Source organism: Dipodomys spectabilis, unplaced genomic scaffold (genome assembly GCF_019054845.1).
Source record: "Dipodomys spectabilis isolate Male_0828 unplaced genomic scaffold, ASM1905484v1 ptg000273l, whole genome shotgun sequence".
In the NCBI taxonomy this organism is placed as follows: Eukaryota; Metazoa; Chordata; class Mammalia; order Rodentia; family Heteromyidae; genus Dipodomys; species Dipodomys spectabilis.
Window position 1 is genome coordinate 1,388,417 of NW_024870950.1, and position 71,555 is coordinate 1,459,971.

The 71,555-nt window shown below is 45.7% G+C and overlaps 2 protein-coding genes across 2 annotated transcripts; one reads left to right on the plus strand and one right to left on the minus strand.

Moving 5' to 3' along the window:
- Positions 1 to 7,208: 7,208 nt before the first annotated feature.
- Positions 7,209 to 13,791, minus strand: LOC122126054 (dapper homolog 3-like). Its single transcript, XM_042700601.1, has 5 exons — positions 13,516 to 13,791; positions 11,555 to 11,826; positions 8,282 to 8,354; positions 7,719 to 7,862; positions 7,209 to 7,537 (listed from the first exon to the last, which is right to left on the minus strand). The coding sequence occupies exons 1-5, from the start codon at positions 13,789 to 13,791 to the stop codon at positions 7,319 to 7,321; spliced, it is 984 nt and encodes a 327-aa protein (XP_042556535.1). The 3' UTR covers positions 7,209 to 7,318.
- A 33-nt stretch (positions 13,792 to 13,824) lies between these two features.
- On the plus strand, positions 13,825 to 19,838 carry Maf (MAF bZIP transcription factor). Its single transcript, XM_042700828.1, is given in 3 exon segments — positions 13,825 to 15,176; positions 19,701 to 19,723; positions 19,726 to 19,838. Coding segments are annotated over 3 exon segments (1,227 nt in total). The 5' UTR covers positions 13,825 to 14,040; the 3' UTR covers positions 19,794 to 19,838.
- The last annotated feature ends 51,717 nt before the right edge of the window (positions 19,839 to 71,555 follow it).

Sequence of the window (71,555 nt, forward strand, 5' to 3'; positions counted from 1 at the left end):
CCTTTGTGATCACAATAGCAGGTCAGCTGGTCACCGCCCTTTCACACTTGGAACTTGAGGAAAGAGGACATCATCTGGAAAGAGGACATCATCTTGCTTCTTGTTTATTCTTCAGAACCTAGGGGTTCCCAAGTCCATGGATGTTCCCTGAGACTTGGGACTCCCATATACCTGAAGAGCATTGCTCCTCCCTCTTTCCATGCCCTCGCCTCCCTTCCTCCCTCTCTGGTCAGTAATGGGTATTACACGCAGGACCTCATGCTTGCCAGGCAGGTACTGTACGCCTTGAGCCATGCAGCCAATTCTGTGGGTATGTTTGTTTTGGTTATTTTTGAGATCAGCTTTCACTTTTATGCCCAGCTGACCTGGAGCATGATCTTCCTTTGTGTGCTTCCCACCAAAGTTGGGTGACAGCTATATGCCAGTAATTACTAATTAGTGGCATAAATAGGCATAATTACTAATTGAGTTATGTAAGTACTCCAAGTCTAAGGTAGTTGATTTGATGGCCAAGCTTCATGCACAAAGTGGATCCACTGTACAAAGGAATGGGTCAGTTCTAGGTCAGGTGGGACGAAGTAGAATGGCTGGAGATTTCATCATACTATTTGAAATGGTCCTGGGAATTGAACATGTGTGGACTTTTGTTTCTGGAATGTTCCATTTTATATTTGTGGACCTCAGCTGATGGCAAGTGACTGAAACTTGGGAAAGGAAAACCACAGATACAGAGGGATTGATGTACTCCCCACGCCTCTCCTGTGAGCTAGCTGTTGAAATATTGCCACAGCTTCCTTTGGCATGGTTCCCCACAAAAGTTAACTTTTCTGTGTGCTGGTTGCTTGGATAGTGTGCATATCATTTTTCCATCTCCTGGATGTCCAGAAAAGTAGTATTTTATTATTATACTTACCATCATCATTATCATCACTAAATTTACTAATACTAGTAGAAAAGTAAGAACAGAGAGATACTTTTTAGAAGTTTGATCACTCAAAGAACTTTGTACTAAACCCTTCTTCCTTAAGATGTGGAAAACAAACAACAACCCTGTGATGGTGCACAGGTTTGGGAAGCAATTTCAAGGCACGAAAATGTACAGGCTTGTGCAATAGCCAAGTCTGCATTTTAGTCGTATTCAGCGTATAGATCTTTCTGACGATAAATGCCAATGAAGTTGGCGAGTGTTGTATTAGTGACTAGACTCTTAATCACCTACAGGGAACTGAAATCACACCAGGATTACACCAAGAGGGTGGAGGGAGGGAGATGATAGCAATTCTGATTACAGATGTGAACATAATTTCAGGAGCATCTTTATAATTGCTTTTATGCTTTGATTAAATGTCTCACAATGACGCTGAGCTGCAGGAGGGGAGGATGGAGGGAAGTAAGGGAACCCAAGGTAATTTCTACCCTGAGAAGGCAGAAGAAAGCTTAGGCTAAGTTTAACACAGAACCTTTGCTCCTCACCTCACCTTGTCCACCTTAACACAACCCCAAAAGCTGACCAAAGCATGTTTCTTATGGAATAAGCGCCTGTTTAAGGTGGCAATTCTCCAAAGATGGAGAAAAATTATATCCAAAGATGGATATAAATTTCAAGGCTCGACATCATTTTTGTTTGCCACTGCATCCCTCTCCATCTGCCTATAAAACAGATTTCCTCAGAACTTTCCCACCCAGGCCGTCCAAGAATACAGCCTCAGTAGCCAAGGTCTCGCCTGCTATCAGAACAGCTAGAGGTCTAGAAGTTCCATCTCACCTGCCCTTTCCTCAAACTTCCTCCTGGATCATTCACTCTTCTTGTAAGACTGAAACAAACATGGGGATGTTACAACAACGATGCCGGTATGAAGAGTTCACCTAGTGCACGTTGAACAAGGCATCTGGTCAGCCCAGCTCTCAGCTAACTCTCTCCCCTGGACTGCACCCACAGCAGGCATTCTTGGGATGGGTACTTACCAAAGTTTGTTCTGATAGGATATGCTATGACTCTCCCATATTATAAAACATTCTACATCCCATGATTGGACACTATTAGGTTATGGTACATTATATCACATTGCTTTATGTTCTATTAGGTGTTTGTCTATTGGTCTCTTATGTACCTTCTTCTTGCGATGGACAATACAGGGAAAGAGTCAGGGGTGTGACCTTTGCCCATTTGCCTGGATTCATACTTGGGGCCACTCACCAGCTGGGTGATCTTGGAAAGACCCCCAAGGAGGACCTCAGGGGGTGACCCCAGGTCCCTCCTTCCCGAGGGCAAGGGGACCACCAGCCGCACACTTCGCATCAAGTGCGTGTGGCTGACTCTCCAGCGTGGCCACGCGGAGGGTGGCGCCTGCACCTCAGGTCCCTGTTGGCTGAATGGTGGTATCATTTGGTGGCGCACTCCACGGGGTCCCTCGGGGGACCGTCCTCTGCCACCCTCAGGGAGCCTCCGCTCCTGCCTCTCCCCCTTCCTGAGACCAGGTCTGAGCTAACCGGGTACTGCAGCCAGCGTCCTGTCACAGGGGCTGGTGCAGGGGTGAGGTTGGAACCCATCAAATGATCCAGCCAGACAGGACCTTGTAGCCTGTGAGAGACTCGCACTGACCCCCTGGGCCTCGCCCGGGAGGACCCCACAGGGGTCCCGGTCCTGAGCTCACACACGAGGAGGAAGCCAGCGTCAGCAACACCACAGGGCCCCTGCTCCCAGCCCCCAGCGGCTGCTCGGGCCAGCCAGGTCTCTTTATATTTAAGCCAATTGAGGTCAAAGTCTTTCCATCTGCAGTGGGCAGAGGACTGCGTGACATTGCTCTACACAGACAGACAGACAGACAGACAGACAGACAGACATAGAGGCCTCGTGCAAGGTCAGACACCCAGTCCTCTGCCCTACTGACCCCAGCGCTGAGTGCTTCCCAGAGCCGTGCCAGGGGCTCCCGGGAGAGGCTGAGCCAGCCCCTGGAAGGCTGGAGCGGAGAGGACGCTCAGAGCTGGTGGCTCAGCCTCCACATCTGACCTTGATTCCAGGCCTGTCAGGCACCACACGCTGCTCAGTGCCTCCGTGCAGCTTTGCATCTGAGGAGCAGGCTTCGCCCTGGGACGGCAGGGTTCCCACACAGCGTCCGTCCGTCCAGGTGCCTCCAAGCCCTGGCGACGCGGCTGCGATGAAAGCCTGCGGCAGGCCCTGTAGACAGCAGCAGGCAGGGCTGGAACGCGGCTCTTAATCCCATCTCCCTCACACCCACAAGCTCATCCCAGAAAGACTCATTGCCTTCCACCCCGGCTCCAGGGCTGCACATCTCAGCGTTGCTTTCCATCCAGTTCCGTCTCAAGAAGATGCAGGCCAAGGAAGGAGCCACATTAGCACCCTGGTCATGGAGGGCTGGGCCAGTTGGTCCAGGGGGACGTGAATGCAAGAACTGTCATGTTGTAACTCAGCCACCAGTCATTCTGCCCACCAAAGCTGGGCTTCCTGGGACATTTGGGAGGACATTTTGTGTGGCTTAGAACTCCAAGAAAGAAAAGAAAGATGGAGGGAGGGAAGAGCGGAAGAGAGAAAGAAAGGAGGAGAGAGGAAGGAGGAAAGGAAGGAAGGAAAGAAGGAAGGAAGGAAGGAAGGAAGGAAGGAGAGGAGAAGTGAGAAACCAGAGTCCTCGTTTCATTGTTTTCGTCGGTATACATGTTGAGCATGTACTGTGCCAAGCACTTTGGAAAATGAAGGGAGGAGAGGACGCAAACACAGTGAAGCTATCCCCTGAGCATCAGGCCTGCGCTGGGAGCCACTAGGCAGGAGTTTGGTAAGCTGGGTGTGGTGGCACCTGTCTGTAGTCCCAGCCACTCAAAAAGTAGAGGCAGGAGGATCTCAAAGTTGAGACCAGCCCAGACAACATTAGCGAAACCTGTTCTGAAACACAGAAAACAAACAAGCAACAGGGAGAGGGGAGATGAGGGCATAGCTCAAGTGACAGAGCCATTGCTGAGCAAGCTTAAGACCATAAATTCGATCCCCAGAAACACAAAAATAAACAAGACAAGGAACTCAGGTAAGTCTTCTAAGGGGAGACCCAAGACTCAGCCAGGAGGGAGGATGGAAAGGTAGAGACAGGAAAAGCGTTCCAGGTGAGCAACACCGTGGCACTCTTCAGAGTGAAGCAAGAAGGCAGCTTCCGGCACACACAGAGCTTACAGCCCGGCACACACAGAGCTTACAGCCCGGCACACACAGAGCTTACAGCCGGGCACAGGGACAGAGGAGAGAGCCACTCCCCCAATCCTAGTGTACTCCAGGCCCCCAGGGAGACAGCATGTGACGACTGTGCACGGGGTCCCACAGACTCAGTGCTCCCGGGGACAAGCACCTTGCCTCCTGGCCTGTAAGCACCACATGATCCCAATCCTCCCCACCCCCACTTCTAACCCAGGAAGACTCTGAGGCCCACAGAGGTCAGTGCCAAGACCTCACACCTGGGCAGGAACACGCTTCACACCTCTTCTGGCCTGGACATGCAGGCGGGTTTGGCTCTGTCCTTCTGAACCCGCCTCCCGGGCTCTCTTGCTTTGACCTCAGAGGGTCTTGGCCACAAGGATCCGCCCCATTCCACAGCCTTCCAGCATGCCAGGCTGTCCATGGTCCTCTGCCTCCCACCCCCCCCTCCCCCCGACTGTCTGCTTCCCACTATCACCCAAGTGCTGGGAACAGCTCCTGGTCACCCAGATGATGTTCCGATCTTTTCCTGCAACCCAGTCCATTTGCAGCCTGGAAATGAATTTGGGGGAAGGCGGTGAAGAGCTCTGCTGAGGGCACAGGACGAATACGCAGATGTAAGCATTGACCTCAGCATCTGTATCCCCAGAATGCGTCTCACTGCCACAGCCCCTGGGCTCCGTCTCTAGTCAGCAGCAATTCATGGACCATGAGTGAACAATGGCTCTTCCCCAACCAGTCCCCACCATATCGGCCTCTCTGGTCCCTGAGGGGCCCTACCTGGGTCCGCTGACTACGCCAGGCTGGAGCCCAGCTCTCCACAGCCGGTCATAAATAACTCACAGGGCTGCTTTCTGCTCTAGTCCCCAAGTTTCTCTAGGAGGTTTTTGCAAAAACTACATAATCCCTTTAAGAGAGACTGCCAGGGGAGGGGGGGAAGAGGACAAGTTGCACTCAAAGGTGAGCCCTTGAGACTGAATTTCTCTACTCAAGAAAATGCATCTAAGTCTCCTGCTTTAAAATTGGCACCAGGAAATGGCAAGAAAGTTGGTGATCTATACAGGAGGGGAAAAAAAATCCACAGAGGAAAAGAACTGATCTCCAATATGCTTTTACACACACACACACACACACACACACACACACACACACACACACACACACACACACGGCTCTCCTGCTTAGTTTTTCCAGATTTTTATCTATTTTTTATGAGCCTCTGAGGTCTCAGCATTGGACAATTGCTGTGTGTTTTGACAGGGCAAAGGTTCACAAGGTGAAGGCAAATGTGAAATGCAGAATGCTTCTTCAGTAATCTCTTCAACAGAGAGCTTTACCTATAGCACCAGAAAGTGTTGGCACTTCAGAATTCATTAGAAAAAAAGTGTGTGTGTGTGTGTGTGTGTGTGTGTGTGTGTGTGTGTGTGTGTGTGTCCCCATGGGGGATGCTGTCTACCAGATCAGTCATGTGGATTTTCAATGTCCATTTGGGGTCTTTTTTACATTTATTGTTATCATAAATGTACAGAGGGGTTACTCTGTGTGTAAGTCAGGAAATGAGTACATTTCTTTGTGGACAAAGCCACCCCTTCCTTGCTCTCTCCCAGTTTTTCTCCTCTCCTTCGGGGTCTCAAATGATCCCAGAGGGGTCACTTTGTGTGGATACTGGGTGCCTGAGAGGGGCTTCCTCTCCTGGGATGGTCCAAGTTTTCCTGGCCTCTTAACAACTCAAAGGGAAGCGTAATTACCTATGAGCCGTTCTGAGCCCTCAATGCATGAGCCCCTTTACAGACGCAGTCAGTCTCCACTCGCGGCACTATCCCACTGGACGGATGAGGGACCTGCCTGAGACAGGTTAGGTCATCTAAAAGAAATGCATCTATTTCATTTGCAACCAGTGTCAAAGTAGGAAGCAAATTAAAACTAGTCAGCAACAAATCCCATGGCCAGAGAGAGTTAGACAAGCAAGAAACAGGCTGAGATGAACGAGATGGCATCCGCTGGGGGATTGTTGTGTATTTCTATACTTGGGGTCAAAACCATAAACACACACATGTACAAGGGGGCGGGAAATGTGAGAAGGAAAACCAGGGCCTGCAATCCACCTCCATCCTATGCGCACTCTGAGTCACTGGTGTTATGTGTCTGCTGGAGAGACTCATGAAATTATAGTCTGCGTCCAGAGCAGACATCCTGTAGAACAAAGAGCATGGTGTGGTGAGGATTACGTGTGGGCCTTTGAGTTCTGAGATTTGTACTCTCTGTGCAGCAATGAGAAGAGACAGAGGTGTGTGTGGAAAGGTTAAAGACTGAGCGGCAAAAGGCAGGGAAAGGTGGTCTACTTTTTACTTCTTTGGCAAGAAGACCCTTTGGCACCTGAGACCACAGATCAGCATGTTAGCTTAAGACGAGCAAAACAAACAATGGAAAAAATATTCTTGACAACATCAAAAACTGTAGGAAGGTGGTAGACGAGGTAGAAGGTAAAAACTGTGAAGTAGTGAGCCCCTTCCACTGGAGAACAAGCACGTGATTTTTGAGAGGTGTGTGTAGGTTTTTGTGGATCCTCAGGCATTTTGGCTTTTGTGGACTCTTGTATAAAAAAAATACATATTGAAAATTATATCTTCAGGCTGCGTTGGTGTGATGACACATATAATCCGTGCTAAATTGTAGTTGTTTCTTTTCGTCTGGTCGTCCAAGGAATTAAAATGTTTCTATGGGACGTGAGCAGCCCAGCGGGGCTGTGGTGCCCAGCAGAGAAGTTTGTCCAAAAGACCTTCCCACTCCCCTGCCCAGGGGCGGGGCATGGAGGCAGATTTAGACTTGCCATTGGTTGGAAGAATAATGGGAAGCATGGGTCTCCTAGCCCCTCCAGGAGATGAATTCAGCTTCCAAATCGAGTAGGGCTCACTCTTGGCTGTTGAGATTGTCCTGGATGTGTGCTGAAGGGGAAGATACGTTAAAGAACCCTATGCCTGGGATAACTCCATTGAATACAAAGTATACACCAAATCAGGGCCCTGTCGGGGAGCCTGGGACCAGTGGATCTCTGGTTTGTGATCCAGTTATTTCTGTGTTGTCCAATCATTTGATTTCAGTAAGGAATGGACACCTCTGTTATAACATGACTAAGTGAAAAATAATGCTATGAGAAGGCCTGTCACGTTGACTTTGATTTTTATTTGGGGAGGGTAGGTAGAGGTATGAACCCAGTTTTCTGTTCTTCATGGGATCAGGGACACCTTGTGAGGATGGAGGTGATCCTGAGGGTGTTGCTGGGGTATATTTGTTGTTTTTGAGGCAGAAACAATGCATGAGGAAAAAGTCCAGCCACACCTAGGAAGCAGCAAAAATATAAAATGGTATCAGAGACCCTTCTGCTCAGGCCCCAGAGAAACCCCTAAGCTACCTGCATAGGTAGACTTTCCCCAGAATCACAGGAGTATTTAAGGTTGGTCCGTATCTTCCCCCCAGGTCCAAGGGCTGCTAAATGTTACATGAAATCCAAAGTACAAACTGCAGCATGGCTGGGGGGCAGGAAGGAGGGTGTGCACACAGAGACAGCGCCATCTCTGAGCTGTTTCCTTGTCACCGTGGATGAAAGGCTCAGCCTGCAGAAAGTCTTCGTGTACCAGCCTTCATTTTTGTTTATAAATTCTAGCTTTAAAAACAAAAACAAAAGAGTTCACCACAATAAAAGTCTTTGAAGAGTTGATTGCTTTGCAGACAAATTCCCTCACCGGTAAAAGCCATGAATAGGATCAAAAAAGGATCACAATGAAAGAACAAATCATAAGCGGCCCCTAATTGAAGGAAAAGAACAATCTGAGCTGTGCCCTCAAGAAAGGGCAAGAGAGAGAGACAGAGACAGAGATAGAGACAGAAACAGACAGAGACAGAATAGCAATTAGTTGATTTGGAATAGCAAGAATAGGAAGTCGACCTCATGCTTTTATATTTATGCCTATTGCCTAAAACCAAAGAAGTCCTTTGGTTCCAATGCCCACACCTCTAAAAGTCCCCTTTGTGCCAACCAGGGGCCAGAGGATGGACAAAATCTGGCCCACTTTCCCAGCATACATCTCGGCTTGTCACAGCTCCTGTGCAATACAAGTGTTTCCTGTAATGGTGTGTCCTGTGTCCTAAGAAAACCCTGCAAAACAAGAACAAACCAACAAAACAGAAATGCAATGCCATGAACAACCCCTCTCCCAGCCTCTCCATTTGAGGTCTCATCCACTGGAGTGACAGTCATCAATCATGGCTTCTTTTCTTTCTCCAGAATTCACAATAAATAATCCAGGACACAGCATCTCCCTCCCCACTGCCCCCGGCCCCCACCTCCACCCCAACTAAATGATACCTACAGACAGAAACCTCCAAGTCTTATGCGTCTTTAGTTTACATCCCCCCCCCACCCCCCGCTTGGTTCTTTCTGCTGCTTCCCTAACCTAACGTGAGTTGTTCTCTAACTACACCGGAAAATCAGAATTTATTGTACATATGTTTGTGTCCCACTTAATAAAAAACCCTATATTTTGAGATAAACTTTGTTAGTAATTCATGAGGTAAGTGACTATTTATGCTAATCAGGCAGAAATATATTCTCAAGCATAATGCATTACATAAATTTGAATGCAAAATGTTCAATTACGAAGTAAATACAGGTAATGCAAATAATAAATTACCTCTAATAAAAATTATAAAAGATGTGTCTTCAAAGAGAGAGTGGCTTTAACTTACAACCGTGAATTGCTTAAGGAGAAAAGAATTAATAAATGCTGAATTACTCTGATGATTATTTAGTACATAATTCACCTATTCATAACGACTCCTAGTAATCAAACTCTTGTCTCTCGTTCTCCAATGCCAGGCAAGTCTGTTTCCTCAGCAATTTCCCCCTTATCAGATTATCTCGTCTGATTCTATTAATTTTCTCCCATGAATCTGCTAACAGTGATTTGTGATTTACTTACCCTGCTAACTGAGGACTGGTAAAAAGGATTTGTCTAACACTAGCCCTAAGAACAGTGATGCCTTGCCTCTGCTAGACTTCAGAGCGCTCTCTCGAATCAATTTACTTGGCTTCATACTGAATTTAGTGGACTACAGTTAGTTCTTGGCCATAAAATAAACTCCTATATAAACAAAGAGCTCGGACGCTATTCTTGATACATTCCGTTCTCTTCTGATTATATATGTCTGGATCCAACATAATATATACTTGAACTGCAATAACTCTCGGTGAGGAAAATATATATTCTTCTTAGCTTTTAATCTTTGCAGTTTGGACGTGCAGGGCTTTTTTAAACCCCCTTTTTCTTTTTCTCTTCTTTTGTCTTTTTTGGCATGAAGTTGTTATGTATGTACTGACACGAAACTATAATTGTGTTTTTGATGTGACTGTTTCGAAACCTTCTATGTGATTCAACCCAGGCTCTCCTCCCCTTCAGAAATCTTCTATAAATACTCATTGCTTTCAGAACCTTCAATGCTACTGGTTTGAATTGGTCAATAATGACAAATGCATGGTTGCTAAATTACTGTATATTGTTCTACAGAGATTACTAGAGTATATATGGTGAAGGGATATTAAGCTGTAAGAAAACACAGTTCATATTGTATTTGGATTAGATTGGCTTGAATAGAAGTGAAACAAACAATGCAAGCAATAAAGTCTAAGGAGATGAGGGCTGCTGTAATTGTAGAAAATCAGAAACCTGAAGAGTACTAATTAAAATGAGAGAGCCCAATTGTTATCAAAGAAATGGCGTTAACAGAGAACCATAAATGTTTAGACACCCCCACGAGTCACTAAATAATAAAGTAAAAGGGACAACAATGAGAATTAAGTTGCAAGCCTGAGAACACTCCTGACATACACCCCCCCCCAAAAAAAATCATTCCAATCTTCTCTTCTCTTCTCCCCACCCCCAGGGAAAATAGGAGAGTATAAAAGACTGCAATGGGAGAAAGAAAAATACCACAGCTTGACAGCCATGAGCAAAAATAAACCATAAAAAATGTGCAGATAATAATACAGTTAGCTGCCCAAACATGGGCATTTAATTTCTAGAAATGATATATAATTGCAACAATTAGGTCCAGGGCCATGAAACGACATGGCATGGTCTTCGTCATTAGCAAATTTTGTTTATGAAATGTTTATTTATAAATGGAGCGGTTTCAGAATTCCTGGCCAGAAAGACTCTGTGGAGAGGGAGGGATCCCATTTGAGCTCTTGACCATCATGTGATGCAAAAGGACTTTAAAAAAATTATCTTATGCACACAAACAAAAATTAATCCTCCCCAAACACACATAAATTCATATTTTACACACACAAAAAACCAACTTGAAGGCCGTCCCATAACGGCTGCTGCGGGCAGGTCTATGCAGCAGAAAGAATGTTTATGTCAGTTCAGCAGTGAGGGTTCCTCTGCACACCAAACTATAATCCCTTAACTTCATTACTAGGTAAAATATTGTTAAAGAGGAGGAAAGCAAGGAAGTCTCTTAGGTTGCATAAATATTGACATAATCTTCACTTTCTTCCCCGAACTGGCACTAAACCCAGTTCATTCCACTCGAACAAAGTACTTCTATCAAACCAGAAATGCCCTTCTAAACAACTTCTGGCAGCTCTGCAGCTGTCTGTCTAGAAAACGCCAAGGCAGTGGCCTTGGAGGATTAAGATGTCCCTACCAACCTTTTGGGGAGTCTCCCAGTTTGGGGATATCTGGGTGTGCTGAAGCCTCAGACCGCCAAGGATCAGAGAAATCACCCTGGGTCTGCCCTGGAGTGTGGAGCCCACCGGTGGGAGCTACCTAAGGACTCGCTCTGTTCTGAGTGCTGGGTTTCGCGGGGTGAGGAGGCCCAGCGTTCGAAAGGCGAGCTTCACAGGTGCCCAAGTGTCAGAAGTCAGCTTCTCAGCGAGGCCTTCTCAGACAAACAAGTTCACAGCCCCGCACTTGGCCTTCCTGGAGACATCTCGTTGATCGCTGACTTCTGTGGACAGGCGCAGGAAAGCCTCGCTGACACATCCATCCTGACAGTTGTTGTAGTTTCAAAGTTGGGGGGCTCCCCCGTCTGCGGGGGATCTGCTCTGCTCCAAGGAGAGCTGGGCTGGAGTCAGCGCCTCCAGGCTTCTGCATCCGTCCCGGGCCTGTGCTCGGTGACGGGAGCGAAGCCAGCTCCTGCCTCTGCTCTTCACGCGTGCTCTGGCCACGGGGGTCTGGGGGATCCTCCCGTGGCGGCCCACCCCCGGCACCTCCTCTCCCCTCCCACGGGGAGAGCCAGCCGCCGCTTCGCCCCGCACCGCCACGCGCCGGACCCCGCTCAGGTTCCACTGACCTTCGCCGAGAGGTGGCGCTGTTGCGGTAAAAACCGGCCCCGACCGCCGTCCGCCGGCCCCGCGCCCGGGCGGCTTGTGGTCGCGGCTGTCGTTTCCAGGCGCGCCTTCGCAGCGTCTCCCCTCCCCGTAAAGTTGACACAAGTAAGACGAACCCCGAGACGCGGCTCCCGGGCGGCGGGGTCGGCCGGCCCCGCTTCCGAGCAGGGGGGCTGGCCTCTGCGAGCCTGGCTCGGCTTCCGGCCGGCTGTCTGTCTGTCCTCCACCGCCCGGCCTATCTCTTTAAAATCTTAGAAGAGAGTTGCCCGTTTCTTTCCTTTCCTTTTTCCTTCTTGGGTTTTCTTTCCTTTTTCTACCTCCCCCTCTCTCTATATATATTATATATGCATGCATTTTTCACAGCGTTCAAAGAAGCGATTTAGAAAATCGAACTAGTTATTGGCTTTGGTGTCCAAGACGGGGGGAAGCGCCCCACCCCCACGCTGGGTTTCCGGGCGGGGGGGGGGGGTTTGGAGGGATGGGGGGAGCGGTTTAAAGTTTAACCCTTCCAGGGGCGCCCCGGAGGGCTGGGCATTGTTTGCTCTCCCCGCGTCGCCTCCCCGGCCGCGATCCAGTCCCGAAAAAAAAAAATTAAGTGAATCGTAAAAGTGCAAAGGGCGCGCGAGCCCCCGGTGCACAGGGGCCTCGATTTCGTGGGGGGACGTGCGCGTGTGCGTGCGTGTGTGCGGGGACGGGGGGCGATTGCAAAGCCCAAACTCCAGCCCGGGCTGGGGATCGAGGGCTGCGCCGGGCGGAGCGTTCCCGGGGTCCGCTCGGCGCAGTGAGTCGCGGCCAGTCCCGGCGCCAAAGGGCCTCCAACAACTTATTTCACCTCCCTTTGAGCGGGGTGATCCCACGGGCTTCTTCCTCCCCGCGGGACTCCACGCCGCCCGGGCGCGAGGCCGCGGGGCTGAGCGCGCGCGTACGGTCCGGACCCCGGGGCGCCCCGCGCATCCTCCCCGCGCACTGTCATCCGCCGGAGGGACAAAGAGTTGGGCCAAGTTAGACCCGCACCAGACTCCGAGAAAGAACAGATCCGGGCAACAGAAAGACAGATGCCCGGGCACGAGGAGGGCCGGGCTGCAAAGCGAACCCACCGTTGGGGGGGGGGGGGCAGTGCCTGCAGAGCGGCGGGCTGGAGGGGGGGGTCGGAAGGCAGGCCGCCCTCCCTCGCGCTCCAAAGAAAAGCCAGGAACTTGTCCTCCGGAATCCACCGGATTCCAGCCTCTCCTCCGCAAAAACACAAAACCAACCTCCTCCCCCCGCCCCCAACACAACTCCGTCTCCCGCACTAAACTTTGCGCAGGGCCCCGCTGCCTCCCCGCGTCCCTGGGAGGCGCCGCGGCGCCGCGAGGGTTAAGCCGGGCCCGTCCCAGCTGACAGTCAGCTGATTGGACCCTGATTGACAGCTCGGAAAAGTTTCCTTGTTTCTATACTATTATGCTAATGGCCGCCGCGGCCGCGCGCGCCCATTGGCCGCGAGTGCCAGTCAATTTCCCACCGGGGCCTGACGTCACGCGCGCTATAAAACTCGGCAATTGCTTTAAACTCTTCTTGCTGGATCAGAGGCTTTAAAAACCTTTTCTCCTCCCGGAGCGGCCGCTCGGGCGGCTCTCCGGCCCGGCCTCCCCGCTCCCTCCGCTCGCCGCCCGCCTCGGCCCCGGGACTGGGCTATTTTTTTCTTTTTTTCTTTTGCTTTAAAAAAAAAAAAAGAAGCAAGAAAGAACTCAAGTCCTCCCCCTCCCCACGCTCTCCGAGCTCCCTCTCTCCAGCCGCCTCGGTCTTGTACTTTGCACTGAGAGAGACAGACAGACAGACAGACAGAGCGAGCGAGAAGAGACAGAGAGCGAGCGAGAAGGGGGGGAAATTAAAAGAGCCAGGCAGAAGAGGAGGCGAGCAGCATGAAGTGTTAACTCCCCCGCGCCGAGGCCCGCGCCGCCCGGACCGCCGCCCGCCGCGTCTCCAGCACCCCAGCGGCCGCCGCCGCCGCCGCCGCGCGCGCCCCGCCTGCAGCCCGGCCGGCGAGCGGGGGACGCCGCGTTCCCGGGCCGGGCACCTCCGGCTTCGCCGCCGCGCCGCCGCCGCCGCCCGCGGAGGACCTTCCCGAGCCCGCTCCGCCGCTCCGCCGCCGCCGCCGCCGGCTCGGCGCGCACGGAGGCGAGCCAGCCGAGGAGGGGCCGGGGCGCGCGAGCCAGCACATTGGCGTGAGCGGGGGGGAGGGAGGGAGGGAGGGCGGGCGCGGGGGGCGCGGGCAGGGCGGGGGGGGGGGTGCGCGCGCTCCGAGGTTTCGGGCCAGCCATCGCCGGCGCGCGAGCTAGAAGCGCCCCAGCCCGGCAAGCTGGCTCACCCGCTGGCCGCCCAGCCCGGCCCGCTGGCCCCTCTCCTGCAGCCCATCTGGAGGAGCGGCGGCGGCGGCGGCGGCGGCGGCGGCGGCAGCGGCGGCAGGAGGATGGCATCGGAACTGGCCATGAGCAACTCCGACCTGCCCACCAGTCCCCTGGCCATGGAATATGTTAATGACTTCGATCTGATGAAGTTCGAAGTGAAAAAGGAACCGGTGGAGACCGACCGCATCATCAGCCAGTGCGGCCGTCTGATCGCCGGGGGCTCGCTGTCGTCCACCCCCATGAGCACGCCCTGCAGCTCGGTGCCCCCGTCCCCCAGCTTCTCGGCGCCCAGCCCGGGCTCGGGCAGCGAGCAGAAGGCGCACCTGGAAGACTACTACTGGATGACCGGCTACCCGCAGCAGCTCAACCCCGAGGCGCTGGGCTTCAGCCCCGAGGACGCGGTCGAGGCGCTCATCAGCAACAGCCACCAGCTCCAGGGCGGCTTCGATGGCTACGCGCGCGGGGCGCAGCAGCTGGCCGCGGCGGCCGGGGCCGGCGCCGGCGCGTCCCTGGGCGGCGGCGGCGAGGAGATGGGCCCCGCCGCCGCCGTGGTGTCCGCCGTGATCGCGGCGGCCGCGGCGCAGAGCGGCGCGGGCCCGCACTACCACCATCACCACCACCACCACCACCCGGCCGGCGGCCATCACCACCACCCCCCGACGGCCGCGGGCAGCGCGTCCGCCTCGGCCGGCGCGGGCGGCGCGGGCGGCGCGGGCGGAGGAGGCGGCGGCGGCGGCGGCGGGGCCCCGGCCAGCGCCGGGGGCGGCGGCGGCGGCGGCGGCGGCGGGGGCGCGGCGGGGGCGGGGGGCGCCCTGCACCCGCACCACGCCGCCGGCGGCGGCCTGCACTTCGACGACCGCTTCTCCGACGAGCAGCTGGTGACCATGTCGGTGCGCGAGCTGAACCGGCAGCTGCGCGGGGTCAGCAAGGAGGAGGTGATCCGGCTGAAGCAGAAGAGGCGGACCCTGAAAAACCGCGGCTATGCGCAGTCCTGCCGCTTCAAGAGGGTGCAGCAGAGACACGTCCTGGAGTCGGAGAAGAACCAGCTGCTGCAGCAGGTCGACCACCTCAAGCAGGAGATCTCCAGGCTGGTGCGGGAGAGGGACGCGTACAAGGAGAAATACGAGAAGCTGGTGAGCAGCGGCTTCCGAGAAAACGGCTCCAGCAGCGACAACCCGTCCTCTCCCGAGTTTTTCATGTGAGTTCTTGACACCCGCGCGACCACGGCTCGCCACCGCGGGGGCCCGGCCCCCTCCCCACCCCGCGCCCCCTCCTCTGCCGAGATCGCCCGCCCCCCCTACTCACCACTCACCCCCTCCCCGGGGTCCCCTCCGCGCGCGCGCGCTCGCACCCAGGCGCGCGCGCTCCCCCCTGCGCGCGCACACACGTGTGCGCACACACACACACACACACACACACACCCTGACTGATTCCTGGTGGGGGCGGGGGCCGTGGAAAGTTGGGGAGGGAAAAGGGGTGTCCGGCTCCCCCGGATTGCCCAGCTGAAACCATCCCCGTCCCCGGCTCGCTCGTCCGGGTGTTTTTTTGTTGTTGTTGTTGTGTGTGTTGTTTTTGTTTGTGTTTTTACACACCACCGCCTCCCCTTTCCCCTCCCCACACCGGACTTGCAACCGTGGTCAAAGATCTCAGCAGAATTCTTCATGTGAAACATGGCTCACTTTTGAAACCGGCGTTATTTGCATCACCCCCCCCTTCTTTTTCAGTTCCTGAGCGGATGCCCCCCCGCGCGTGTGTGTGCGTGCGTGTGCGTGTGTGTGCGTGTGTGTGTGCGTGTGTGTGTGTGTGTGTGTGTTACTTTGGATTCCCCCCCCCCCTTTAATTTTACTTTTTGGAGCTTGCTGTGTTACCCAGCTTTTCACCTTCCTCCTTCTCTCCACCCACCTTCCTCCAAGATAAAAGAAAGAAAAAGCCAAGTTTGGGGTTTTGTGTTTTTTTTTTTTCTTTTTCTTTTTCTCCTCCTGAGGTCTTCATGGGAGATTGAGCTCTCAAAAGAAAAAAAAATGTGAAAAGTTATAGACTTGCAGCAGGCTGAGTTCCAAGAGGTATTTTTTTTAATTAGCATTGTCATGCTAAAGTAGAGGAGAGAAAAAGAAAATCCTTGTGAACCTGCCACAACCAAGCCTTCATCAGCCTTGCGGGTGTGATTGGTGGAGTCTGGCCCTCTGGGGCCAAATCTGAGAGTTTAGTCTGCCATAAAAAACTCACTGTCATCTCACATATTATTATGCTTGCTACTTTGTCTTAGCAACAATGAACTGTAACTGTTTCAAAGACTTTATGGAAAAGAGACATTATATTAATAAAAAAGCCTGCATGCTGGACATGTATGGTATAATTATTTTTTCCTTTTTTTCTTTCCTTTTGGCTTGGAAATGGACATTGGAAGACTTAGAGCATGGTCCTCATACTTTTATTTTACTGCCTCATGACTTTTTTTGAGTTCTGAACAAAAACAAAACAAAACAACAACAAGAAAATGCAACCCTAGAGCCTTCTTCCTATGAAAGTTTGCATCTGCTCCAAAAAAAATTTTTTTTTGAGTTACTCAAACCTGCAGCCTCCCTGAGTAAATGCACTGAAGGAATTGCTTGTCAGAGATACCAGAATGGGTTACAAATTTCACAAACTCTTAGGAATGCTTCCTTTTTAATTAAGAATAATGCTCCACTTCGCTGAGGGGGATTTAAATTGTGCTATTGCTGAAAGCAGTCTAAAATTTATTTTTTCAAGAAAAAAAAAAGAGAGAAAGAAATCTGCCCCATTCTTTTTTTTTTGTTTAATTATTATATATATATTTTTTGGCTTTTGGTCATTGTCAAATGTGGAATGCTATGGGTTTCTAGTATATAATTTAATTATAGTTTTTTCTAATCTGTTAGCCCAGTTAAAATGTATGCTACAGATAAAGGAATGTTATAGATACATTTGAAAGAGTTAGGTCTGTGTAGCTGTAGATTTTTTTTAAAAGATCGATGCACTAAATTGTTTACTGTTGTGATGTTAAGGGGGGTAGAGTTTGCAAAGGGGGGACTGTTTAAAAAAGTAGCTTATATAGCATGTGCTTGCAACTTTAATATAAGTTGGGTATGTGTAGTCTTTGCTATACCACTGACTGTATTGAAAACCAAAGTATTAAAAGGGGAGAAACCCCTGTTTATATCTGTAGGGGTATTTTACATTCAAAAATGTATGTTTTTTTTTTCAAAATTTAAATATTTGGGACTGAATTGCACTAAGACATAACCTGCAAGCATATAATATACAAAACAATCGCAAAACTGTTTAGAACGCTAATAAAATTTATGCAGTTATAAAAAATGGCATTACTGCACAGTTTTAAGATGATGCAGATTTTTTTTACAGTTGTATTGTGGTGCAAAACTGGATTTTCTGTAACTTAAAAAAAATCCACAGTTTTAAAGGCAATAATCAGTAAATGTTATTTTCAGGGACTGACATCCTGTCTTTAAAAAAAATGAAAAGCAAATCTTACCACAATAAATATAAAAAAATCTTGTCAGTTATTTTTCCTTTTTTTCATATTTTGCTGTGCAAAATTGTTTTATATCTTGAGTTACTAACTAACGATGCGTGACGTTCCTATGTGCTTTTCTTTCATTTTCAATTCTGGTTATATCAAGAAAAAAGAATAATCTACAATAATAAACTGCATTTTTTTGATTCCGTACTCAATTTCTTAGCGTACAGTTTAACTGGGCCCAACAACTGCATGGAATTCTCTTTTTCTCCAGAGGAATGATTAATGGAAGAGTAGGAAGGCAATAATTCAGGGTGAAATTATAGGCTGTTTTGTGCTCTGAGGAGTCTGGCCCCATATTGTAATTAGTAATATTTAATAGAGATGTAAATTACGACCTCTCAACTATTTTTTGTCCCCAAAGTTTTTCAGTTTTCAGATGACTTGGGCTATCATTGGACTTTTGTGAAAAATGAAAAACTAAATAAAAAAAAAAATAAAACAGTTGAGCTGGACTTTCGAATCATGACCCCTAAGTTCTCTAACCCATGTAGAAAAAAGAGGAACCCACAAATGTGACCCACCAAGATGGCTTGGGCCACACATATACTTAATGATAAAGATAAACGATTTTTGCTTTTTTGTTATAATTGATTATTTTTCTTTCTTCCTTTTACATGTCATGATTTTCTTGTTAGCAAGGCCTGACAAGTCTGTACATAAATACTTTGGGACAAATCAAAGTTGTTTGTTTTGTTTTGCTTTTTAAATTTTTTTTTCCTTTTAACTGTGCAGGTCGTTTGTGTTATGTAGGAAAAAGAAAAAAACTATGTGGTTTTTTTTTCTTACTTCCCAGTTCTCGTATCTGGCTTTCACTGACAATACTTAGTGAACACTCTCTCTCTCTCTCTCTCTCTCTGTCTCTCTCTCCACTTAAGACAAGCTGGTCATGAGTGAGGTCACACTGGTCTCCAAAATATAATATAAAAATGAGGTTTTTGGGGACTGAAAGCAGTGCTTTGATTAACTGGTTTGTGACCCTAAAAGGGTCTTTGGGTAGGCGCTAACTTGTAGATGAGTTTGGGGAAGGTTTCAGCTACCTTCACCACAACTCCTAAGCACTGACCTACTTTAAATTGACACAAATTCATAGCAACTAATGTTACAAATGCATGTCCTTTCCATACTGAGGCTAAATAGAACGTTAGACAAAGCCAGCACTGTCTTGAAAACATAGCCAAACATGATGATAGTTTTATTTTCTCTTCCATTCGTTTTTATTTTTTAAAGGATAATATTGTAACTGCACGAAGAAAGGTCTTGTTTTGAAGAAAACAGGTTGTGCTCAGCACTGATGAATTCTGGGCAGTTTATCACTGGCCTTCCTGTCCCCTTTCACTGATCATGAAGACACAGCATTTACCCTTTATATTTTCACCTTCCTTTCTGTGCCAGTCTAGATGAGGTTCTGAAATCACACTTGGTTCCACTTAATAACAACAAAAAACAAAACAAAACAAAAAAAACCCTACCCTTTCGTGCTTGAGTTAGCTCTTCCTAGGCTTCAGAGATTTTTTTTTTATTCTCGGATCACAATTGAGAGAGACAGAGACAGAGAGAGACAGAGACGTACCTGCCCTGTGAAGACATAGGAATAGGCCTGTCATTTCTACAGAAAGCTCAGCATCCCACAATGATTTTAGGTAAACACATTCTCAAACCCCAGGTGACATTGAAGATATGGTTATTGCGGTTATCCTCGAAGACTGGAACTTGAATGGGGGGAGAAAATACAGTGACACAATAACAAACGATTAGAATTAAATCCATAAGATGGTTCATTAGAATACGCCAGTTTGGACCCCCAGATATTACAAAATAAAGCAGAGAAGCCTGTTTTTTAATATTTTTTTTAAAATATAGCTTGGGTTATACTGGCTTTAAGAAAAAGTTAACTTGTAGTGAAATGAATTTTTTGGAACTAATTACTAAAGATTTCGGGAGATTGTGGCAAACACACATGATTTTTTTTTTTTAAATTGTATGCTTGTTTTTCACAAAGAACTAAATACTGTGCAGGCCCCCATCATTCCAAATACGTCTCTAAAATTTAAGAAAAAAGAATCATACAAGGAAATCTAATCTCGGCCCCCCAATCCCCGAGTTAGGCTGTGTGGAGTATTTGTGGAAGTAGTGTTAAAATTCCTTTCATTCCAATTACAGAACTGAGCCCACTGGCAAGCTGGAGGTACCCCTGGAAACACCACATTTTCGAAGTCCCGGCCATTCCTTCTTACAGATGTGTTCCCCAAATGAAATTTATGTGAGATCTGTACATTAAAAAATTAGTATGAATCATTACTATTTATTATTATATTTATTATTATTTACAGTCCGAGAAAACAACTTGAGTTCCATTGAGTTCACTTTTTACAGAAAAAAAATTATTGTGTCAGAGGAGGATATTAACTGTGTAACCTCCCTACTAACTAGTAATGAACTGAGCCGTGTTCTGTATGGATCCATAGAAAAGCACGTGCATGCTTTTGGATGTACTATGCACATAAGCAAACAGGTGTTAGTTTTCAATCTGGAATACTGCTTGTAAAAAATAACTTACAAATTACGTATATATGTAGATAGATATAATGTACACGGTAAGGAAATAAAAGTTCCCTAAAAGGTAAGAGCTAGCATTTTTAAAGCATGTATATGTAGATGTGCGCATTCTGAAGAATACATTTCCATGCTCCATTGTTTCTTTTTGGAGAATTTTACTAACGACAGAAGCAGCAAAAATCGAGTCCTTTCTCCTGACAGAAGCCAGCGGTGTGTTAGCAGAGGGGGACAACCTAGTTTTTTAGCTGGTGCTGTTTCTATGATGTGAAACATGTCACTTATCAGATAGAATTGTCAGTAAAAACAATGTATGGCACAAGATACAAGTTAACTAAACACACACCTTCTTCTCTGTAGTCACTGAGGCTCAAAAAAAATACCTCCTCTTAATTCCCTGGGCTTTTTCCATGCTTTTTTTTAAACCAAAACAGTGATATATATATATGTAAATATATATATATATATATATATATATGTAAATATATATATATATGTAAATATATATATGTATATATATATATTATATAATGTATCTGACACATTAATGTATTGACATCAACTAGGCAGAGGTCTTAACTCTGCCTAGAAGATAACTCCTCTCTTTAGATGTCAATTCGCAGTAACCAGAGCTCTCTTTTCATAGCAGTGGCCTGATGGAAATTCTCTGTTTATTACTGAACGCACAGTGCTCATGCACTGATCTTATACCTTTACCCCAGTCACTTTTATTTGGTAACACAAATTCTGGCAAGTGTCCCTTGCCAAACCACCAACGTTAAAGCTAAAAGCATGAGCAGAGGGCAAATGGTACCCCCACACCACACACACACCCGCATGAACACTGGACCCACAGCAGTCTGGTTGCTACAGTCCAAGCCTTTCCACCAGTCAATACCCAAAGTTGCTTATCACACATTCCAAGGTTCCCAAGTATGTGCATTTATTGTCTTTGCTTTGTTTTGATTATCCCAATGTGTTTCCATTTTCCATACTCTTGGCTTGATTAAATACCCTAGCAGTGTACTGAACCAATCAATATATTTAAAAATCTCATAGCTACTTACTGGTAGTTACAGACTAACTGAGGTTGAATGGTAGATGAAAATACTTCAGGAACAACCTTTAGCCAGCTGGTCTGATTTGGGTGTCAGAAAAACACACACTTCAGCTCTGAGGCCCGAGCACTTGCCTAAACCTCCAGAAAAGGGGATAGGAAATCAGCTTCCACATTGTATTGCAGATTTACAAGGCTTTGCACTGCAATTCACTTTGATTTTGAAAAAATTTTTAAAAAGAATGTAGTTACTTTCCTGGAAGAAATGTCTTGTTTTTTGTTTTTGGTGTGTGTGTGTGGGGGGGGGGGGGGGGCGCACGGGTACTTTTAAGGAAGTTTTCTCTGCAGTGAGTAGCTATGATTTTCACCCTTCTGGGTTATTGCCTAGAATGATGATTAAATAATGAGAGGTAGCTCCATGCCTTCTTGTCAGGATGGGAAAGAGAAGAAAAATGCTGAAAGAGTTGGAGTTATTTTATTTGTTTGTTTGTGTTGGTTTTACTTCCTAGGGGTCCAGGATGTATCCATCTGAATCAGGACTTGTTTGCTTTGTTTTTTTCTTTTTTCTTTTTAAGTAGAAGAGCTTTAACCCACCATCCCATAAGAGTTTTTCTCACTTTTCATATAAATCTTCAAAATCCAGACATGAAACCCCAGAGAAAGGGTATTATCTCTTGGCATCGTTGTACTCCTTCCTGCCCTGAACAGGCCCAGCTGTGTCTGGCTTTTTTCTCCCCCTGTCCTAGCCTAGGTAAGGGGCAGGGTGAGAGAATTCCAGTCTCCCAAGCTGTCTCCTGATTGTTGGGGCATAAAGAAATTCAGTCGGACACACAAATGGGGAGCATCTTTACCCTTCAGAGAGGAACAAAAAAGCACCACTCTCACTAATAATGATTTTAAAAAATTAAACTTGCCTTCACCAAGGCATGGCAGAGCTCTTCGTTTCTGTTCCCTAAACCCTTCACAGGTCCTTCTGAAGCAGAAAAATCAGAGAGAGAAGGCCTTCGAAGGCAAGAGTCCCAGGAATAAGTAACTCTAGTTAACTCCACTTCGTCAGTGGCCTGAGTCAGAGCCAATGTTCACATAGCCAGGTGCAAACAAGTTTCTTGGCTGTCCATGACTCTAAAAATATGCACATGTGGAGTTTCTTTTGGAGAACTATTTTGGGGTTCTCAACCCAAATAGAAAGCTTTGAAAAAAAATGGATAGCATCTTAATTTAGGGGGAGGACATTTATGAATATGCCGATGGGAGATTGTACGGTTCAGGCTGAGGTGTGATGCCAGTGGTTATCTGATCATTGCACATGACCATTTCTATTGTTTAAAATTGAAAGCTTTGTGTGTGTGTGTCCCGTAAGTCGTCCTCAAAGAACAAGGCTGATAGAAGGGGCACACCCAAGGCTCAGAGAAGTCATCTTGATGTGAATTTGCAGTAGAGTTGGGCAGTTTTTAAGAAACTCCCACAGCACCATTTTCCACAGAGATGCTCTGATTGGAATCGCCTCTGTGGATTCCACACAGTGCAGTTTCTTTTCCTTTCTTTCTGTTAGATAACAATTTCCCCCTATAATTAGGACTTGGGATTGTGAAATCGCATCCCTCCCTTCTGCGCAGACTCATCTGGGATCTTTAGTTATGACTACAAAGGGACATTAATCCAGAAAAGGAGGATGCGGGAGGCCTGTCCTGGTTTGGAAGAAAGAGAAGGAGGAGAGGAAATAGTTTTCAGGGTTTGCCTGTTTCTCAGCGCATGCGCGTGCACACACACACACGTGCACACACAAACACATTCACACACTTCTCTCCAGCCCTCACCCCCAGCCCAGGCCTGAATGACAGCTATAAACTGAAGATTTTGCTTCTGAATTTCTCTTTTCTCCATATTCTGATTCCCAGTCCTGCCTGGTTCCAAGCCTCCACAAGGGGTTGGTTGGTTGGTTTTTCCTTGTGGTTGATTATTTGGGTCCAGGACCACGAAAGGCCATGAAACGGAACTAAGCAAGGCAGGAAGGAGTAGAAACCCATATCCTTCTAGAATTTCAACAAGAATCCTGGCCTGCGAATCTCAGGATTCAGAGGCAGGTTCTCTGTGGCCAGGGCCGCTTCTGGAGCGAGGCAGAAGGGGGTTTCTGACCTGTGATGGTTTGGGCAGAAGTTAAAGGGGGCCCACCACAAAAGACAGCCCCAACCCGGGCCTAGAGGACGGGGGAGAGGAAGCGCAGGCTCCGGGGAAGACACATTATTAACAAAGGCCAACCCTGACCTCTGACCCTGCGATCTTCAGGGGTCAGCTCAGGTCACCTAGGGTCCTGGCCAGCCGGGACCTGTTTGTAGAGTGGCTGACGAACAGGCCCTGAGCTCTCTTCAGCCTGCTAGAGACCGTTAGATCCTCAGCCCCAGGATTTGGGCCCTGTTCGACCAGTGCCCCTCTTCTTAATTTCCTCGCATGCCTGGGCCCTTGGGCCCACGAGGGAGCCTGGGGGTGGGGAGAGCACGGCCCTCAGGCCACGGGGCCGTGGTCCACACTGGGGCCTGACTCCCTGACCCCTGCAAGTGCAAAGGCGAGGGGAGCCGGCAGGGAGGTGGAGGAGACAGCTGCGTGGTTCCCATGCATGCTCCTCCCCGGCACCCCGGTCCCCGCCGACCTCCACTATACCCCTGCCCCGCGTGGCCTGCTCCCCCAGCCAAGTGTGTGGATCCGCGCGCGCCCGGGGCCAGCGCCAGCCCCACGCCACCAGCCCGTTCCCCAGCGCAGACCGGCGGCGCCGCCGAGGCCCATGCGCCCCGGGCCGGGACGCGCCGCGCGGGGCGCGCGCCCTGGGAGATGCCCCGCACCCTGCCCGGCACCCGGGGTGGGGGGACCACGGGCGCCCCGAGGCCGCGCGCCCCACGCCCCGGCCCCTACCCCGCTCCTGCGTCCCTGCAGGAGAGCTCCGATCCGAGTGGGACTTCGGTTCCAAGTTTTTCTTAACCTCCAAGTCTCCCTGCGCTCCCCCCCCCCCCCCAAGTACCTGCGGGGCCGCGCTGCGGGGCGCCAGCCAGATGCCGGCGGAAAGAGGGGAGCCGGCCTGGCACCCGCCAGCTCCCCGAGCCGGCTGCACCCGAGCTCACCCTATTCATCTCCGTGGCCCATTTTTCAGCCCCCCCTCCCCGACCCCCATTGGGGACAGAACCAGAAAGGACAAAGAGAAGGGGACCAGGGGAAACTCTAGGTGAAAAGTCTCCCCCAAGGCGCCCGGGCTCGGCGTTCGCGGGCGGTTCACAGCCAGCCGCGCAACGCGGGGCCAAGCCGGGCGCACAGACTGGAGGATCCTGCGCCTCGCGGGGCCCGGGGCGGAGGCGCTTGCGGGGAGGCCCGCGTCTAACGCGGCTCGGGGATCTCAGGCGGCTGTGTCTGCAGAAGGAAGTTTCAGAGGGACCGAATTCAGGAAGGACCGGTCCATAGTGGGACTGATCAAGTCACACAAGCATGACCACATGTGCATAAACAAATCTCCCCCTCTCCCTTTCTTTCTCTCCCTCACCTCTCGGTTAGGGAAGAATGTATTAATATGCACATAAGTGGACTGGAGCTAAAAGAATGAAGTAAGCCTCCCAGGCACTTTTATCTTCAGATTTTAAAAACATACATCTTGGTGTTTGGGGTTTTTTTGTTTTATTTATTTATTTTTTTATAGAACAAGAAAAAACAAAAACCTAGGGCTATCATTCTGAGATTGGAACTATTTAGAGATGATACTGGGTCTTTCTACACTTTTGGGGCAGTGCGTTCCACACATGATTGGTTAGTTGAGGGCCCTTTGACATAACGCGTTGCAGAGAGGGGAAAGCTATTGAAAGATAGATCTGCAGCTCCCACTTTAAGAAAGGAAGATGATCACAAGGGCAGAGGCATTGGTGGACAGGAGTAGAGCCTGAGTGGAAAAACAATCCTCTCATGTAAAAAGCAGGTGACATCCTGTCTGCCACACTCTCTGTGACTTGGGGGTGTATGGAGACACAGCCCGGCAATCTGTGACACACTTTCTGGGTGCACTTGTGAAGATGAGGCCCCTTTTGAATCTTGTGCTATTATAAAAAAGAAAGAAAGAAAACAAGACAAAACAAAACAACAATAACAAAAACCCCCAACTCTTCCGTGGTGGTTAACACAAGAGACTTCAAGCTGTCAAGCATCTGGCTTAGATTACACCAGCCTGGGCCAGCTCTGAAATCTCTCACTCCCAAGTGAGAGCCCCTTGCCTCTACCCTTCCCCAGTGACTGTCTGGGCAAAAGTACTGAGAACACAAAAACCACAGTGGTTTTTGGACTCTATTCAGGTGTGCAAACAGACCCCTCCCAATACACACACACACACACACACACACACACACACACACACACACACACACACACACACACACACACACCCCTCCAGCTTTTTCAAGTAAATGTCTAGATAACAGAATGAGTTTCCCAGGTGGCTAGAGAGAGAGATCATTCTGAGGAAAATGACACCAATGAACTAAAAAGGACATCATCTATTTTATGAGATTTTTCGGCACCATGCCAAATATTGCATTTAATGAGGCTGGGTTTTTTTTTTCCCCCTCCAAAAATAACTACTGACGGACTATATCAATGGTAAGGTCAGGAAGGAAAAAGGGAGCATTTTTTAAAAAGCTGGTGTCCAATTATTGCTTTGTAATATTTTTCTAAAATTGAAAAATGTCTCACAAGTATATGATCTCATGTAAATATTCCTTGCCAAAGCTTAGCATATGTTTGCAAGTCTCCCAGAGGAATTGCGATAATATTCCCTCTACAATCGCTGCGGCTTTAAAAGTCTTGTTTGCTTCAATTTCCAGAAAAATCTGTTGTTCCCAGAGATTTTTTAAAAAAGAAATCTTAAATGGGCAATTTTTATTTTTATTGTGTTTGGAGATTAACTCTTTGAACTTCAAATGGAGAGCAATTTATATTATTGATGCACTTGCAAATTGTATACTTTCAGTATATTTCTTGTTTTTTTTTCCTTTTTGGTAGCCGTAGTATGCTTGGTAAGGGATTGATTAATCTGTGAAGAAGAAAACTTTGTACTTTAAGGTTTTAAAAGTGTTTTTAAGCTGGGTGCTGCTAGCTTACACCTTTAGTCATAGCTACGCAGGAGGCTGAGATCTGAGGATCAAGGTTCAAAGCCAGCCTGGGCAGGAAAGTCTGTGAGATTCTTATCTCCAATTAACCAGCAAAATGCCAGAGTGGAAGTGTGGTTTGTGGGATGGAATGGAAAAAACACAAACAAAAAACCAAGGGAGAGCTCAAAGCCCTGAGTTCAAGCCCCAATACCAGCGTATTTTAATATGAAATATGAATGAAGACAAATAATGTCCTTTCAAATGGCAGAGAAAGAGATAGAGGTAGAAATTTATTTGTCCAAGCCCTTCAGTGTAGTCTTATTACTTAGATAAAAAGCATTGGAAAGAACTGGAGAGTTATGCTAAGTGACAACTTAAGTGAATAAAGATTGTGTTCAGTCACAACGATCTACAGAATGCAGCATGCAAGTGAACATTGTGTTATTTGTTCACACCACTTGTAAGGTAATTCATGTCAATGCATAGAGGATTCAGGAAAAAATAACTGAATATCCTTGTTGGGGAAAAAATTACATTGACTTACTAGTTTATTTCAGTTGTCATACACAGATGTGCTGTAACCCTGTTGAATTCTTAAAATGAGATTTTAAATGTATTTTGACAGTCTGATCTGGTGTAGTGTAACTAAACATAGGAAGAAATGACAGGTCTGCTTTGTTATTAAGCTGCCGTCTGGAAAATATTAGACTCTGCATGGCAAATGATTATTTTGTCATTTCCATTAGTACAGCTAATAGCAATAAGGTGTTTTTTTTAAAAAAGAGGCATAGAAAGCTAAGTACTTTGAATTATTGTGCTTTTGTTATTCACTGTGAAGCAAAAGTCTCTCTCTCTCTTTTTTTTAAATGACTTTTATATCACTGTCCTAAGTATTCCCTACTACTGACTTATGCCGAAAAGACATTAATAAGAAAAGGGGATGATATATAATGATTTTATTTGTAGTTACGATTGACAGCAACACTGAAAGACCAGTGAAATGGAGGGGGCTGAATATGGAGGAAAACAGGTCCTACTAACCTACCTGCAGAACCTGGACCACTGGGCCAGCACAGTGATGGTTCAATTATTCTGTGCAGTGCTTAGGTTCCCTTTACAACTGGGGACAGCTTCACAGATGCTTAGAGCACTGGCCCAATGGGTTGATGGCTATTAAGGCCTCCTAGGAGGGAAGCCATAGTTAAGAGAACACAAGGGGACATCATGGGTCATTTCCGTCCATGAAGTACGCTCATCTGGCCAAAAGCAAGTCCAATCAAATCGCTCTGCTTTAGTCTACCTGTACCCTTTTATCATAGATAATTAGGCTGCCTGTAACATACTGTCCTCGGAACACAATTCATGATGATTAATTACCCTTTGTTTATTTTAATATATTTGCTAAATCAGGTACCCAAGGGAGTCCTCTACATCAGTGATGTGAAAAAATCCTGTGGCCTGAAGTCAGAGGTACATCTTGATTTTTGATTTGCATGTGCCTGTTTGAGTGAGTTTGCCTGGATGGGAAAAGCAAGCAAGCCAGCCAACACTTCTGCTATTTCATTAGGTGTAGCAAAGTTCCTGGTTTTAGTATTTGGGTTTTATGAGAACCGTCCATGGGGTCACTCAGGGACCCCAGGAGCAGGCGACGGATAGAAATAATGTTTGTGAGGCCTGGCATGCGTTTATTTGTAGTTTTAATGTTGTCATATAGGTATGTGTCTGTCCAGTGTAATACCTCCCACATCCTTCACCCTGTGGAAACAGAAAAAGACAGTCCTTCCTTGGAATGTCAGATAATTTGAGTCAATTTGGGCCACTGCCCTCCATGGTCTCTGGTATGCTCTACCTCTGCTCCCGTAAACATCCCTAATTCATGATCTCCTAATACTCTGGTCTCAGCTCATAGATGGAAAATTTACTGTAATTTCAAAGCTCAGTCTGTGCTTCTTTCCGGAACGAAATCGTAGCTGTAGAGTCGTTCTTGCTTTGGCTGGAAGCAAAAAGGTCAGGAGAACAGACCAGTGGGAGGCAGAAATAAAATTTTCATCTACTAAAAAAAAGAAAGAAAGAAAGAAACTGAGCTTTTTAAATGGTTTTCAATGACAAGTCTCCCAGCCTGACTTAAATGAGGACTGTCTTGGTGTGGAGAGCTAGAGCAACATGTTCACGCCAATAATTATTTAGTATCATAGCCTTTATGTATTCTTGTGGCCTCTCATTGGCTAGTGGAATGAAATTTGATTTTTGTTCTTCATTACCAGTTTTGCTTGCTGAGAAATTTGCATGAAATACTTTCTTTTATTTTTTTTTACGTGAAACTGAGGTGGGTGAAAGTCACACTGTCAAATTGCTACTCTTTGCAAAGAAGACCCTTGAAGCCATGTGGAGGGGAAAACAGCACCTCTTCCCCGACTCCTGTATTGGAAAAATAGTATCTGATTACTTACCTGTATGATGATGAGCATCTCATTTGCAACAATTGGACCGGGAAGGTGTAATCTGGTGCCTTTGCTGCTCACCTCATCCCAAATGAACATTTTTCCTTAGTTGCTCCTATGCACAGATCATAGCTCAGTGTGTACACTTTCAGTGGTTCCTTTGCATGTCCGTATGTGTGCATGCAGTTTCAACCTTTTATCTGCTTTCTTATCCTGGTCTTGATAATTGCAATTTAGAAGTTGCCTCTGAAATGTGACAGTCTAGGCTCTGTGGCCAGTTTTCTGTGACATGGAAACCATCCATTTTGAACAAAGAGTTAATGAACTCTAAAAGCAAGGTTCACTCGGATCTTGACCCCTTGGTAATATTTCATATAAGGTTACTGGTGGAGAGAAATCAAATTTCAGCTGTGAGCATGATTGACAGGTGAGCGCTCGGGAGAGGAGAGGAGCTGGTCAGATGGGGAATTTGGGGAGGAGGAGGACAATTCCTTGAAGTTCCTCTGTGATATTAGATATTATAAGCTGCCTGATGAAAAAGGTCTATGCCTGGTGCTCTTGGGAGAGTTACTTAGTTTATTTTCTGTGAAGTCACTTTGGTTAAAGAATTTCAGTAGTGTGAGCCAGACATGGTAAACCACTGGGTTTTCTGTTCTCTTGTTAATTTCCACCATGTACGCGACTCTTCGCTTACTTCTGTCTGTTTTCTGGGTTAGGTTCTGAAAATTAAATCAGAAACCATTTGGGGAGCTATTTAATTACCTTTTATTTCTTCTCCAAAACACAGTCTAGATTATATTATGGTTCACAGGCATATTAGAAAAGGCACATCCCAAGTGGTATTGCAAAAAAAAAAAGAAAAATTAAATTCTCCATTTTGGTAATATCTCTTGATCCTGGCTAATGTTTTCTATTAGCATGTGTTCTGACCTCACCTTTTTTAACCGACCCAAACGTGTGGTTTTTCTGGGCTGTGCTTTCCAAGAAGTCTTTTAACCTGCAGATCGGCACTCTGGCACTACCTGTCTGACTCCCGCCAGACAAAACTATTTGACTAGGAGCATCACTGCTACAGGTGTGACTGTTACCATAGAAACAGCGATGCTCCTGGTTTTGCTTGCCCTCTACCCGCCCAGTCAGGGTGGCTTTTGAGTTAGCCTCCAAGGCGGTCTCCCGGTCTGAATCGTCACAAGATGATCAGCTCTGAAGGATTTCACCCAAGTGGAAAGTAGACCTTCCAGCGATGCTCTTGTTTCTCCTGTGTTGAAACATGGTCTTGGCAAAAGGCCATGGGCCTTCTCCAGTTCATATCTATACTCTGCTAAGACCTCTCTGAAGGCAACCAAGCCTTGAAGAGCTGTCTGGGGCAGTGCAGAGGGGGCAGGTGCAGAGAGGCTGTCTGTGGCTTTCCTAGCACCTGCAGGGGTCACTGAGAGGGCTTGTAGAAACAGCACCTGGGTTCTAATACACTCATCAATTTCCCCCCCTAGTCTCCAATCTGGATGTATTTTATCCTGTCCATACTTTTGCCAATGAGTTAAATTCAAAAAGTTGTCAAATGTAAGGAAGGAAGACATCACTAATTTATGAGCTGAGAGTAAAACTAAACTGCCGTGAAACAAAACCAGTCAAAGTACTCGGAAATCTTCTCTTTTGTTTACCTGGTTTCCTATCTTACTCATAAACATCCAGAAATAAAATGTGAACATGGGCTCCTAATGCCCACTCTACATGTGTGTGTTTTAACAGTGTGTGAACCATTTAGTTCACATATATGGAGCCAGGTCTGCCTGGTATCCCTTGTTTGTGGAAAGTATTAAGGCATTTTAACAGAAATGGCAAGGCTGTGTTTCCATACAAAGGTGGTATGAAACCCAGACTGTAGATTATGATTTTTTGGTTCATCTGAAAAGCCCACATGGCTGCTCATAACTCTCCTGACCGAAGGCTTCTCAGAGCTTCTACACAGTGGGTGTCTCGAATAAATCCCCACTTTCCAGATGAAAAGTAGAAGCACTTGTCTGGCTGGGACCAATCTAGCACAAATTCCAAGAATATGTCTCCAACCTATGACGTCCGTATATCTTTTGGCACTGAGAAAATTAGAGGAAACAGTTCCATTGAAACGGGTTCTTTCTCCATACTCATCTAATTGGTTTGTTGTATTGTTGTTTTATTTAAGTAATGATCCTTCCTAACCATAGTCGTGGTAACCACTCCTTCCCATACATATTCTCTCTGCCCATACTGGCCCACCACTGAGCTGACTTAATCAATTAATTTTGCCCCAGTAACTGGCATAATGATGCCATATGAGCCTGTATTATTATTATTATTATTGAACCTGTAGTATTTTCCACCAACCCTAGGATGCTATTGAAAGGGTGAACCTAAAGGAGTATGCATTTATGGGGGAGGGTTAAAAAGAGGGAGGGATTTCTGCAGAAGTCCAGCATTCATTACTTAAAAACGACACCACGCTCCTGGGAAGAACGTTCCTTGTAAAAGTACACACTCAGTCACCTGCCAAAGGCTTGGATGTAGCACTGACATCTCCAGATGCCAGTGGTTAAACTCCCTTCACCTGCTGCTTCCAGAAGCTTTCATTTCCTCCTTCCCCAAATCACTGCAAGTTGTTCTTTGGCATCTGGTTTTTTTGTTTGTTTCTTGTGTCGTTTCCCTTTCCTGGCACCTAGCGAAATGATCAGCAATAAAGGAACTAAGCACCAGGGTTGAAGTGTTCTGTTTGATTTCGCTTATGCATTTTGTCATTTTTGGAAACCACCGGGACAAGGCATGGGCAGTGGGGCTCTCTTTGCAGTGTCGGTGGGAACAGTACTCTAGTATTAGTGTATTAACAGCATGCACATGCCTTCACTTGAGAACTGGTCCCCAAATGGGGAGAGGAGGGAGAGTGCCATTGGGAGGCTGAGTGGGAAAATTCCCAACCAGCTACAGTAGCATTTACAGGCATGGCTATCAGAGACAGCGCGGTCACTGCAGAGCAACCTCTGGTGTAAGTGGCTGGAAGATATTAACACCTTAATTAATCATCCCAGCCTGTGTGCTGTAATTTAAACCAGCAATGGGTTGAGAATGACAGTCTAGAGGATTTTGTTAGGTGGTTAGATTGTGTTTTCCTCAGCAGGCAGTATCTAATAACGTGGTTATTCACCTGCATCCCTGAACAGCACAGGTAGTTCACCCGCTAGCAGGTAGCCACTGAGGATGAGAATGGAATTGATCTCAAATGCTCCCAGAATTTGACCCTGAGGGTCATCTGCCTTTAAATTGGGTTTTACAGACCAAGTTTCTGTTCTGTATCCTGCTTGCCACTAACAGCAGAGTGGAGTTGGGGATTGCAGTGATTTAAAAGGGTCTGACATGTGTGTTGCTCCCTCTACCCTACCCTCTACCTGCTAGTTAATAGGTTCAAGTCTATGTTGCTGTGGTATGCCTCTAGGGTGTTTATATTTTCAAATTCATCCTTGATTTACAAGAAAAAGAGAGAGAGAGCACTAATGTGGGAGCTTCTTACTGAATATTTTGAACATGAGAAAACAACTTTCTACTTACTTTGTGCCTCCACCCCCCTCTCTGACACGTGACATTATTAGGATCCCTTCAAAGCAGTCTTTAAGTGCACCCTATGCAGGTAACCCTGGAATTTGGCACTGCGTTTCAGAAGGCGTGGAGTTTGCTGGAAGGATGCTTGCCCATCCCTTCCCCCCTCCATACACAGGGTAGCCAAGAGAAATTCCTCCACCAGTGCTGACCTTTCTGACCCCAGCTCAGCACTGCCGCTCATTCTTTGCTTCTGTGGGTAGCACATACTTGCAGTTCTGTTCCCAGGCTCCAAGGCCATGTTGCGTATTTGTTATTGGTTTTCCTCAGCGTTTCAAGACTTCCTTTTTCTTTTATGTCCCTTCAAATTTCTGAACAGTGTCTTGCTCTTGCCTACTAGAATGTGAAGGGCGAATGTATGATCTACCACCTGCTTTATCAGGTGTTTTGAGAGGGTGGTAGCTGGGCTGGCATCCTCGGTAGGGGACAACATGGGGACCTTATTTCTGCATGAGCCAGAGTTGAGGGTACCCTGCTGTCCAGCTATGAGGGCCCCGGCCTACTCTCCTTTGCAGAAACCCGAAGAGTCGCTGTCCACTCGAAGTCCTTTGGCATCCCTTTGATTTCCTGGACTCATGACAGGCATCTTTACCTGCTGGATATTGTAGGGGTCCAAACCACCGCCTCAAAACTAACAACCCTGATGCCTTCAAAGCCCCAGCTTAGCTGTTGGTGGAACAAAATCATTGATAAAAGTGTAGTGTGGTGGTCCAGCCATTCGAGTCTCCTGGGCAGCCGAGGGACAGAGTCGCTTAGAGAGTCACATCTCTTGGCTCTGATCTTTGCTTGCTTGGGTACCATTCTACAAGACCCCAGACTTAAGTGGTAAACAAAGCTGTAGGCATCCTTTATGACAAGCCAGCCCTGCAGATTCTACTCCCAAACCAAGCTGCTATGATTCAAGCTGGAGAATTCGGGCTTTGACCCTGGAAGAAATGCACAGGCTAGGATGTGAGCCCGGCCTGAGAGTGGGAAGTTTCACAGAGGCGTCTCGAAATGTCACCCTGTTCTAGAGAGGAGAAAAATAAATAAGGAAGAATTTGTTTGTAGGGATTTTTTTTTTCCTCCTTCTATTTCCTGATGATGTTTGCTGGCTGATATTAGTAATGGAAAACTTGCCCATGCTATTGCTGAGAAACTTGTATTTCCTAAGCCGGGGAGGTGGGTGGAGGTCACTGGTAGCCAGTGTCTTTCGGTGTTTTAGTAGCACCTCTGTGTGTCCTTCCACAAGTAGAAAAAGTCCCTTCCACTGTCACTCTTAACTATGGATTTTTAACTCTAGGAAAGACAAGATTCCAGTGTTTCGGTTTCATTGTGATGTTATTTGTAGAGTGATTGAAGATGCATTTATTTTGAGAATGTACTTTGTTTTTTACTATTTCTTAATGATCCATTAGGGTTGAGCCATTCAGTGTTTGTAGGGTCTCTCTCCCTTTTCCTCTCTCTCTCCATTCTTTCTCTCGTTTTTCTCTCTGCTCTTTTTGCTCTCTCCTTCTCTCTCTCCTTTCTCCCCTCACTTCCTTCTTCCACTACTTCTATTTCTTATTTTTTTGTTTGCTATTACAAACCACAATAAGGTCACATGTAATTTATTCTCAAAGATTGGTGTCGTTAAACTGAACTTTGCAAACAGACTTTGGGGGTTTGCTCCTAATATAAATATTTGAGAAAATATATAGCAGTGGATCTTGGGCAGTAGAGGCACTGCTGGTTCATGTATAAGTAGCTGTGTGTCTGGGTTTATGTGGTGTTGTTTGTTCCGGAGCCTGTTAAGGCTAGTCCTAGACAAAAGTATCTTCCCAAATTGTGATTTCTGAGAAACATCCAAGTAGGAGGGTACAGTGGTCAGGACCTGAACATATTTCCTTGAATGAACTTCTAATTCATTCTTTAAACTCCATTCAGAATCCTCTCTACCTTAGTTTTCCAGTGTTGTTATTTGGCCACCAAAGAGTCAGAAGATACAAGCTAGAATTCTCTGTCGGAAAGCTATGGTACTCCTCCTTAGCTTGAAAGACTTTTTTTCTCTTCCCCCTAACAAGGAAGCTCATTTAGAAAGAAATGTTTATGGGAAGTGCTTGTCGGCTGGCATTTTTACTGGTTTGCTAACCCAAAGGTAAAATATAAAGCCATGTCTTTTCCTCTCTGCCTTGTTGTTACTAGAAGGGTCCTTCCCTTGTTAGCTTGATAAATAATTTTACTAGGGGGACTCTGCCGTGTTTTTATGCTGGCTGTCTATTTTCTGCTGGCTGCAAATAAATTTCTGTATTCAGAGGGTACTAAAACTCCAAACACATGGTATTTTCCCACTTTGCTGTTGATCTCATGAAATATTTATTCCATCTAGAACCTTTAATTAATTTTTAAAGAAAAAAATAACGCGTGATTAATACTGCTGAGCAAAAGTAATTCGTGTATTTCTCAGGATGATTGGGTTTAAAACGGGGAGACAGGATTTGGACAGGCATTGTTTGTTAAACTACATCTAATATTTGCCAAAGTGAAAATGTGTTATTTATTAAGTGAACCCTAAAGCTTTCTCATTACATATATCCTTGTTTGTTTTATTTTTTTTCCCAACTTTAGGTATTAAGCTGTTAAGCTGAGAAATGAATAGGGTTATAGAATTCTATCTAGAAGTAAGGCAGTGAATAATGAAATCTTTACATTTGAAAAATGATGCATGGTATAAAAGTAGAGGTGAAATTGATTACAGATATCAATGTAAATATTATCATCTATCCACCTGAGTTTCAGGTATTTAACTTTAGGATTCATTAATACCGAAGCAAAGTTTGATAATATTCTCTAGGGAGAAGAGGGCCCCTGACATACACCTCCAAAAACATACCCCAAAACGCTGCAATAAAGTAAGACACAAATCAATATATTCTCTAAATTACAAACATAGTAAACACAGCAAATTATAGGTGCTCAATGCGATATTTAGTGAAGGCATGAAATGGATGAATGTTAGTAAAGCAAGTGAGCATTTTAAAGTAACACCAGATGATTTCACTAGCTGAATCCTTTATTTTTTTTGGTCAGAGAAGATATTCTGCTTCCTAGTTGTTACTTGTTATGTGCTCATTAGCAGAGTTTTATTTTCTGTGATTGGGAATCGTTTTTACAAAGGTGTCAGCAAGATAAACTCACCACCATGATGCCAGCCTCTTGTCTCTACATTCTGGGTACTTCAGGATGCAGGGTCAGCAGTGGCCAGAAGCTCAGCCTCTCCAAAGATGGCCAGAATGAAGGTGAGAATGCAGAAATAGAGGGCCTCTCCCAGTCTGCTTTGATAGACTCAGAAGGAGCATTGGCATGGAGCATTTCTTCTGGTCATGAGAGGCTGCACTGGTTCAACAGGAATTAGAGGAAATGCCAAGCCATGAGGACCGGGGTGTCTCCCACCCCTGCTCGACTTTTGGAGGTCATCTACGACATCCAACCATGGAAGCCAGGCATCTTTGATCCTTAGAACACTAGAGGAGCAGGTATGTTAATCCCCTTCATGCAGTGGGGAAAACTCAGACATGAGGCAGCCCTACTGTTATTTGATCTCACATTGTAATCATGCGGCTGTTTCTAAGCAGGTACCATGCTGCTCTCCTCCTGGTCAGGCCATCCTCCATCCTCCTCAGTTACACACTCAGAGGGTTGGTATGGGGGAGGGTGTTTTAATCTCAGCTCCCATAGTTGAAGCGCAAGTGCCTTCTCTTTCTCGGTCATCTCTTTTGCATGGGGTTGAGGAAGTCCAGGAGAAAATACATATCATATGATTAGTACATAAAGGACCAGCGCTATGACATATTTCCTTGTTATATGAGAACAGAACAGAGCTACAGAATTCTACCTAGAAACGAGGCACGACAAGCCTCAGGAATGGCAGCTTACACCGATAATCCCAGAAACTTTGGAGACAGAAGCTGGGAGGACTGATGTTTGAGGCTAACCTGGGAGAAAAAGTTGGTGAGACCTCCCCATCTCAACAAACAAATCAGAAGTGGTGATGCATGCCTGTGATCTCGGCTCTGCACGGGGCATATATCCGAGGATCTTGGTCTGAGGGTAGCCCTGGACAACAATGAGAAACTCTTTCTAAAAAAATAAGGCAAAAAGGGTGGGAGGTGTGGCACAGGTGGTAGAGTACTTACTTAACAACCCAAGGCTTTGAGTTCAACCTCCATACTCCATAAAACACTATAAAGAAACAAAGAAACGCAGCACCGTGTAATAAAATCTTTACATCTTAAGACCGATACAGTATAAAAAAGTAGACGCAAGTTGGTCATTCCATAAATGTCATCAACATGGAGCACCTGCTATTTCCCAAACTTGTGTGAACACAGACCTTGATGTTTAACCCGCCATCTACCTCAGAGCTAGCATTGTCTCAAGCTAAGACCCCACCCACCTCGACAAACCAATGCTTCTGAAGTTTGATTTTGGTAGAGAACGGAGCAGCCCTTCCCCACTCGAAAAGTAAAGACTAGCTTTCCAGCGGCACTTAAAAAAAATACTAGATGGCACATTTCCTTAAAACCCTATAGTGTGGAAAGTGTCAGGTGAACAGCCTGCTCGCAGGAAATCGCTGAAGAGGGAAGATAAATCAGTGTTGAATCACTGCAATGAAAGCCGCATTTAATAAAAAGTTGTCAGCAAAAATCTGTACTAACACTAAAAGGAACACAGTTTCCACATCTGTAAGATGTGGGTAGTCCCTCAAAGGTGTGGGGAGAGGATTAAATATGATAATGCATGCAAACCACCTGGATTAAATATGGTAATGTATGTAAGACACCTGGCAGAGGGTAAACACTCCACCGCCCACCATGCTTGGCTGTGGCCAGCATTCTATGGGATGACAATTTGACTTTGACATCTCGCAGGCCTTGCTTTATATTAGAATAACTGTGCCATTTCTTTCTCTTCTGCTTTAAAATAACCTCTAAAATTGGAAAATTGAAAAAGAAAACACAGAAAATCAGCTTATGGATACTGTGTACCCTCTTCTTTAAAAGCAAAATCTGACCATCTTTGAAAAATAAAAAGGCTGTGCTTTGAGGAATCTCCTGGTTTAATGATTATTGAATTAAAGTTAGACAGTTCTGAAATCATTCATTTTATGGCCTTTCTAACATATGTATACATACATTATCCTTTATATGTATATGATTATAAAGTATTATATATGACATATTTTATATATTTATATTTAATATTATATTATTAGATATAATATATAATCATATACATATATGATAGCAGCACAGCTATTACTCAATATTTTTCAAACTTCCATAAATGTAATCCTGAGGTTTAATCAACTCTCTTGTGGTACTGGCATTGTAGAAGGCAGTTTTGAAAACTGATCACCTGAAGTACTGAAATCCTGGCATTTTATTTTGTTATTATTTTAGCATGAAAGGACCTTTTTGTCTCACACCCATTTGTGTGCACACACACGTGTGCACGCATACACTTCTGGACTCTGTGTGTTTAGTTCACGCTATCCTCGGGAGCACTGGTATCATTCCGTTGATGGACACTCAGGAGAGGTACAGTTAACTTCCTTTATGGGTCCCCCCTTGGGGTGTCAGGACCCCAGTGTGGAATGCTTTGCTCTGTTAGAAAACGCAGGGTCTCTGCCTCATTTGGCCCAACCATTTGTGACTGGAGGTGCTGTCCAAGGTGGTGGCAGCGCTGTACATAATGTACTTACTTTATAGATTTTGGCCAATGATTCTTTGGACATAAACACCCTGCCTTTGGGCTTCGGTCCTTTTTAAAAAAAAAATTATTTTTTTGTCCCTGAGCTCTTTAGCTCAAGGTGAGCATTCTACCACTTGAGCCGCAGTGCCATTTCCGGTTTTTTGGAGATAAGAGTCTCACAGCCAGTCCAGGCTGGTTTTGAACCACCCTCCACAGCACCCTCTCTTCTGAACTTCTGGTTCTCAAAAGAGATGGCTGATTGGCTTGTCTCTCAAGCAGTGGTGGCTAGAGGCGGGCCTTCCTGCCAGCTCACTGCCTCCCTAGATTTTTCTGAGCAATAGTGAATTCAAGAAGATTGGAACCCAGGACTCGAGTCATTCATCAAGACTCGTTTGGGGTATAGGAATGGGATAGGTTGGGGCTTTGAACAGCCGTCGTCTGAAGCTGGAGAATGGATGGTCAGCCTTGGGTGCTCCGGGAAGGACAGAGCTTTCAAAACGATGATGCTCTGCCCTCTATCAGTTCCATCGGAACCGGGGGAGCTGAGCATCAGTATGTTCAGTTTTAAACAATTCCCAGATGTTCTACTGTAAATCCAGGACTGAGATCTGCTAGAGAAGTACACTGGAGACACTGCCATCTACGGAGACCCAGAATGTTCCAGAGGACTCTGGCAATGTTCCTCCATCCTATTGTCTCTCTGGTGACTCAGCGTTTTCCAGGTCCAGTTAAAAATGGAAAGGGGCAACAACTGCCCGTTGTTGTACTTTTCCCACTCCACCTGGCTTCCCCAACCCTCTGTGACCATCAACTCTGTGTGTCACAGGAAGGCTGAACCAGAGAAGGATCCCAGGCAAGGCAAACTGAATCTGGACACCTGCCCTGGCCACTGAGCAGCCACAGCAGCTGGGAGGGACACAGTCCCCTGATTTCCCCAGGGAGTCTTACCATGCTTCTCTTTTGAAATTCAGTCCCTTGACCTTGGGTCAGGGGCTTCGATGGGTCTATGCAATCCGCCTAGTGGCCAGTTTTGTCTAGACCCAGAGTGTGAACTGAAGGAAAACAAGACTTGAACTAACATGGCTAATTTGAACAGTGAATTCTGCCTAGAGAAGAGAATGATGGCATTTAGTTAGCAAGTTACAAAGGCATGGTCTCAAAGTATTTGTCTTGACTTTCACAGATGCCAGAGATACGTATGTTATTTGTCATTATCATCATCAGGAACTTAGGCTATATGTGGTGGGGTTTACAATAGAAATAGGATCAGAGGGACATGGTGCTGGCTGAAGCTAACCAGAATGCTTGATCACATCCTGTCAGGCCCTTGTGATTCTCCACTAAAGCATACCACACCATCATGGGCCCGTATGACGGACACTCATCACTGTACCTTGTAAGACAATTACGTTTTAAATTTTCCATCTCCGGCTGGACACTGCACTGTGAGCGTGGTGTTCAAGCCTCATTTATTCTTGTGTCTAACACAGCTCCGAATAGGAGAGCAGCCCTCAGGAGCTGTGTGCTCATCTTTTCCGGAACAACAAGGAATTCCTGAATATGCAATCAGCTATGCAAATAAGCAAACAATGGGTGACAAGGGCCTGTCAAAGTTTGTGACATGTTGAAGATGAGTGCTTTTGCAATTTGCCACAAATTAGAAGTTGTTCTCTCGCTGTTCCAGCTTTGCAAAAGACTTCCAGTCTCAGATTTCTGTGGACTAAATTTCCTTTCCTGGACAGGTTGGTAAAAGTCATCTGTACCAGAGTTCTTTTCTCTGAAAAATCTTCTAATAGAGATCTATTGAAAAATGCATCTTTTTTTTTCCTGTAATGGCCTTGATGTCAAAATAATTCTGCTTTAATTATTCATTTTCTCTTTTTTTGTGTGTATGTGCTGGTACTGGAGCTGGGACTCAGGGCCTGGGTGATGTCTCTTAGCTTTTTGGCTCAACACTCTAGTGCTATGTTACTGGCTGGTAAAATGGAGATAAGAGTCTCATGGACTTTCCTGACTGGCCTGGCTTTGGATCAAGCTCCTCAGAGCTCAGCCTCTTGAGTAGTGAGGATTATAAGTGTAAGCTATCAGTACCAGGTTATGCTTTAATTACTTTAACATTGAACCCAATGAACACTGTACCCGACTTATATTCTGGAAACTGAACTTGGGGCTAGAATAAGTGGAGTAATATACACGTGTGAGTTGGGAAGAAAAGTCTGCTCTGAGCACAGACAAGGATGAACAGATTAGAGTTAGGTAGAGAAGCATTTGGAAAGCCAGGCCAAGACAGGAACAAAAAAAAAAGAAGAAGAGAGGGAAGGAGCGTGGCCGGAGCCCTGCTGGGTAATGTTCCATGTTCACCTACTTCCAAAATCCATTTTCCAAGTGCAAAGCTGTCCAGAGAACCCCTGGTCTTGGCCCACCTGACTTTGCTCTGCTCTTTTCACCAGTTAAGAGATGTAGGTGCATTCATCAAATTAAGGCCAGCATTGCTTGTAGAGCTGAGACAGCAGTTTGTCTGTTCTAGCTTGTCTGAGTCATGTGAGTAGCTTCAGCCCACTAGGCTGGGGGAAAAGAAGGGAGGGGCATTTTCCAAAGAACAGCTCAGGGATTGGGTCACGTGTCTGCCATTAACATCAATCGCAGATGCAGGGCAAAAAAAAAAATATATTCCTGGCACGTTTCTCCACAGGCCTCTTTGAAAAACCTCCCCTCTGGTGTTGCTCCCAGATTCCCCTCCACTGATACAGGATTTGGGGGCTTTGAAGTTGGTTGTGGAAATTTCACTACTTTCTTTGACTCCAGCAAATTGCTCCAAAATGCTACAAATGTAAAAAAGACTAAGCAAGCTTTAGTGGCAGCTTAGAGGTGGAATCCCTTAAGCCATTGACAGAGAAACGCGTTTCTTCTTTGGGTTTTTAATTTGTGAGTTATATCTTAAAACAGCAATGTGGCCCCAGTCGGAGGAGGAAGAAAATGAAGACTGGAGGTGGGAAGGGTGAGAGGTGGTGCGGACAGGAGGAGATTTGGGAGTTGCACTTCTTTAACCGTTTTGAATTTGGGGCTGGGGGACAGGGCCGGTGGGGGGGGGAGTTGAAGCTGCAGAACAGGGGTACACAAACCTGTAGAGAAATTACGCCAAAGGTAATTGGCTCCAGTGTTTCTAGCATTAATCAGGATGTGACTGGGTGGTGTGAAAACCATGCTAAGCCTGGACATTCAGCGGAGCTGTGGCCCATGACCTCAGCTGAAAGAACTTAAAGCAATGTCCCATTCCGTGGTCCCTGGATAATCATTAATTATTATTATTATTACTAATGCATTTTCTGCCGTGCTTAGAAGCTTAGCGTGGATGAATGGACTTGAGTGCATGTTCTGAAAAATTTCCTCCCAGATATCCTTGTCTTGTAGTGAGTGTAGATTCTGCCAGGTGAGAAAGGAAATTAGAATGGTGGAATGACCACTTAGCAGCTCCCTAAGCATCAGTGACCGCCTCTCTCCACACATGTAAAGGTTTGGCACAAATCCGGAGGTTTTCAAAGTCGTGTTATTTTGTTTTGTTTCAGCCGAGGAATCATTTCTGAAATGGACGTTCATGTGGGAGCACTGTATAAAAGAGAAATACGAAGCTAGCAGGGTGGTGCTGGTTCTTTCTCCCCTGGTCCCCTGGTCTCCTTCCTCGAGGTCCCCCCCACCGTGGTCCCCCTCTTGTTGGTCCTCATCCCCTGGTCCTCCTGGAGGCTCCTGCTCTCTGCAGCCCACATATCTTGGGGAACCGTTACTGTTAGTTTAGAGGGATCACTTTTCCTCCTGGAAACACAGGCGTTCTTCAGGGAGCCGGGGTTAGGGTATGGAGTAGGATGGGGAGAAAACCACACAGACGCTCCGTGTCAGAGCTCTCCAGCTTTGTGATCTTGCCAAAGTGCGATCGCCTCTAGAGATGTTTCCTATTTTCATCTTTGGGGTGCTAGAGCCAACTGATGGAATTCAGCTGGGTCATACAATCCAGCTGACTGTTTCCACCATCACCATGTGACCTGACCATGTCTCCTTTGGTGCAAGAAAACACTGATGATCCATATTCCTCCTCAGGACTCAGGGGATCCCACAGAGAAAGGCAGGTGCTGGCTGAGCCCTCTTTTCATTATTATTATTATTATTATTATTTAAACCTCTGGTACCACCTTCTCTGCCTGTCACCCATCACACTGAAGGACAGATTTCTGTTTTGTTCCATGTCAGACGGCGAACCAATCATCCTACCTGTTCCTTCCCGGACTCAACATTTAGCACAAGGCATTCCCAGTGGATGCTGGCTAGATTGGCTATCAGTGGCGTACTGGAGCTCTGGTCTCTGGGCTTGCAAGAGACAATTACCCAAGGTGTCTTCTCCATTCGCATTCGGAGACTTACTATGAAATTGGTCACAATGGGAATATCTGCAGGAGGGAATGCAAGTTCTTTCAAATTAGGACCCACTAGCCAAACTCCCACCTACCCAGAGAGTCTGCTCTTACACCACGGCCTAAGAAGCTAGTATGAAAAAATAAGACCAGTGGTCATCAGAGAAGTATGACTGTATCAGTGAGGTGGCTGCTCTGACTGTAACCACAAGCGACAGCTGTGGACTAGAGGTGGAAAACTCAGGAGAAAGGGGAGGTTGTGACACCCTGTAATCATTCTAGCCACCTACTTTTTTTTTCCTTTTCTTCTTTTCCAGATAGGATTTTGTGCTTTGGCCTAGGCCAACCTTGGACTTTGGTCCTACACCTCCTGAGTAGCAAGGATTTCAGGCATATATCACCACGAGCAAATTGTTTTAGAGACAGAATCTGGATCGCTTTTGAAAATTGTTTATTCTTGAGCCTGATATTGCCTCAAGGGCAAGTCTTCCTGTTTCTGCTTCCTGAGTAGCTGGGATTATAGGCATGTACCGCCGTGCCAAGTTAAAAGTGCCAAGTCACTAGATGAGCTGAACAGGGGTGGGAGCAGGGGTGAGGGATGTGGCTGAAGACCTCTCTCCCCCCACAATGATTATAAGGAAGAAAGGAAGCTATCTCCTAAAGTCTCTAAAAGAGTTCAGTAAACATTCTTTAGGATTACTGTTTGTCATTGTCTCTTCAAACAGTCCTTGATTCCCAAGGCCAGCTTGGGAACACTTAGAGGATGACTTACACTTGCCTAATTTGCTGGCCTATTACAGAGGTGACAAGGTAGCTCATTTCTAGTTTCCAGGTTGTCAGTGCTTGAGAACTCAGGTGGGAATAGGGCCCCCTCTCAGCCTGCCAGGTCAGACCCAAGTCTCAGAAGGTAGACAACTCTCCCTCCTGGGCTCAGGGGCATGCAACTGCCAGGAAAGCCTGGTGTCTAATTTTTGCTGACATGTTTGCAGCCTCTGCCCAGGTCTGTTTTCATGAGAATTTAATGAAGCAAAAGGAGGAGAAGAAGAATTATAAGAATAAAAATTAGAATTAGAAGAAAAAGAAGAAGAAGAAGGAAGATGAGGAGGAGGAGGAGGAGGAATAAGGAGGAGGAGGAAGGAGCAGGGAGGAAGGAGCAGGGAGGAAGGAGGAAGGAGCAGAGAGGAAGAGGAGAAGGAGGAGAAGGAAAAGAAGACACCTTTTGAACCCACCTCCCACCAGACAAATGTGTCTCCAAGTGATGGGTGAACTCTCCCAGGACTCCCCATTTTCTAGTTAGAGGAGGAATTTGAACCTAAGATGGTTTGATTGCAATATCTGCTTTTCTAGCCAGCTTATGGCTCAAGTTATTATAGGAGTTACAACAGGAGCCCAGCAAAAGCCAGCAGGGACACTGGGGACATCCACAGATACCTGGCCCCATCTGACTTGTGAAGAGCTCTCCACCAACACACCACCCCCCCCCCCCCGCCCTGGTAAACTGTCCTGTCTCCCATTTGCACACAAAATGGATTCCAGCAACTGGATTTTATTGAGAAACCAACTCCCTCTTCTCCCACCCCAACATCCGAAAACATATTGTCTTCTTCACTGTAGTTCATTTTGCTTTCTCAGGTGATGAATGCATTAAAGATGCAGTGTATTTATTCTTTTGCCTGATTACCATTCTGTAATAAATCTAAGCTCTGGAGTCTGTCGATACAAGACGGCGAGCCCAGCTCTTTGGAAAATAAGGGAAGCTCCATGATGGTGGCTGGTTGGTAGAAGATACTATTTCTGAAGACAGGGATGGGGGTCGGGGGCTGAAATTCTACCTCTGTCTCCCTGGACATGGAAAGACCTGTTGCCCTACAGATGAGATCTGGGTTTCGTTATAGTTCTTTTACTTTTTTTTAAGGGAGGGGGAGATATTTACCAGATATTTACTCTGTTTACCAGATCTAGGAATGGGGCTGGATCCAAGCCCTATTTTGGAGAGGAGGGCATTTGCTCTTACTAGTTCTTTTGGGCTGGATCAGATCACTTGTGGAGCAGTCTTGTGGATGTTGTATGTGTTTTAAGAAAATCAAACAAAATAGCTCAGTCTTTTCTTTTTCTTTTTCTTTTTCTTTTTTGGTGTGGTACTTAGGTTTGAACTCAGAGTCTTACACATGCTAGGCAAGCATTCTACCGCTTGAGTGATGCCCACAGCCCTTTATGTTTTAGCTTGCCTTTTGGACAGGGTCTCACACTTTTGCTTTGGACAACCTCAGATAACCTTTAGACTTTGATCCTCCTACCTATGACTCTTGTGTACCTGAATAGGCTATTTTTATTCTCAGTGAATGGATGTGCAGGAGTGTGTGTGTGTGTGTGTGTGTGTGTGTGTGTGTGTGGTTCCATTTTAAGCTTGTGTAGATTTTCTTTTCACATCCCAAATCCTTTTAGTTTTCTGATTCAGCCATCAGTTCTACAAAGCAATGTGTGGCTATGGAATTTCTGTAAAGAATAGGGCCAGTGATGGAGAAGCACACAATGAACCAAGCAAAACCAACACAATGATAGAGTGGGCCCTTCTTGGCCTCTATACTCTGCTTCCACCATGTCTGCCCATCAGATCGGCAAACAATAACCCAATGTGATAGAAAGGATGGAATAAAAGCAGAGTGAAATTCCGCACCATCAGCATCTTTCATTTCCGTTGGTTCCTCCAATTTAAGAAAGGAATCATGTTTAACATCTTAATTAGGGACCGTAATGTACAACAGTTTCTTTTTTTTTCTTTTATGAACATCTTGTAATTTACTCTTGAAGTAAATTATAGTCAATTTATCTGCAGTGACAAGTCAATAAAACAGTGGAAGGCTCAAGTTTTTCAATCACCTGGTACTTGTTTCCTGTTTTTAACCACTGGATGGGAAGGAAGTAACAGGTCCAGAAATGGTGTGGGCCACTTAAGGTGGAAGTGTGACTTGAAATCTGCCCCAGGGGAACTTCTCCTTTGGAAGATCCAGTGTAATTTTTGCCAAACTGTCGTCAGTGTAGACTTTGCGTGGAGATGGGCTTTATTGGGGCCTTTAAAGTTTTGTGATGTGAACAATCTGGGTGATTTCAGTGGTAAACCAAACTGCTGTCTACTTTTAGCAGTGGTTCCTTCCAATGAGAGTAGTTTGTGTGTGTGTGTGTGTGTGTGTGTGTGTGTATGAGTGTGAGTGTGTGTATAAAACCATCAGTAACTGGGATCCCAGGGCCTCTAAACATTGTATTCTTGGCAGTGCAAATTTGGTTAATAGCTCAGCCCACTCAAACCACGGTCAAAGTCCTCAGGCTCAATTCTTGTGTTCAAGGAGTTATATTGTGGTTTTAGAAATGGCAATTAAATCAAAGTCAACAGCCCCCCAGAAACCAGGAAAGCTTGACAAGACGCAGCCTGCAAAGGGCTTTCTGTGGTGTTCTGTTGGTTCAGAAGAAAGGTCCCTGTGTCTGGCCAAGGACAAACAAACAACCTGCTGATGAGTGAGGCAGGATTTGCAGGATGTGTCCCAAGTGATCATCCCTCAAAGTCAAAATGACTCCTAGAACCACAGTTCCTGTTTCCAACATGAGAACCAGGTTCACAATCCCTGACAACCTTGGGAGAGGTTATTACAATCATCTCTATCATTCAAGTTTATCCCATGCTGGATGTTGAGGAGGAAAGGAATCTTTGTTATTCAGCCATGTATCCTAGGGCCTCGTAGAGTATTATAACTTTCTACGGGCTCTTATACCATACAACCTCCAGAAGTCAGGACAATCTCCATGCCTTACTCTATTTATCTATCTATCTATCTATCTATCTATCTATCTATCTATCTATCTATCTATCTATCTATCTGTCTATCTATCTATTGATCTATCTATCTATCACCTACCTACCTACCTACTTACCTATGAGTCAGCGTCTGCTGTGTAGTGCAAATTGGATTAGAATTCACTATGTAGCCAAGCTGGCCTAGAACTCTCATTCCTCCTATCTCATCTGCCTGAATGCTGAAATTAAGAGTCTGCACCACCATGGCTGATTCTCACTCTCTTAATATAATAGAGATGATTTCCCCCAAAATTTGATCCAAGCCTTATTTCATGTCTTGAGAAAACAATGACATAAAATTAGTTCCCTTGTTAATTTTTAATTTTAATAATATGACAAATCCAATCAATATACTTAACCAAAAAGATCAATCAACAATATTAAACCATGACATTTTCTTGAGGGTGGGTTGATAAACTAACCTCCCTCCCTCCCTCCTTCCCTCTCTCCCTCCCTCCTTTCCTTCCTTCCTTTCTTTTCCCTTCCCTCTTCCTTCCCTTTCCACTTTCCTTTCCAGTCACTTCCCTTCCCTTCCCTTCCCTCATAACCAAAAATCAGTCTTTCAGACTGATTCTACTGGTAGATCCATTTCTTCTCGTTCATGGACATAGCAGCTTCTACCCCCTCTCTGCCCAGGGAATACTGGAAAATTTTGACAAGATGATTGGCAAAGAGAAGTGAACTTTCTCCTCCTCCATCCCCAAACTGCTGATCTTGGCCATTGTCTCATTTTCTCCTCCCAAAGTGGAAACTTCGGGAAATTACCTTGGCAGAAAAGTCTTGCTTAGCTCTCCCTCAACAATCCAAGTGTCGATATAGCTGGCAGTAGTAATGGAATTTAAAAAAGGAGAAGAAAAAGAAAAAGATCCCACTGGCTGAAGCCTGTCAGAAGGGTAGAAGAACTTGTATGTGTGTAAAGAAAGCACAGAACCCATCATAAAAAGAAAAAAAAATCCCTATAGAGCCAAATCTGAGCACACACTGGCTGTGTGCCCAGCATGGGCCTAAGCTCTTTGTATACGTTATGTCCTGTTGTGTGGTTATTATTAATTGAGACATGGAGAGATTATCTCACTTGACCAAGGTCACGCAGCCAGAATGCCATGGTGCCAATTGTACTTCACTTGGGATGATGAAGAAACAGACGTTTTTGAAGGTTGTTTGAGGCTCTGCTGCGCTACTCGACTCTCGTGCCTCATTGGCAAAATCAGGGCTTTCCCTGCCCCTTGGAAGGCTGGTTGTTCAGCAAGTATGACTGCTCCGAGCTGAGCAGGGGCCGAGTATCAACAATGTGAAATATGCCGTGGGAGCTCGGTCTGCAATCCATAGAGGATGAGCGCTTGTGTCGGTTCCCGAGGTACACGGAACATGTAGCGGGTGATGATATTTGTACACTGGGCACACTGGGGCCCATCTGTAAGTGCCCAGCTGTCCTGTGTATTCACCACCACTTTTTAAAATAGACCCCAGTGACCTTCTCACCAGCCCTGGGCTCTGCTTTGAATGTTCGTTTCACCTGGCCAGCTACCTTCCGACATAAGGAATATTATCCTTATTTTACAGATGATGGAACAAATCCAAGAGTGGGATAGTATGACACATGATCATTTCTTTCCAGAAAATTCTATATGCTAACATAGATCCCCTTGCCTCCGAGGTACACATTGACACTATTTTTCTTTTTTAAATCCAATGAGGCTGCTGGGGTATGGGCACTCTGACTCTCAACGTCCTTGGTCCTGCTGTACTGACTTGTCATGTGCCATCAGCCTGGTGGGCAGGCATCGGTGTGCCTGCCCTCCTTGTAGAAATCCGTGGGGAAAGTCAGGTGCCAGTGGCTCACGCCTTTCATCCTAGCCACTCAGGAGGCTGAGCCAGCCCGGACAGGAAAGTCCCTGAAACTCTTTTTTTTTTGGTCGGTCGTGGGGCTTGAACTCTGGGGCTGGGCTTTTCAGCTCAAGGCGAGCGCTCTACCACTTGAGCCACAGCGCCACTTCCGGTTTTCTAGTGGTTTATTGGAGATAAGAGTCTCATGGACTTTCTTGCCCGGGCCAGCTTTGAACCACAATCCTCAGATCTCAGCCTCCTGAGTAGCTAGGGTTACAGGCGTGAGCCACTGGCGCCCAGCCGGTGAAACTCTTATCGCCAATAAACCACCAGAAAACTGGAAGTGGTGCTGTGGTTCAAGTGGTAGAACACTCCCCTTGAGCTGAAGAGCTCGGGGACAGTGCCCAGGTCCAGAGTTCAAGCCCCAGGACTGACAAAAAAGAAAAAAAAGAAAAAGCCAGAAGTGGAGCTGTGACTCAAGTGGTAGACTGCTAGTCTTAATCACAAACAGCTCAGGACAGCACCCAGGCACAGAGTTTAAGCCTCAAGATCTGAAGGGAGAGAAATGTATGGCAAATGACTAAGAGAAGAAACTGACATCAGGTTTCCATTCACACACAGTCTTCCAGAGCAATGTAAGAGTCTCCCTCATCTTGGCCATCCATGAAGCCATGGACTACAGAAAGTTTGGGAGCTACCACGTTAGACTCCTTTCCTGTGGAATCCCTTCATAGGTATCTATAAATCTTACCCAGCCAACCATCACCCCCACCCCCACCCCTGCCCACCCGCATACATGCACAGGCACAGGCTGTTTTTACCTTGCTATGGTCTTAAGCTTCTTCCCTCTCTGAATCGAAGATACGAGTAATTCATTACACAATTGGATTTTATGGTTTGTTTATGCTGATTCTGATTACAGAATAAATGACTACCTGTAGTATAAAAAATGTAATGAAAAACTAGCCATCAATCAAGAGCATCTATGAATAAAGACTTTAAACATCCATACTTAGAAATATATATGATATTTAGAAATAGATCTGAAAAGACTTATGTAATGTGTTTTAATCAAATCTTGAAGAGAAATTGACCAATAAATCAAATCTTGAAATGAAATTGACCAATAAATCAAATTTAGAAAGAAAGTGACAGATAAATCAAGTCTAAAAAAGAAAACAACCACTACATCAAGCCATGATACGTTTATTAAAGAGACTGATACCGGTTGGTCTTGAAGCCGTTTCATGTCTGAGCACAGGGATCAGTAATTCATGTAGGAAACAAAATATTAATACTGGGCATGCTATTTTCTCCCACCTCTTTCCCTCTATCTACCTTCTCCCTCCCCCCCTCTCTCCCACATACACATTTTAAACCAAAATGCACGGTTAGACTGGATAGAGAAGGTAGGGAGAAAAGGCCAGTTGTAGACATTATATAATTTCTGGGACTGTTGTGATCTGCTGCTCTCTGGGTAAATCATTCTTGTTAACATGGCCTTTAAGACCTCAGCAACAGAACTTCCTGGGATCCGAGATCAATCTGATGAATCTCAAATAATCTTCAAGAGTGAATCAGTTCACAAGGGAGCTCATTTTTGAATCTATGTAGTAATGCCTAGTAGACAATATGTCAGTTGGCTTTAAAATGAATTTTTTAGAGTTTTCCACAAAGGTATTTCTAAGGGCATTTTTATCAAGATCAAGTGGTGTGTGTGCACACATGTGTGTGTGTATGTGTGTAGGGGTTTTGTCAATATGTGTAGAGTTAGGTATGTATGTAGTTACGAGGATATGGAGGGTATATATATGTCTGTGTGTGATCACACATGTGTAGGCTCTGAGTTTTTCTGAGGTGTGTAGAGGTGGGTATGTATAGGATGTGTAGGGTATGTGTGTGTGCATGTATGTGTGCATGTGCAGGTATGGACATGAGTAGGTATGTGTGTGTAAGGACGTGTGTGTATAGATGACAGGAGTGTATACATTTGGAGTGAGCGTGTCTCGATCATCAGCCCCATCTCCCCCTCCCTGCCTGTGTCCATCTTTACTCAAGGGCTAGACGCACATTATTTCAGAAAGCAACTTTTTTCAGTGAGAACACCCCTTGGTGATATTCACATCCCGTGACCCTGGATCTATGTCTTGTACTTCCCAACAGAGACGGATTGAATTGTTCTGTGCCATCACCGGCAAATCGTATGTTTCCATGTCTGGCTTAGGAAATGACACACACTGGATTTAGCTTCCTTCTTATCTGGCTTCCACTTCATAGATGTGTCACTTACGTCTCTCTTCTCCAATGTCACTTCCACGGAAATGTCAGTAGCGGGTCACTTGGCGGGGTCAGTACTTCACGTACCCTCTCTCTGTGGTCCACACACATACACCTGGGCAGGTCCTTGAGTCATGTCCTCTGTTTCACAGAAGAGGAAACTAAAGGAGAAAGCAAACTTTTCTTGTCCTAGGCCCCATAGCTGGTAAGCTGTACAGATGAGATCTGAAGCCTTGGTGCTAACCAAGTCCATGCTTGTCACCCCCAATGCCACAGATTTTACTGCTTGGTAAACAACCGGGTGGGTGTTACTCTGCAAGACAGCTTTCAACCCTTCACCCTGTTCTTGACAGGAGGATGTTTGACTGCAGGCCGGCCATGACAGAAGGACCGGGAGTTCCTGCTCAACTCCATCCTGCAAACGATCAGATTCCATGTAAACCAAGTTACTTAGCTTCACACTTTCACAATCTTACGTGAAATGGAAGCGCTTTGGTTTTTGTAAGATTCCATAAAAATAGACCACTCTGATCGTAGTGTTAAACGTATTATCTCTTCCTGCAGTTTTTGAGCATGCTGTAATGTTCTACCTCCTTTCCCATTCCGTGTCACCCCACCCCTTATGGAAAATGGCACGAATCAGGGTACGTACGTGACCCGGGATCTCTTTCTCTGGGTGTAGCTTTAGGAGTATGTCCAAAGAATTCTCTCATTGATTTTTATTTTTCCCTTTTATTATCAAGCAATGATACTCCAAATAAGATGGCTTGGGTTATTTTGTAAGGTGGACATAGCCACACAGTCACAGTAATGCCAGATTCAAGTCTTAGGTTCCTTTTATCTTCCAAACAATACAATAGGTCTCTTGAAGTGACTCCTCACTTTTGACTGAAATTTTGTGTCCTTTGACCAACAGTCCCTCAACGGCTAGCCCTTGGTCTGTGGTCCTTACCATTCCTCTCTACTTCTACATGTCAAAATGATTGATAAAGGATATGTCACACTTAAACATTGAGATCAGAGGTAAACCAAAAATAAGAAGACACGGGGAAGGGGTACATGCACCCCCTTCCCCAATTATTGGTAGATTTTTTTGGAATGTTTTCTTTTTTATTGGAATTACTTTCTTTCTCAAGTAGTTTATGGGAAAATGTCGATATATTTCTGGGCCGGCTTCCTGAGCATGAACACAAGCAACTGCTCCTCTGACCCCTTCTAGAAGTGCCATTGTCACCTTACACTGGGGCCCTCCTGATGAGTCAGAGGCCTTACAAATGCTAGACACTGCATTCTCCATCTTTAGCTACTATACACACAAAGTTTTCCTCAGGTTTGATTTGCTGGTTGTTGAGGTCTAAAACTTTTCCTTGTATATATGCATATGTATATGTGTACATGTGCATATATAGTGTATGTGTGTGTGTGTGTGCATGTGCACGTATAAATATCTCTCTGTCCTTCTTACCTGGCTTACTCCCACTCCCTCACCCACCCCCACACACATTTAAGGGTAGAACCTAAGGATGAGAAGGTTGAAAAATCATCTTTTGACTATCTTAGGAATATAAAAGGCAGCAAACAATGGAGATTGATGCTGAGTTGCTGAGTGGTCATTGGGGAATAAAGGATTCTGTCCTGGTTTTAGGGAATCAGAGATCCCTGGCCCAAGATGATTTGCCAGATACAGATGGTTTGAAACATTTAAGCTTGAAACATTCCTTGTACCTCCTTTTAACATCCGGCATCCTCAGAAGCAGAGAGAGAAATTACGTGACGAGGGGCCAGAGGACTTTATAGGCTGAGCACCTCTTTCTCTGATTTTAGCTTTGCCATTTTTGAATCACAATAATAAAATACTATGAATAAATGCACAAACATAAATGTAATTTACACACGTGATCAACATGTAAAATGATATCTTAGTATTTTTCTTTGCCTTATCGGCATAGTATATGTGTGTGTGTGTGTGTGTGTGTGTGTGTGTGTGTGTGTGTATATATATATATATCGGCATAGTATATATGAATAGCTAGGATTACAGGTGTGAGCCACCAGTGCCTAGCTGGTATTGGAGTTTTTAATAGAAAAATTAATGATAAAGTATCACTGAGGAAAACAAATTTGAAATAATTTGGAATCTCTTAATCTCAAATGGTGTCTATCTAGGACTTTCTCTAATGTAGGAATGTTCTAGATCTGTGCTGTCTAATGCAGTTGACACTTATGGCATGTGACTGTTAAGCATTTGAAATGAGACTGCAGGTACTGAATGCTTAATTGTACTTAATTTTAATCAATATAAAGTTTTATAGCCACATTTAGCTAGTTCCTCCTTGTTGAACGGCTCAAGTTCAACCAGTAGTTCCTTTCATTTCTGCATAAATTCTTTTTTATACACAAGCCTGTTCCCCTTTCTCTACCTGCTCTGCTGCTTTTCAAAAGTTGACCATCAACTTTTCTCCTCTTTTAGTCAAAGATTCAATGCTCTCGGCTGCATTTGTTGATTATCAGAAAGAGGGCTTAGGAATTGCTCAGCTATAGAGCTAGTGTGGAAACTTGGCTGGACTTGAGCGTTCTATCCCAGACTATGAGCATTTAGACAGAGGAGCATTAACTATGGGGCTGAGATGTCTTCTTCTGTCCATAGGAAACTACAGGGAAAGGAAGCTCTGGACCAGTACCAGGGCTGCGTCTCAAGAACGGCCAGCCATTATCTGAGCGTCGTTCTAGGTCAGCTGTAAGCGCTTTGTGTGTGCAGCTCTTGTTGTCTTAGTGTCAAGACGTTAGCAGGGGCACCATTTATATTTTATACACAGGATGGGGAATCAACAAGGCGGCTTGGTGGGGGTCACTGCCACTCCTAGATTACAGAATTGGTTCCCTTTCCATTCCAGCTCTTAACTCCACCCTCTTTCCACATTTACCTGCCTTCAAGATGCTGAGAAATAATCCTGGCAGATGTGGACGGGGAGGATGCGGTGGACCGGGCTGGCTCTTTTACTTGTCCTTTTAAATGTCTGGGAAGAGAGGACTTGTGTTACTTTTGTGCTGCTCACCATGTTACCATTTGAATAACTTTCCCTAGTGAAATACAACATGTAAAGTGACATAGTCCTGCTTCCAAAAAACAAAACCCCCCAAAAACCTAAGCATTTCCCTGAGTTATATTATTGCTTAAGTGGTTATGAGACAGAGACGAAGAATAGGCACACACATGCACACACACACACACACACACACACACACGCACACACGCGCACACACTCGAGTCTTAATTATGTAGAAACCAACCACCTTGAAACTCCTTTTCTTAAAGTCCATCATGATCTGCTTTTCTGGTCCCCGAAGACCAGCCAAGGCCAGGGACGGCGCTGAGAAGTGCTGAAAGGTTGAGGTATTATTCCCCCAGGGGAAGGAAGGCCACCCCTCCCAGCCCAGAAGCCCTGTCTGCCTTAAAGCACAGGCCCCAGAAAGCCCACATTTGCAGGATTCTTTGGGCCAGAGCATCTTGCTAAGGTCATCAAATACGCCTCTGCTGCAGATTCGGGTTGCAGAGGAACGGTGGAGGGGAAGGAAGCGCAGTTCCCCCTTTCTCTTGATGATTCCCTTTGTTATCCAGGGTCCTGGGGAGGTCTGGGCCTGGGCGGGGTGGTTGTGATTTGGAATCCGGCCACAGGCCTGGTGGTTTGGGGGCTGCTGACCTAGTGCTTGGGAGATACCAGCCTGGAAGCCGGCCTTGACTCCTATCTAATCCAGCAGGCGCTCACTCCTCACGTGGCCCGTTCCAAAAATAACCCACACTCAGGGGGCCTTGGGGACACAGAGCCAGCTAGCACAAGGCCCTGCAGGTTCAGGGACCTCTTTCCTGTTTGTGCTCCTGACCACACACGCGCACACACACCGCCTCCCCCCCCCCCCCCCGCCCCGCCCCATGGCACTGTGGCTCCCCAGGCCTTCCTGCTGCTTCTGGCTGCCATTTGCTGTTCCCCGAGGGGCCTCCCAGGCATCCCACACAGACAGATAGTGGTCACTTGCTATTACGTTCTTATTGGTAGGTGGAGGGAAATTTCACCAGTGATGGCAGGGATTGGAACAAAGAGAACTGGGGTGAACCAGCTCAGCATCTTATTCAAAACCCACCTTCAGTGAGCTCATGCCTGGACTAGGGGCCTCTTAATCGTTTCATACTCTAGCACTTCAGCTGCCAGCAGAAGCCCTGGACTTGGTCTGATTCAGGGTCGCACCACTCACCAGCTGTAATGAGCTCAGACACACAACCTCCTTGCTCTGAGCCTCAGTTTCCTCCTCCTTAAAAGAACAATAGAGCCCCAACTAGGATCTATTACCAGATTCCTCCAGTCAGCCTCCATGACTGCTTCACTCAAGATTTGGAGTTAGAGACACACATACAGGAATGGACAATTATATTTGATATTTAAGAGTGTAAGGAGAAGACCGGAAAGAATGATTAAACAAACACATGTGTGTGTCAAATGTATTTGACAGTTCAGAGTTTGTGGAGAAGACAAAAAGGATTAGGTGAAGATGACTTCCTTCCATTCTGGAATGTCTCTTGGTGGGAAATGCATGTGAGTTGCTCAGGTAACAGTAGCAGCAGTAGCAAGAGTAAACTAATTTAATAGTGCTTGTAAGTGTAGTATTACCTGAAGTAGAAGCCAGGCTCTGATATCTTATACTTGTAATCCTAGCTACTCAGGAGACTGAAATAGGAGGATCACAGTTCAAAGCCAGCCCAAACAGCAAAGGCTGTGAGCTTCCATCTCCAGGAGAACTAGCAAAAACCAGGGTTGGAGTTGTGTCTCAAGTGGAAGAACTTCAACTAGGCAAGCAAGCCAAACAAATGCAAGGTCTGAGTTCAAACCTCAGCATCAGTGAAACGTAGTAGTAGCAGCAGCAGTAACAGCATCTAACCTTAACTTTGTCCTGTGACAGACACTGCTAAACTCTCTCACTGCTAAGCTCCCTTACTTCTTTCTCCCCACCACTCCCCGACACCTGCTCCTCCTACATGCAAAAGAAGCGAAGTCCATATGCCCACACCACATGCACAGTTGGCTGCTTACAGCCTGGGAAGTGTAGACGTCACATTGCGACCTCTATGATGTGCACTAGGAAGCAGACACCCAGCCAGGAGCCGGCTTGTCTCACAGGGCCTCGCTGTGAGTTCACGATAAGCAGCAGACTTCTGTGAAAGATGAGCATAGAAGGATGCTGATGGGAAAAAGGCCTCATACACCCACCTAACCCTCCAGCCAGCTTCTCTCACGCCAGCTAGAGTGTCTTTGGTAGACCTGTGTCCGCATATTGAGAGCAATGATGGCAAGAGGAGGCCAAATTGGCTTCGGGATTGTCTGGTTCTCACAGTACGGCTGGTAGTGCGTGGAGCCACAGCTCAGGGTCTCCAGTCAATCAGAGGTACTCCGCACGGGGGCCTGGCCTAGAATCCCGACGTGTCTGCAGCTGGTCTCTCTAGGGGTAACGAGGCTCTGTCCAACCCAGGGAATGACTCTCCCGTGCCACGGCTTCCTGGGGACGCTTCGGCACTGGGGCTGTGACTACGTCTGAGGTGTCTTTGTGTTGGTGGGGACACTCACAACAGGAGTTTCTCCAGGACCGTATAATCCGGACATGCTCTCATGAAAACATCTTAATGACAGAAGTAGGATAGTCTAATACTTAGAAGAGATGACCCCAGAGACACTAGAAATCTCTCACAATCTGATCAGGGGAAAACTCCTGGCTTGGGGTCTTTTCATACACAACAACTGCAGAGGTACTTTACGTGGCTACGAGCACGCGTACTCAAAGTTACGCGGCCTGCGTTTCTCCACCAAGTCCAAGGCGATGCGCAATTTACTAGTTCCCCCAAATACGTTAACTATGTTAAAAGGCCTACCTGCTGATGAACTTTAAACTTCATAAGTGGGATGGTTTAATCATTAAATCATTACTGAATAGACAATCTCTCTCTCTATTATAGATGATACTGTACTGAGCATCTCTCCACGTCATGCTAAGTCTATTTCAGTTGTATAAATTCTAACAAACAGGATTACTTGTACAAGTGTGATTAAGGGAAGAAAAACTCAGTATGCAAAATGAAATTGCTTTCCAGAAAGATAAAACCACCTTATACTTGCACACAATCTAATACAAGCTAGTTTCACTGTGGTGATTTTATTAGAATTGTTCGTTTTATAAGCCTTCTTTGACACACAAGCACACACCAGTGTTTCCAATATCTTACATTCATGTTTTTGTTTCACGTTGAACATTTTCCCATATTTTTTATTTTATGGCCATTTTTATTTCTTCTGTGAATTGCCCACTCTTTTCTCGCCTTTTTCTAGTCCTGGATCATTGCTGAGTTTCTTGGAGATTTCTCATATCTACGTATATATGGTACATTAACCCTTTGTCGTATTTGTGACAAAAATATCTTGCCTTTTGATTATATTTATGTTTGCAGTGTAATAGTTTGTGAATGAGGTATGTTCATGCTTAATCCTTCTTTGCTTCTATGTTTGTAAATGCTTTCTTTATAAGTATTAGTTAGTTCTTCACCTTTTTAAATAACTTTGATAAAACCTGACATTTAAGTCTTCAATACATCTTGAGTCTATCTTTGCATTTAATATAGGACTCTGACTTTACTCTTTTGTACAAATAATGAGGTTTTTTTTCTTAGAATTATTTGTCCTAAGAACCTTCCTCCCTCAATGATTTTTTTAAAATTAATTTTATGCCAGGCACCGGTGGCTCATGCCTGTAACCCTAGCCACTCAAGAGGCTGACATTTGAAGATCTGCAGTTCCTAACCAGCTCAGGCAGGAAAGTCCGTGAGACTCTTATCTCCAATTAACCACCAGAAACCCAGAAGTGGTGCTGTGGCTCAAGTGGTAGAGCGCTCGCCTTGAGCTGAAGAGCTGAGGGACAGCGCCCAGGCCCAGAGTTCAAGCCAAACTGATTAAAAAATAATAATTTTAAGTAGTTGTGCAAAGGATCCTCCGTTCAGTGAAGTAGTATGAATACAATAGATTTTAGTCATCATTGTCCCTTTCATCCCACACACCACGCAAATGCACACACAAACACACCCATCTGCGTTACTTCCCGCTGAAGCATAGAATTTTATCATTGTCATTTCTGATAACCCTTAATATTGTCCAGAGCTGTCTCCTTTCACGCTTTTCCTTTTGAAATTCGAATGAAAACGAGGCCTTCAGTTCTTCTCTCAGCGCAATCTGTAGAAAAAAAAATCATACCTTGAAACCAGACTGCTAATGACTCCATTTCTGACTTTGCAGGTCAAAAACTATAGGGCAAAGTTCTTTCATCTCTGAGATTCAGTCTACTTATCTGTGAAATGGGGTGAACTAGTACCCACCCCACACCAAGGCCATGTGAACCTACCTCATGCCAGGGGCCCAGGGCCTGGACTATAGCAAGATCTCTGGGGCAGGGACTTCCATTTTGAGGCTCCTCAGTTTCACATTCCATCCCTGACCTCATTTTGGGGAGTAAAGAGATGCCAGCTGTCTCCCTGGCACCTAGGGTCCTTGGGTTTGAATTTTGCTGCTTTGACATTTCAAGGTGACAGATCTCATGGCATCTCAAGAATTTCTAGGAGACACCTGTTCCCAAGTCTCTGTACAACGAACAACAACCTGTTGCCACTTGAAAAACACTGATGAGTTTCAAAGCAGAATCTAAGCCCGAGGAGCCTCCTTGCTTGAGCAAGTCTGGCCAGGAATAGAATAATGTTTCTGGGCTTAAAGCCCAGCCGCACTAACTTATTGCTGTGTGAACATGTTGTTTGACCTTTGTGAGTGCCAGTATTCTCATCTGTAAAGTGGGTCTTGCAGTAATGCCTCCCTTTATTAAAAAAACAACTTCTAAAGTAGTATGCATGAGCTGGAATACACAAGAAAAGACTCTGCATGCCTCCTGTAATGATGATTAAAGGCTAGCAATGATGAGAGGAGGAGGAGGAGGAGGAGGAGGAGGGATAGATGTTTGTATATTTGGGGTTAACTACTGGAGAAACTTCAGAGAAGAAACTCTGATGTTGAAACTGCATGTCTGAATGTCCAAATGTCATTCCTTTCCATTTCCAGCACATCTGAGCTGTGCATAGGTTCAGCAAATGATGACCTACTTGGTTAAGATGCCATGGTGGTTTGTCAAGTCATTCTTCCCAGGACTTTGTAGATGTGGTCATAAAGGACCTCTCAGTACCCACATTCACATGATTACACACACATGAACACACACACACACACATACATAGATGCTTCTCCCATGTCTTGGGAAATGCATGGATGACTCGCTTGCTGTTTTTGACGGGTAGAAACTGGTAGTGAATTCTGTCTTCCGAAATTACATAGACTACATGGGCCAAATTTTTATAAAAAGTATTCTGGTCACTCAAAATAGCACTGCCAAAAGCCATGCTACAACACCATGATGATCAACAGGGCAGAAGAACCAGAAGCCTCATAACTACAAGAGTTTCCCTTTATCTATTGGTCAATATGTCTACCTATTCATCTTTCGATTCATTTGTCAATCTATCTATCTAACTGTATGTCTGGGCTTAAAGTTTAGATGTTTATTCCTAACCCCCTTCCCCCCCCCTCACTTTCCTCATGTCTGGGTTCCACATGGAAAATTCCTCGAAGAGAGCAGTTGTAGTGGCTAGTTTCCTAAGGCAGGTGTAAATAGTACTATTCTGCAACTTACACAGAATTCTGCCATCTTGGAATAAAAGGGTATTGGATGCCTTGTAGAACTTGTGTGCAGTGTGAGTGGTTAGCTTCACGGCTCTGCACGCCAGGACAGATTTCTAGCACGTTTTCAGTGTCATCCTGAGATGTTTAAATTCAAGTATGCAGCTGCACTAACCTCTTTTTATCCCAAGACTAAAACCACTACTTGGTAAGGCAGTAAGGAAAGGGAGGACAAAGCAGATGCAGAGCTACATGTGGCGCTTGCATTTTAATTTAAGATGGAAAATAAGCCGGGTGTGGTAACTCGATGCTACCATCCCAGCTCCATGGGAGGATGAGATTGAGAAGATGGCAGGGACAGCCCAGCCCGAGCCAAAACGATCATGAAGTTCTGTCAATTCTATTTCCAGGGAAGGAGCTGAGCATGCTGGTGCAGCGTGGCCATTTTAGCTATGATGGGAGCAGAAATAGGAGGATCGTAGTCATGGTTTGGGTGAAGAGTAAAACTCTATCCCAATATCCACAGTGAAGAAGGGCAGGAAACGTGGTTCAGCAGTAGAGAGCCTGCCTAGCAAGTGAGTGAATGAATGAGAGAGAGAGAGAGAGAGAGAGAAGGGGAGAGAGGAGAGGAGCAAGTAGCTCACATTAAGGTTCTGTGTTCGTTGAAAGGTGTAAAATGAACTCATATTCAACCTCAAAAGCCAGAAATAAAGTCTTATTGCATGTCCCCAGGTTGTACTTCTGAGTGGCCAGCTTTGGGTCAGTCACCTGCCCAAGTGGATGCTGGACTCACTCCTCAACAGATTGTGGCTTAAAATACAACTGCAGTCAGCGTTTTTGTCAGATTAGCTCACAAGTGTGGTGGCAGCAAGGGATTCACAAGAGCCTCCTGGGGGTGGAGTGTCCAGGGCTTGGGTTTCTCAGGCCTTGCTGGCCTCTCTCTCCCTGGAAGCCTCAGCTCCTCCCTCACACGCCCCCAGCTGGGGACATTGGCCCTCAGAGCAGTTATTGTTTTGAGGGCTGTGGATGGAGAATGTTCTTTCCCAAGGGGGGACACCACTGAGTAGGAAAATCCATCACTTCAAGTCCTCATGTGAGTGCTAACCAGATTGGAGGCGGCTGGAGGCCCCTGGTATGGAAATGGAGGCGACAGAAAGTGAGACATGGGTCTGAGTCACTTTCCTTCTAGCAGGTCATGCCACTTCCTGGCACCCCTGCCGCTGGACAAGAGAGCATGCCATGCACTAGGCAGTGAGGAGTGCAATCAAAGTGAATGTGGTCATCTTCTCCTTCTTCTTTCCTTCCTCCTTCCTTCCTTCCTTCCTTCCTTCCTTCCTTCCTTCCTTCCTCTCTTCCTTCCTTCCTTCCTTCCTTCCTGCCTGCCTTCCTTCCTTCCTTCCTTCCTTCCTTCCTCTCTCTCTTTCTCTTCCTTCCTTCCTTCCTTCCTTTCTCTTTCTTTCTTTCTTTCCTTCTTTCTTTCTCCTCCTTCTCCCCTCCTCCTTTTTCTTCTTTCTTCTTCTTCCTCTTCCTCTTCTTCCACTTCTTTTCTTCCTTCTTCCTTTCTTCCTTCTTTTTCTCTTTCTCCTTCTCTTCATCCATCTCCTCCTCCTCCTCTTCCTTCTCCTCCTTAGTCTCCTTCTTCACCTCTTCCTCCTTCTCTTGTCACCTCTTCCTCTCCTTCCTCCTCCCCTTCTCCCTTTCTTCGTGTCTTCCTCTTCTTCCTCCCTCCCTTTCTCCTATACTTCCTTATTCTCCCTTTTCCTTCTCCTTCTCTGATTTTTTTTCTCTCTCAATTCAAAGAAGAGAAGATTAAAATTCCAACTAAGATTTTCATGATTCAGAATTACCCCAGTCCTCATTACCCCAGTCCTCATTGGGCTTAGAGCAGCAATGTTGCTGTCAGAGAGCTTCTGGGGAGTCCCCAGGACTTTTGTATTACCCGACAGTTTTTGACTTAGCTCTGAATAAAGTAGAGAGGAAGCAGGGTTGCAAGAAGTCCCATCTGACAGACCCAGCGGGAAAGTGATCTTTAGAGACAGAAAAGTAAAATACAGATCCTGTCCCTTTTTAAAAATATACAAATGTCTCTTTTGTTGATTGAAAAATTACTTAGTCTTTCTTTGCTAATTTGCTTTGGTCCATGGCTACATGGTCTAACTTTTATACAAAGAAGCCAGTGAAGACATAGATAAATATAGAGAGAAAAGAGAGAAACGAAGGCACTAAGTTATCCCAAAGGGCATTCCTGTATTAGTCATCTTATAAAAATTATATGTACCACAGAATCTCTATTTTTAGAGGCCAGGAGGTTATGTGACAGTTCTGATGTTGGCCACGACCCAGACCCACAGGCCAGATTGCAACCATGATATTGGATCTTCGGATCTTTGTTTGCTTTATTTTAACTGTGCATAGCTGGTACTGACCACACAGTTGTGGGGGCCACTTGGGGATGGAGAGGAGGCTCATGAGCCTCTTCAAAGACATCTTTGGCATGGAGTGGTTGATCAGCATTATTTTTGTCCATCTTCTAGGCCTGGTACTACACACACGCGCACACGCATACACACACACACACACACACACACACACACAGATTTCCTTATACACCTTTTCTGTTACAAGTCCTGACAGAGGCTCCTGACTTTCATACAATTCCAGTTCAGCTTGTTGGTTTGTTTTTTTTTTTCTTTTTGTGCTAGTCCTGAGGTTTGAACTCAGAGTCTCTTCTTCCTCTTTCCATGTTCAAGGCTGGCACTCTACAATTTGAGCCACACTTCCATTTCGGTCTTTTTGGCTGGTTAATTGAAGGTAAGAGTCCTTTGGATTTGCCTGCTTAGGCTGGCTTTGAACTGTGATCTTTGGATCTCAGCCTCCCGAATAGCTACTGTCACGAGCCACCGACACCCAGCTAACATTAAAAGCTCGAAAGAGCCCGGGGACGTGTCTGTCCTATTCTTTGTGAACTGATCAAGACACTGGTCACTTTTAATTCCTAGTTAAGTCCTGTCTGAGTTCACAGATGTCTGATGGTTCCTGACTTCCCTTCTGAGGAGAGAAGGCTCAGTTTGGATACCGAGCACCAAAACTCTGCCTGCTATAGTAAGTTAGTGAAGTGCAGTGATTGGAACTGGGAGAAACTTCCCCCTGAATGCATTAGCTTTTCAGCCGTGTACATCTGCTGCTTCTTTCTCTCCTGTGAATAGTAAAACTCTTCTCTAAGTTGTTCCAAGCACTCACCCTCTTCTTGGTTTAAAGGAGCCATCTCTCGGACCAGGAGTTGTCTCAGGGAGCAGGTGTTGCCAGATTCGTGAGAGGTTCTAGAAGCTGGAGGGCTGGGTGGGCTCTTCTGTGCGCCTACCCTCTTCCCCTGGACATTCTCAGACCAGCGTTGGGCCCCCTTCCCTCTCCACCCTTCCCCAAGTCCTTGGAGAGCCAGGTGTTGCTGGAGAATGTTTATCAGATCCAGGAAAGGAAGTCACAAGAAATCCGGCTCAGTGGGAACTGTGGACAAATGAGAAAATGTATTTTAGTATCAGGAGAACCCACGCAGTATTGACGTCTACTTATGGGATCAGCGTTTAGCCGAAGTTCGTATCATAAGGGATCAGCCCAGTGCAGAGCCCTCTCCCCAGAGGTCTTCAGCCCACTCCGGGGCCTTCCAGCCCATCACATGCCCAGCTAACGGGACAGGGTCTCCTACCAATCATCTCATTGTTACCTGCTTCCTTACACTTTGTAGCACCCAAAGGTGCCTGGCATAGGAAATGCTTCCCGGGGCTCTTTGTAGAGGGAACCGGTACAGAGGACAGGGACTGCCACGTATCCACGCTCCATTGTCTGTCTTTTAGTTCACTGTTTTCTGAAGCTGGAGAGATCTGGCTGTTCCTCAAGCCGGAGCAGAACCTAAAAGCTCCGTGGCTGTCAAAGTAAGACAGCTCGTACCCCAGCCTTTCATCTAGAGTGCTCAGTGTATGAGTGCCATCTTGGTGAACCTCTCCACCTTGGCGTTTTGGTGTCTGGAGAGGAGTGTCTGTAGATTGTGACCGGCCCCCTGGCCAGCCTATGTGGGTTGCTTGCAAGATCTCAGGAAGCCTGCTACATGAGAGTGGGGTGTGTGAAGAAACATTACGATAAAATCGAACTTTAGAAGATAAACAGCACTTTAAAAGGCACTGTTTGGGTTGTCTTCTGGCTTGAATGTTCTATAAACATATGGCGTTATTAGTCCATTCAACTGGGCCTCACTCGAGGCTGTGGTTGAGGATTTCTTCTAGCTTTTTGTTTGGTTTAAGACAAAAATGTCTCTCCTGGAGCTCGATGCCTGCAACTCACATCGTCCCTTGTCTGAAATTAAGCCCCAACAACACTTATCCAACACTTATCATGTGCTTAGCATCCACGCTCCTCTCTCTGCCTTCACTCAACATTCTTTAAATGTCAACTACCTGTTAGACACTTCTCCACATAGCATGCTATTCAACCTTTCCCAAAACACCCTCTGAGGTACTAAGAAAAATATTATTGTTATTATTATCAATGCACTCTTAAAAAATCACAAGAAGTTGTTAAAATAGCACAGAGTTCTAAATATGCTTTGTTTAACTTTCCCCAATGGAGAGTTTCTTCTCTTTTCTATATTTTTTTTGTCTGTCTGTTTATTAATACATAAGACAAGTGGGGCTCAGATAGCAAAGTTGTTTTCCAACGGGAGACTGGGTTTAAACTCAGGTACGTGTGAGTCCAAAATAAACCTCCTGCCTCCTTCGCCCAGGGGAAGGTAGAACGGATATATTAGGGCCCAGCTGGAGTCTGGAATCTTCCATTCTAGAGCCAGAACTTTTACATCCACTTCCCACATCCCAGTCTGCCTAAGGGTACCCCTAATGTAGCAGGCAAGCGAACCCTCAGAGTAGTTTTATTATCAGTTGGGAGAAGAGCCTGGGTAGGCTGACTGAGAGGATAGGTAAGAGCAAAAATAGAAACTTCTGACAGCTTGATTTCCTTTTGCTGGCACCCAGCTAGGCTTAGTGGAGCTGGAGGAGACCCTATAAATATGCAAACGCAGGGAAATCCTGCTCAGGGTCACCACCTACTTTGATTGAGACTGAAGGAGAGGCAACCAGCTCCCAGGGATAACTGGCATTTCTGAGAAGCCCAGAGTAGTTAGGGATCGTAAATAAAGAAGCTGAAGGCGGCCAATTTGAATTGCAGAGTCTGGGATTAAGTCTGTCAGGAGTGCATCTAAGCATATGCATTCAATAAGAGCACTAATATGGCAGGAGGTTTTTCACTGCCTTCCCTCTGGCTTGCTTTTATTGTTTTCACCCTCCCTTCAAATTGATATCTCAAAGCCTTTAAGTCAAACTGTGTTTTATTAAGAGAATGGGTTATTTGAGATACAGTTGTGACGTTAACTAGCTGTAGTTCGGCCAAGATCCTTCATGCGGAATCTAGAGTTTAGTAGACAGGGGCGGCTGGGGGGAGGGAGCGCACCCTGCTCTGCTCTCTGCTCAGTTTTGCTTGGATTGGATGGTGTTGCTCAGTTCCTACCCAAGTGTCACAGTTTGATGCCAGGAGCAGGATGACTCCCGGGGCCAGCAGGACAGGGTCTGTTGCTAGTGTGTGCGGTTCACAGAAGCTAGGAGGATTCAGCCGCAGGCATTCATGGGCCTTCTGCATGAGGATCAGGCCAGAAACCCAGACCACTCCTTGCTAGGGCTGCCACAAGAAGGGGCCAAAGGCTGCTGGGAGCTTGGAATCAGACCTGGCCAAGGAATTAAAGAGGGCAGAGAAAACTGTAGGAATATGAACCTCCTGGCAAGTTGAACCGAAGGCTTCAGATTTAATTTCAATCTGAAGCTCTTGCCTTCTTCTCTGTTGGTCTTGGAACCCTGTTGGATGCACCCTCTCCTCAGAGAACTCTGGTGGCTCATCCAAATGCCTGGACAACGTTCTCTTCTTCAAACTGCTGTGAGAATTCTTACAGATGCTCACTCCGCACAGCTTGAGGATTGATCTCAAGGACTGTAACCAAATGACAGAGCTTCCTTCCATCCCGGGCCCTTTGTTCTAAGGGGTCACCAAGTCTTAGCCGTAGGAAAGGAAATCGAGTTTCATTTCTTTTCTCTAGTGAAACTTTATCCTCTGGGCCTGTAGGAGGGACATATTCTCAAGCTCGTTCTTTTTGATATTATATTCCATACAGCTGAATGACTGCTTTTTCTGACTAGAGAGTTGATTTCTGTCTTCTTCAGATTATATGTACATTTTCCTTAAGGTAGGAAAGCTAGCTAAGAGCTGTATTTGGAGACAAAGAAAGGGATAACTGTCTATAACAAAAGAAAGGAGAAAAAAAAGACTAAGAGACAAAAAACAAAATAAAACACAACCAAAACAACAACAACAAAATAAAACCAAGACAACACAACAACAAAAGCAGTGGTCTTTTGTGGTCAATTGTAATGGGGAAATTTTGAGAAGGTCATGACCTAATCAGCGTAGATCCAAAAGTAAGTGTACTAAGCCACAAATGACCATTGCCATTTCTCACATCTCTAAAATCAGGTCCTGGACTTTACTAGCTCACAAAAACCCACTGCTACATTTTCAGAAGCATTGTAAGTTGCTGCTCTGTGAGGTTATTATTAAACCTCAAATCATGTAGAATCTGGTGTGGTTACACAGGTCTGTAATCCAAGCTACTTGGGAGGTAGAAATAGGAAGGATCACAAACTTGAGACAAAAATTTGGACAAAAACTTGAGAACTGGTCTGAAAACAATGACTGAAGTAAAAGGGCTGTAGAGTGTGTCTCAAGTAGTAGAGTGCTTGCCTGGCAAGCAGGAAGCTCTGAGTTCTAATTCCCCTCTTCTCACATACATAAGCAAATCACAAAAACCTATAATCAAATAAATTCTATTTGCAAATGGAACAAGTACTAAAAAGTCCTCACCTTCAAATTGTTTTATTGTAGTATGCAATTGTTTATATACTTATTTGTCTCTACTGTACTACTTAGTGGGGGAATTTGACTTGTCAAATGTTTAGTAGCTACGTATTCTTCCACTTAGTGTTTTCACCTTGATAACAAAGGCTGAAGTTATTATTAGAAAAGCATCACTCCTAGATAGATGGGTTTATGTGACCCAACCCTTTAAACTTTTTCTCTTCTGTCATTTATGAATAGACTCATTCATTGAAATGGAGAGAAACAAAACAGAAATCTTAGCTGCTTTTAAACTCTACTCATCTTTTTATTTAAAAGAAGAGGACTTAAAGCGGCATGGTGAAGAAAACATTGGTAATAAGAATTAGCAGCCTATAACAAAGGCCTAATTACTTTAAAGAGACTGGAAAAGTTTGCTGTGATTTATTCCTTCGTTTCTGTTTCTTTCTCCTGGAATAATTTTGTTGTGTTTGCCTGCCTTCTAAATTGGCCAAGTTGCTGTCAATAGTTGGGGGAGGAAGAAGAGAGGCCAACCTATTATGTCTTTGATCCTTCACGACCACTCTGTCCCTTTGAGCATGACCGTGGATGGGGCTGTGTTGTCATTTCTGTAGTCTTGCCAAGTCTGAGCGGGATTCACTGTTCTCAAGGTCTCTCAACTATCACTTTACTCCAAACATCCATTCTGGGTATTGGGGGAGGCAGAGGAGCTCTGCATAGCTATTTATTTTAAGTGCCTGATTAAAATTTCATGAAAACAGGAAGTCAGGGGAAAAGAATAGATTGCAAGAGCGATGAAATCCGGGGCTTTGTAATTTTTAGCTCACATGGAAAAAAAAAAAGCGTTAAATCCTAAGGAAGGTATATTTTCAGAATCGTGCTGTGGCCACTAATGGCGTATTTTGTCACTGGCTGGGGAGCTGGTGAACTAAGAATGGGTCCAATTTTTTAAATCTTATTACACAGTTTTGCTCTCATTTAGAAATTGTCACCTTAAAGTCATCTCACACAGCTCTGCTTAAAGCAAACCTCGTGTGGCTATCTGTGTGTGTGTGTGTGTGTGTGTGTGTGTGTGTGTGTGTGTGTTGGCAACATTGTCTCCTACTTAAGCAGATATAAATGTTGTCCTGACACAGAGGGACAACAGAGAATCTGCTCACCCCATAAGACAGTGTTGCCTAAGAACTTAATCTTATCTAATTCCCATATCCAATGGGATTAAAAAATTGGGGAGGAAAGAAAGTAATGACAGATTTTTTTCCCCTTACATGATAACCATATGATTTCTACATTTGGTCAATGGGAAATAATAATGTGTTTCTTTCAAGAAGTATCTGTTGACATTGAGCGGTGGTGGAAACTAGCCTTCAAAATAAAACAAAACTAAAGCTCCTAGAGAAATTACCAAGTGTGGTACAAGCAAGTATGATTGGGGGTGGGGGAGGAGAGCCATATCTTAAGGGTTCATGCTTCTTTCCTCTTGCTGTGCCTAGAAATTCCAGAATCGTGGGTTAATGTGGGATAGGTACCTGGTCACTCTGGGGTCTTCATCTGAGCTCTCATTTGGCTGACCAGACAGGAAGAATTATAACAAACTAATGGCTAGATAAGTTTCATTTGCCCGTTTCAAATAAATCCCCATCTAAAAAAGCAGGCCAATCCCAGAGGAAAGCATAATCCTTCAGAGAGGAGCAGGAAATCTGAGCGAGAAGGTACCGCATAGCCCCCAGCCTACGCAGCAAATTAACTCCCCCGTGGAAGGGTTAAGTCGCTTATATCTCCTTGCAGGCTCCCTGCTAGCCCACTGAAACTGACCTGAACAGGGATCAGGGGCTTTATCAAAGAGGAAAAAGCCACTGCTGATGGGGATGGGCACAGCTGGATGCCAGGGAATGCCTTCCGAAGCTCCCAAATCCCCAGTGCCTGCCTGAGCTGGCTTGAATGACAGGGAAATTGTGGTAGCTCCAAGATAGGTGTGTGTGTGTGTGTGTGTGTGTGTATATGTGTGTGTGTTGTACACAAGACATCAGGGGATGGGTTCATGTTGATGAGTCCAGGTTCAGTTCTCTTCTTCAAGAACAAGAAAATGAAGAAAACCACAGCACACTTTTCCAACACTCTCTGGGTTGTGAAAGTAACACTTCGTTTGGACCGTTATTGGATTATTGGCCTGATACATTCATTTCCATGAAGGTGGGTCAGTTCATAGGCCTGGTTGGATGATGCTGTTGATGATAGTTGATGACCTTCCACGAGTCATTTGACCTCTCCATACACTGGAGCTTCTAGTTTGCTGAGCTCACCGTGACTCTCCTTGTCACCTTGTTTTTTACCATTGGCCTTTGGTATCACAGGATTCCATAGCTTCAGATTCAACCAGCTGTAGATTAAACATAATAATAATTAGGGGAAAGAGTTTCAATTGTCCTATTTTTCTCATCAACATTCTCTCAACAACACAGTTTACATAGCATTTACTCTGTATCAGACATTATACAGCAGGTCGAGTTGATCTGAAGTATAATAGTGACTTTGCATTGCTTATATATTTGGCTAGTGTGCAAATGCAATGCCACTTAATGTACAGAACTCGAGTATCCAGCGATTTGGATATGCTAGGGAAGGGTCCTGGAGCCAATTCCCTCCAGACTCCTCTTGTGGTCCCTTCCTCTTGTCACTTAACTCTTAGGACACTTATGATCTTTTATTCACCAGTGGAGTAAGTGGCTGTCCAGAGGAAGTGTTCAACAGGAAACATTTTAGAACGAGTGAATGAATGAACTCATACCAACAGAGTGGTGTGGAAGTGGAAATAAGTCGTATGTGTGTCAGTTCTTTCCATCGTGTTCTATAATGACTCCTGATCTAGGGTGGAGCTCAGCCCTCAGCAGTGTCTTGGCCCAAGTTGGGGAATTTACCCATCATAAGTAAGCCATAGAAGCTGAGGTTGCCGCTGAGAATGTGGAAGGACTTCTGTGACAACAGCGTAGTCTGAGGGTGCAGGAAATTGGTCCAAATGGACGCCAGTTGGGGGTCTACCACATAGAAAGCCCGGGCTTCTAATACCCAAATGGTATCTGCCATTAGACAATCTTGCTCAATGGATCAGAAAAATTCCAAGGAGTCAAGTGAAAACATTAGCTGCTGGGAGAGAAATATGTTAGAATAGTAATTTGTTGTTGTTTACCATGACTCTAGGGTTGTTATCATTCTAAATCCTGCCCACCCCACCCCTTTACTCCTCCTTTGCCCTGAGTTAGGAAAGGTTTTTGAAGCAGAAGACATTGTGTCTTCTCTTTGGAATTTAGAAGTCTAACCAGGATGCCCACAGGGATATATCATTATACCAAGTTGTTCAACCACGTGATATTTAGGAAGCAAGGGTCCTCCAGGAGCAATGAGCGTGTAAAACCTGAGGAGCTCTGAGCGTGTAAAACCTGAGGCGCTCTGAACATGTAAAACCTTAATCGAGTTCAGCCTTACAACACTCAGCTCAATTAAATGACTTTTGCCCAAAGCCCCGGCAAGCAAGCCATGGCTGGACTAATCTTAACCCAAGAAGCTCTCTCCGCCTCCTGGAGCTCTTTCCTGATCGTTGACCTCAGTGTACATTCCACTTGCCCCTCAAGTAAGCCAGGCCTTCCGGGCTTGACTGTCACTTCTCAAAGGGCAGAGGTAAAGTCCAAGTGCCTGTTGGTGCCTCCACCCTGTGCCAGGCACAGGGAGACTCATTGTATCATACAGCTGCTCCGGTAATCACTGGTTCTGTTTTGCTGGTGGTTATTTCTTCTACTTGTGCAGGCTCTCGGGAGCAGCACCTCAGAACTGCCCTTTTAGAAGCACTTTGCAGGACAATCAATCCTCCATCATTTGTGTGTGTGTGTGTGTGTGTGTGTGTGTGTGTGTGTGTGTGTGTGTGTGTGTGTGTGTGTGTGTGTGTGTGTGTGTGTGTGTGCTGGTTACTGAGGCTTGAACTCAGGGCCTGCGTGTTGTCCCTTAGCATTTTTACTCGACTGGCACTCTACCACTTGAACCACTTCTGTTTATTTTTTGTTTTCTTTTTGGTGGCTGATGGAATATGAATCTCACAGGCTTTCTTGCCTAGTTTGGCTTCTAACTGTGATCCTCAGTTCTCAGCATCCTGAATAAACAGGATTACAGGTGTGAGCCACACTGCAGCAGGCAAAACCTTCATTGTTATGAGTTTTGTTCTCCCGTGGAACAAGTCACTGCAGTTCTGTCTTGCACACAAAGAAAGGCTTGTGTGAAGAGAGCAGCTTGCTTCAACCCCAGGGAAGCCTGGCATGTGACTAAGGAGACCAAGAGCACGAAACCGTAGAGGCCCGTGACCTGGGGCTGGGACCACCTCGACCTCAACCCAGGCTCTGAAGGACAGCGTCCCTCCGGTTCCCTAGATGCCTCTGACCCCCTCTCTGTGTGTCACAGTGCTCAGCACACTGACTCGATTGCCCCTCTCTATGTTCACAGTGCTCAGCACACTGACTCGATTGCCTTCCAAGGACCGTTTGTCCCAGGCTCTTCCCAATGGAAGGGGAGCTCTTTGAGGGATGTGATTCTAGGCTTTTCACCTTTATTTCCCTGGAGCCGGGAAAATGAAGAGCGGGAGAGTAACCTCTCTCGCCTAGGTGAGATTGGTGTCAGGTAAAAGCCAATGAGATAGAGAGGTATTTGTTAGGTACGGCAGACTTTTACATAGGACACACAAAGAAAGCTCTAGCAAGTGTTAGGCTTTCTTCTGGACCTGCCTGAAATGAAGCTCTCTTACTGGCATCAGAGTATTACCTCTACTTTTAGATGGGGAAACTGAGTCTCGGAGATCCAAGTTCATTGAAGGTCCTTGTCCTAGAAAGACCAGACTGGCTGGTGAACCAGGCATGGTTATCATTCGTGGTAAAAGTATACACAAGGTGGGAAGATGGTTGGGTTTTTGTTTTGTATGTTTTTTTTTTGTTTTTTGTTTTTTTCTGGGCATCTTCGAAAAAGGAGGGAGGAGGATCCTGTGTAGTGTGGTTGGGAAGTCGCTCTGGCTGGAAGCCTTGAACTCTAGAATTCCATAGCCCACAACAGGAAGGACCCAGAGATCCTGTAGGAAGTGTGTCCTGAGGATTAATGGGGGGTTAAATGCTGAGTGCAGACTTTCCCCTTCCTCATCTACACTTGGGGCATCTTTCCTTTTCCTTTTAGAGATCAATGTGCTATATATTTTTTCCTGAAGGTACATCTATTATACCAACACTGGTGGAGCTGGAGGACAATTCTCAACCATGTAATTAACCCCCACGGGGTCCCATTAAGACCCAATGATATTTTATGATCTTATTAACTTATGGTGAATAGGGACAGCATGCACGGAAGAGCTGGGCTTTAGGAATCCTGGTCCTTTGCACACCAAGTTTTTCTCACAGAAGTCTGTGTTCCTTTTTTCCCCAATCTAC

What these genes read in the sequence shown, in the direction of transcription:
- LOC122126054 (XM_042700601.1), bottom strand. Translation starts at nt 13,791, where the DNA reads ATGTGCTGGCTCGCGCGCCCCGGCCCCTCCTCGGCTGGCTCGCCTCCG. An exon ending in GAGCTGTGACAAGCCGAGAT is followed by an intron (nt 7,863 to 8,281) that starts GTATGCTGGGAA and finishes TTGTTTTTAAAG; the next exon opens with CTAGAATTTATAAACAAAAA. An exon ending in TGCCCCCCAGCCATGCTGCA is followed by an intron (nt 7,538 to 7,718) that starts GTTTGTACTTTG and finishes GCTGCTTCCTAG; the next exon opens with GTGTGGCTGGACTTTTTCCT.